Source organism: Vulpes vulpes, chromosome X (genome assembly GCF_048418805.1).
Source record: "Vulpes vulpes isolate BD-2025 chromosome X, VulVul3, whole genome shotgun sequence".
Taxonomy (NCBI): domain Eukaryota; kingdom Metazoa; phylum Chordata; class Mammalia; order Carnivora; family Canidae; genus Vulpes; species Vulpes vulpes.
The window spans coordinates 56,107,836-56,179,924 of NC_132796.1; the positions used below are offsets into that span (position 1 = coordinate 56,107,836).

The 72,089-nt window shown below is 39.4% G+C and overlaps 2 pseudogenes; both read left to right on the plus strand.

The window, feature by feature from the left end:
- The first annotated feature begins 2,955 nt into the window (after positions 1-2,955).
- On the plus strand, positions 2,956-6,299 carry LOC140596298 (52 kDa repressor of the inhibitor of the protein kinase pseudogene; annotated as a pseudogene).
- A 35,640-nt stretch (positions 6,300-41,939) lies between these two features.
- On the plus strand, positions 41,940-42,054 carry LOC140596331 (U4 spliceosomal RNA; annotated as a pseudogene).
- Positions 42,055-72,089: the final 30,035 nt, after the last annotated feature.

The following is a 72,089-nucleotide window of genomic DNA, read 5'->3' on the forward strand; positions in this document are numbered from 1 at the left end:
TGTGCAGGGAATTTCTCACCAGAGTGGTTCCTGAGACTAAAAGTTGACACTCTTCCTTGCAGCCACTGTAGATGTGCTAGTCATTATAGACAATGTTAAAGCCAGAATGTCCATGTGAAATTCCATGCTCACGTGTCACTAAGCACCATCTGAATGTGCCACCGAGCCCATTCTCCCAGCTCATCAGTGCAGCACAACCCTATTGTAACCCTTTGCAGAATTGGAATTGGTTGCTGCATCTCAAGGATTTGGTCTGTTGTGTTATTTTCATTTTTCTTTTTAACTTTTGTTTTTCTGGAAAACTTTTTATCTCTCCTTCTATTCTAAATGATAGCCTTGCTGTGTAGAGTATTCTTGGCTACAAATTTTTCCTTTTCATCACTTTTAATATATCACGCCACTCCATTATGGCCTACAAAGCTACAAAATCAGCTCATAGCCTTATTGGGTTTCCCTTGTGTATAACTGTTTTCTTTTCTCTTGATGCTTTTAAAATTCTCTCTTTGTCACTACTTTTTGTCATCTTAATTGCAATGTCTCTTAGTGTGAACTTCTTGGATTCATTTTGTTGGGGGATCTCTGTGTCTCCTGGATCAAGATTTCTGTTTCATTCCTCAGATTTGGGAAGTTTTTAGCTATTATTTCTTCAAATAAATTTTCTACCCCCTTTTCTTTCTCTTTTTATTCTGGGATCCCTATAATTCAAATGTTATTACATTTGATGCTGTTCCTGATTTACCCAAGTCTACTCTCATTTTGCATAATTTTTTCTCATCTGCTTCACTTGATTACTTTCCATTACTCTGTCCTCCATGTCACTGATTTGTTCTTCTGCTTCATCTAGTGTACTTTTAATTTAGTTCATTGTGTTCTTCATCTCTGACTGGCTTTTATCATTGGTAAGGTTCTCACTGATGTCCTCCACTCTCTTCTCAAATCCAATGAGTATATTTATGTTAATTATTTTAATTGTCTATCAGGTATATTACTTGCCTCTGTTTTGCTTAGTCTCTTGCTGTGATTTTATCCTGTTCTTTCATTTGGAACATATTCCTCTTTCTTCTCATTTTGTCTAATGATCCATGTCTGTTTCTGTGTGTTAGGAAAGGCAGCCACATAGTATGCATTTGAAAGTAATGGCATTATGAAGAAGAGGTCCTGTAGTGCCCTGCCATGCAGTGTTTCCTGTTCACCAAAACCTTACATGCCATTAGTGTCTCCTACGTGTGATGCATCTACCCTGCTATTGTGCCTGAGCTTATTTTTCCTTCATTCCAGTCATCTGCAATGGCTTTCTTTGATTTTTGTGGGGATTGTTTGGTCCCTGAAGTTTTAGTGAGCAAGTTTGGAGATGCATTGGGCTTGAGTTGAATCAAACCAGGTGTTTATCATAGATGCAATATCACCAAACTGCAGGGCACTTTCCCTGTATTATCCCCTGAATATCTTTGGTTCTTGGATGGTGTCTGCAGTCAGACCAGTTTTCTTCCAATCCACTGGCTGGGGCACCCATGTGACTCTTGTGTGTGGTTATGTTTAACTTTCTCTGGGCAGGAGTCACTTTGGAGTGGTGTTGGCCATTGTAAGAACTGCATGCAAACTGCCAGACATGTGGCACTGTCCTGTATGGGATCTGGACAAAAGCATATTGGAGAGAACAGATCTGAAGCACATTCCAGGGGGAAACAGGGCATCGGGGCAGTGGTGCTTGCAAGCTTTGCACCCTATGGTCTTCTGTAGGCAAGAACCTGCCCCTGCAGTGGCCAGGAGGCAATGCTAACAAGCTTTTCACACAGTAGTTCCTCTGTGGGAGGTGTCCTGCCACACCTGGACTGAGCCAAGCCATCATGAGGGATCAATTGGTAGAAGCACAGCCTGGGGGTACAGGGTGGGATTGCTAGCAATTTAGATAGCAAGTCTCACAAGTGGACATGTGTGTTTACACTGGGTGCTAGAAGAGGGAAATTGTGCTTGCTAGTTCCTTTGTTCCTGGAGGAATTCCCCAGAGATTTCTATCATCTCTTGATATGCTCTGAAATTAGTAAATAATTCTCCCTCCCATAAGCCCCATGCACTTTTCAAACTGCTGCTTCCATGTTGTATCTCCTCAGGCTGTTTGTTGTGCTATCTTTGTAAGGGCAGAGACTCAGTTTCCTCTCACCCAACAGCTCTCCCAGAGCCAAGCCTACCGATTTTTTTTTAATTCCAGGTTTTAATCCCACTGGTTGTTAGAACCCATAAAATTCAACCTCTCTTTATATAAAAAAAATAAAAATAAAAAAAATTCAGCCTCTCTGGTTTCCAAAGCCAAACATTAATGGGGATTTGTCTTCTCCATTTGGGCTCCCTGGTGTGGTGTCTGTTTCTCTCTCCTCTCCATGCCCAAGGCATCCTTCCCTCCTACAGACAGTCCTGCAAGTCTGTTCAGTTCCCAACTATGTCTCCACCCTTCTTATCTCTTCAGTGTGGCCTCTTTTGTACACTTAGGTATGGAGTTTATTCTGCCAGCCTTTGGGTCATTTTCTGGGTTGTTTACTCTGATGAGAGTGTTATCTAGTTGTATCCATGACTTAAAATGAGTCTTGGGTCCTCCTACTCTGCCATATTCCCCAGAAGTTGAAACATTCAGAGGTTTTTGAGTATAGGATGAACCTCAACTTAAACTTCATATCTTATATGAAAACCCAAAATGGCACACACTTAAATATAAAACACAAAACTATAAAACTTTTAGAAGGTAACATAAGAGAAAATATCCAGGACCTAGGATTTGGTGAAGGGTTTTAGACATGACACCCAAAGCAATAGCCATGAAAACTTTAATAAACTCTACTTCAACAAAACAAAATATTCTCACCCTATGAAAGATCTCATTAAGAAAATGAAAAGACGGGCCTGGCCGAGCCGGCCGGCCGGCCTGGCTCCCCTCCCCGGCCCCGACGGGCGGGCGGGCGGGCTGCCCTGAGGAGGCGGGGAGGGGAGGGCTGGGCCGGCCGGCGGGTGGGCGACGATGCCGAACTTCTGCGCTGCCCCCAACTGCACAAGGAAGAGCACGCAGTCGGACCTGGCCTTCTTCAGGTTCCCGCGGGATCCGGCCAGATGCCAGAAATGGGTGGAGAATTGTAGGAGAGCAGATTTAGAAGATAAAACACCTGATCAACTAAATAAACATTATCGATTATGTGCCAAACACTTTGAGGCCTCTATGATCTGTAGAACTAGTCCTTATAGGACAGTTCTTCGTGATAATGCAATACCAACAATATTTGATCTTACAGTCATTTGAACAATCCACATAGTAGACACAGGAAACGAATAAAAGAATTGAGTGAAGATGAAATCCGGACACTGAAACAGAAAAAAAATTGATGAAACTTCTGAACAGGAACCCAAACATAAAGAAATAAACAACAGCAATGCTCAGAACCCCAGTGCAGAAGAAGGGGGTGAAGAACAGGATGAAGACATTTTACCTTTGACTCTCGAAGAGAAAGAAAACAAAGAATACCTAAAATCTTTATTTGAAATTTTGATTCTTATGGGAAAACAAAACATACCTCTGGATGGGCATGAAACTGATGAAATCCCAGAGGGTCTCTTTACTCCTGATAACTTTCAAGCACTGCTGGAGTGCCGGATAAATTCTGGTGAAGAGGTTCTAAGAAAGCGTTTTGAGACAACAGCAGTTAACACATTGTTCTGCTCAAAAACACAACAGAAACAGATGCTAGAAATCTGTGAGAGCTGCATCTGGGAGGAAACCCTCAGGGAAGTGAGAGACTCTCACTTCTTTTCCATCATCACTGATGATGTAGTGGACATAGCAGGGGAAGAACACTTGCCTGTGTTGGTGAGGTTTGTTGATGAATCTCATAACCTGAGAGAGGAATTTTTGGGCTTCTTGCCTTACGAAGCCGATGCGGAAATTTTGGCTGTGAAATTTCACACTACAATAACTGAGAAGTGGGGGTTAAATATGGAATATTGTCGTGGTCAGGCTTACATTGTATCTAGTGGATTTTCTTCCAAAATGAAAATTGTTGCTTCTAGACTTTTAGAGAAATATCCCCAAGCTGTCTACACACTTTGTTCTTCCTGTGCCTTAAACATGTGGTTGGCAAAATCAGTGCCTGTTGTGGGAGTATCTGTTGCATTAGGAACAATTGAGGAAGTTTGTTCGTTCTTCCATCGATCTCCACAACTGCTTTTGGAGCTTGACAATGTAATTTCTGTCCTCTTTCAGAATAATGAGGAAAAGGGTAAAGAACTGAAGGAAATCTGCCATTCTCAGTGGACAGGCAGGCATGATGCTTTTGAAATTTTAGCGGATCTCCTACAAGCACTTGTTCTATGTTTAGATGGTATAAATAGTGATACAAATATTAGATGGAATAACTATATAGCTGGTCGAGCTTTTGTACTCTGTAGTGCAGTAACAGATTTTGATTTCATTGTTACCATTGTTGTTCTTAAGAATGTTCTATCTTTTACAAGAGCCTTTGGGAAAAATCTCCAGGGGCAAACCTCTGATGTCTTCTTTGCAGCCAGTAGCTTGACTGCAGTGCTGCATTCTCTAAATGAAGTGATGGAAAATATTGAAGTTTATCATGAATTTTGGTTCGAAGAAGCCACAAATTTGGCAACTAAACTAGATATTCAGATGAAACTCCCTGGCAAATTCTGCAGAGCGCAGCAAGGTAGTAACCTGGAATCTCAGCTCACCTCTGAAAGTTACTATAAAGAAACTCTAAGTGTTCCAACAGTGGAACACATTATTCAGGAACTGAAAGATATATTTTCTCAGAATAGCACCTCAAAGCTCTTAAATGCTTATCTCTTGTACCCTCTGTCATGGGACAGCTCAAATTTAATACATCGGAGGAGCACCATGCTGACATGTACAGAAGTGACCTGCCCAATCCTGACACACTCTCAGCTGAGCTGCATTGCTGGAGAATCAAGTGGAAACACAGAGGGAAAGATATAGAGCTTCCATCCACCATTTATGAAGCCCTACATCTACCAGACATCAAGTTTTTTCCTAATGTTTATGCATTGCTCAAAGTCCTATGTATTCTTCCTGTGATGAAGGTTGAGAATGAACGCTATGAAAATGGGCGAAAGCGTCTCAAAGCATACCTGAGGAACACTTTGACAGACCAAAGGTCAAGTAACTTGGCTTTGCTTAACATAAATTTTGATATAAAACATGATCTGGATTTAATGGTAGACACATATATCAAACTCTATACAACTAAGTCAGAGCTTCCTACAGATAACTCAGAAACCATTGAAAATACCTAAGAGACTTTAAAAGTAGGCTTTCTCTTATGTTTGATATTTGGAAAACTCTGTAAGAAATTTGAAACATCTTACAGAAAGAAAAACTGTCAGGTGTATGTAGGCCACTTAATCACTGAATATCTTGACTTATTGACCTCTCATTAAGTACATTAGCCATTGATAATCTGCCTATTTAAAATGGCCCCTGATTGAACTCCTGTGCTTTGGAGACATAACTGTTCTTCCAGAAGATAGCATTGAAAGTGCCACATTACACTTCTACAGGATCTCTGCTAATAGCACTTGGGAATTGTTTTAGTTAAGTCATTTTAGACATAACATTTATTATCACTGGATCCAATTGTCGGGTATTTGAACTATCAGTTCTTAGGAGAAAATAGATTTTCAAGAGGTGTCAGAAGAAGGAGTACATTTTGTAAAATGTTACAATGAAGCTCATGAGTGACCTTTGAATAGTAGGGGTTTTAGTATGTTAAAAATCTATAATGGAGTTAAGGGAGTTACCAGAGAGAAAAGTGAGCTTGCCAAGCAAAGATTTCTGTGTAGATTTTGTCTTTATCAAATGAACTTAAAGGAACAAGTTATACTTAAGGTTTGAATGAGAGAACCTGCTATTGTTCCACATTGGGTTGTTGCTGTTTACATTCCTTTGTTGAGCCTACATCCTCATGAGTTGTTTAGCAAGTATATGTTGAACATCTATGTCTTCGTAAGCTTTTTAGCAGGTGTATGTTGAACACCTCTGTTCATGGTCAAGACAGGATCAGAGGCCATGGATACTGACAACTGATTTGTCTGTTTTCCTCTGTCTTTTTCCATGACTATATCTACTGCCTCGTCTTGATTTATAAACAAAACCTGGAAAACCTACAAAAATAAGTCTTTTGTGGTTATCTAGGAATAATACAGAAAATATTGCTGTTATTTTTGGTGAAGAAAATCAATTTTGTATAGTTTATTTCAACCTAAATAAAATGTGAATTTTGTTTAAAAAAAAAAAAGAAAATGAAAAGACAAGCCACACACTGGAGACAATATTTGAAAACCACGTTATCTGAGAAAGGACTTTTATTTAGAATAAATGAAGTACTCTAAAACTCAACAGTAAAATATACACCAAAAATTTCAATTAGAAAATGGGTAAAAAGAAACATGAAGAGATATTTGGTCAATATCACTAGCCACTAAAGAAATGCGAGTTAAAAACACAATGTGATACCACTTCATACTTGTTAGAGTGCATAAAATCAAAAACAGTGATAACACCAAATATTGATGAAGATATGGAAAAACTGGATATTTCATACATCATTTTAAGCATGTAAAATGGTGTAGCCCCTCTGGAAAATATTTTGGCACCTTCTTAAAAAAACTAAAAATGCAACTAACATACAGCAATCACACTTCTGGGTATATATTCTGGAGATAAGTAAACCTATATTTACACAAAAATCTGTACATGAATGTTCATAGCAGCTTTATTTGTAGTAGCCAAAAACTAGGAGTAACCCAAATATTCTTAAATTGATGAATATATAAACAAACCTTGGTACACCCAATACTATGGAATACTATTTAGCAGTAAAAATGAACAAACTATTAACACATGTAATAATTTGTATAGATCTCAAGGGAGATTCATATATGTATGGATTGCTGAGTGGAAATAAAACTCAAAAGGTCACATACTGTATGATTGTATTTAGATAGTATTCTTAAAATGACAAAATTATAGTGATGATTAAGACATCAGTGGTATCAATATTAGGGATGAGGGACTGTGTAACTTTATAAAGTGGCAACACTGTAAAATTTCTTTGTGCTGGTAGAATAGTTCTTTATCCTAATTGTGGTATTTCTTAACAAACTTATACATATAATAAAATGCCATACACTTGCTGTGGACTGAATTATGTCCCCTCAAATCTCATATGGAAGTTCTAACCCTCAGTACCATAGAATGTGACTGTATTTGTAAATAAGACCTTTAAAGGGGTGATTAAAGTAAATGAGATCTTTAAGGTGTATCCCCAGTCCAATCTGATTGGTGTTCTTATAGGAAGATGAGATTAGGACACACTGAGTAACACTAGGAGCACATGTGCACAGAAGGATGACCATGTGAACAGTCAGCAAAAGGGTAGCTATCTGCAAGCCAATGAAAGAGACCTCATATTTAAATCAACCCTACAGACACCTTGATTTTATATGGATAGCCTTCAAAACAGTGAGAAATAAATTGCTATTTAAGTCACCCAGTCTATGGTATTTTCATTATGGCCACCCTAGAAAACCATATACCATATACCAAAAATGAAACTAATGCATATAAAAACTCATGAAACAAAATAAGGTTATATTAGTCTGCTTGGGCTGCCATAACAAAACAGCACAGACTGGGCAGATTAAACAATAGAAATTTATCTTCTCACAGTTCTGGAGACTAAAAATCTAAGATCAAGGTGTCAAGATTGGTTTCTTCTGAGTCTTCTTCCTGGCTTGACTATGGCCACCTTCTCTCTGTGTCCTCATGTGGCCTCTCCTCTGCATACACATGTAGAGAGGGCACTGATATTTCTTCCTCTTCTTATAAGGACACCAGTTCTATCAGATTAGGGCCTCACCCTTATAACCTCATTTAACCCTTAAAAAGGATTAAGGATCCTAAAAGCCTTATCTCCAAATATAACCATGTTGGGGGTTAAAGCTTTAACATATGAATTGGGGTGGGGGAAAACAATTCAGTCCATAACAAATGTATATAATTTGGTTCATAGTATTGTACCAATATTGATTTTGGTTTTGAAAACGTACCATGGTGATGTAAGATGACATCATTGGGGGAAGCTGGGTAAATAATACACAAGAATTCTCTGTGCTATATTTGCAATGTTTAATGAGTCTAAAATAACTTCAAAACGAAAAGTTTAAAACAACATTAAAGTTGAAATCCTGTAGTGTGTAGTAGTTCTTGTCGTGACTTTTTCCATACTATAGGGCAACCAAGACAGGTTAGATCTTGGCTTCACAACTTACTGCCTCTGCAACCTTCACCAGTTTACCTCAGCTTTCTGAGCCTCAGTGTCTACATCTTTAATAAGCATGGCATGCAGGGCAGAGCACTGCCCAGGGCATTAAGAGCTCTGGATCTTTGCTCCATATTATTTTCTCTCATTAATTTCTGGGTAGTTTTTGAAATATGTCTTCTTTTCCTTCAGTAAAATGGCGATGATCTCTAACCTGCTCTCCCCAAAGCTGTAGTGGGGATCTATAGTGGCATTAGGCTTCTGGCTCATTGACACCCTCATTTTGCTTTTAGCATTTTCTTTACCAAGTAGCAAAAATAGAAGACAATGGGGGAGATTAGGCAACATGTAGAATGGAGGAGGGGGAAAAGCTGCATGCCAGATGTTTTTGAGAAATGAAGAAAGTGTGAGGTGAAGTAAGTATTTGACAAGAATGTTCAGGAAGAAGATTAATCACCATTTCAGTGTTCCATGTCCAAAGTGATTGTGTCTACTTCCCTGGCTAGGTCTGATTTCAGAATCAAAGAAACCAGCTTTCTCATAAGCAGAATGGGGTTGGGGGTGGAAGGAAGACAAGGCCTCCTTTAAGTTTGGCCACTAATGGAGGACAGATGGAAATGACTGGAATGCCCTTAAATAAAACAGAAAACAACTGAGAGAAAAACTGTTAAAAGAAAGTACATAAACAGTTTGACCACAAACTACCACATTCTTAACTTGCTGATAGAGGTGTAGAACTAACTTGTCAGCTTGATTTTAAATGCCAAATAGCAAGTATTGAAGTGACAAGGAAGACAAATCAATGGGCATAGTCACTCTCAGTGACTCAAAATCAGTGTTGAAAATCTTTCTATGGCTTTCCACTACCTACCAGGAAAAGTCCAAACTACTCAGTGTTCAAACTCTTTCTATGGCTTTCCACTACCTACCAGGAAAAGTCCAAACTACTCTGTGTTGAATGTGAGGCCCTCAGTAAGCTGGCCCAAATCTGCCTTCCAAATTTCTACATGACTCTGACCCAGGTCCATGAAATGATATGAAACTATTCATGGCCCCTTCAAAAACAGCATTGGAATGGCACTCAGGAGACCTAGGTTCAATTCCCCATATTCCTATTTTTTTAATAATAAATTTATTTTTATTGGTGTTCAATTTACCAACATACAGAATAACACCCAGTGCTCATCCCATCAAGAACCCCATATTCCTATTAACTGGTTCTGTAACCTTGAGAAGAAAATCATTTAACATCTCTGAGCCTTAGTTTCTTCCTCTGTTAAACAAGGATAATAATCCCCACACCAATGACTTCATGGGCTTTTGTAAGGAATGCAACAGATACAAAAGCACCTAGGAAATACTAAGAGGTTTCAAGCACTAGATCTGATATTCAGGACTGTAGCATTTTCATCCTTGAAGGTTATCAATCTCAAATCTTTCCTACTTAAGAAAGAATCCATTCAATCATGGGTTTTAGCACACACAGAGACAGCAAAGAAAAGGGAAGGAAGGAAGGAAGAAAGACTCAATCTGGAATGAGTTATTTTATCATTTGAGCCTCTCTGATTCTTCACTGAAAATGTTCTACAAGAACCCATCTACACTCTTGGTGGGAATGTAAATTGGTGCGACCACTATGTAAAACAGTATGAAGGTACTATAAAATTTAAAATAGAACTGCCATATGAACCAATGATCCTACTTCTGGGTTGATATCAAAAGGAGGTATCTTCACTACCACGTTTATTGAAGCATTAGTCACAATAGCCAAAACAAGGAATCAACCTAGGTGTCCATAAATGGACAAATGGATAAAGAAAATATGCATACAATGAAATATTATTCAGCCTTTAAAAAGAAGAAAATCTACCGTTTTAACAATATGTATGAACCTGGAGGACATTATCCTAAGTGAAATAAACCAGACACAGAAGGACAAACACTATATGACACCACTTATATGAGGAATCCAAAATAGGCAAACTCATAGAAGCAGAAAGCATAATGGTGGTTGCCAGGAACTGGAGAGGGTAGAAAATGGGGAGGTACTAATGAAAGAGTATGAACATTCAAATATGGAAGACGAATAAGTCCTAATAATCCACTATGTAGCATAATGCCTATAGTTAACAATTCTGTATTCTATACTTGAAAATTTACTAATAGGGCAGATCTTATGTTAAATATTATTATTACAGTGGGTGGGGCAAGATTGCAGAGGAGTAGGGTCCCCAAGTCACCTGTCCCTACCAACCTACCTAGATAACTTTCAAATCATCCTGAAAACCTACGAATTCAGCCTGAGATTTAAAGAGAGAACAGCTGGAACGCTACAGAGAGAAGAGTTTGTGCTTCTAACAAGGTAGGAAGGTGGAAAAAAAATAAAAAAGAATCAAGTGGGGGAGGGGCCCCCTGAGGAACTGGGATGAAGCTGGGTGGCAGGAGCCTCCTGGACAGGAAAGTCCAGGCCCAGAGAACCAGGAACTTTAAAAATCTGCACCAAATCCTTCCCAAACAGAAAGGTGCTTAGCAGGGAAACCAGGGAAAACTGCAGGAGGGGCAGTGGAGGGGCAGTTTCCCGGGGTCACTAACAGAGGAAGTGTGCCCTGGGGGAGAGCACACCACAGACTGTTGGCTGAGCTTGGTAAAGGGCTGGAGCACGTGCCCGGCAGGGCCTCAGGAGAAGCTTAGGCAGCCGCTCCGGAGGAGGGGGCTGTGCCCCACTGCCTATAGGAGCCCTGGCCCGGGAGCACAATTCCAGCAGCACAGGCCCAGATCCCAGGGCACCAAGCAGACACAACCCACGATAGTGCTTTGCCTGGGACAGGTGGATGGGGAGGGCACAAGAAAGGAAGGACTCTCCTGCTGCCGGGCACCCGCAAGCTGTGGAGGTCATCACCCCTGCGTCCAGGAGCATCTAGGCCAGTGCAGACGCAGAACTATGGTAGTTACTGCAGGAGCTAACTCCAGGGCTGGAGAGCTGGCCACCACCAGTGGTGTTGTTCCTCCTTGTGTCACCCTGTGCCTGGGAAAGAGCGGGGCCACAAGAGAACAGGCACCTCACAGGATAAACACCTCACACGGAGCCATGCATACACCTGAGAATCAGCAGAGCAAGCCCCTCCCCCAGAAGACCAGCTGGAAGGATAGGAGAAAAGCAAGTTCTACACCAAGCAGCGCTGAAAAGCTCCAGAGGAAGTCGAGGGATTTACAGTATATAGAGCCAGAGGATACACCTCCTTGTTTCTTGCTTCTGGTTGTTTGTTTGTTTTTCTCCTTTTTCTTCCTTTATCCAGTACAACTTGTTTTAAGCCACTCTGCACTAGACAAAATGAATAGAAAGAAGAACTCGCCACAAAAGAAAGAATAAGAAATAGTACTCTCTCCCACAGAGTTACAGAATAGGGATAACAATTCGATGTCAGTAAGCCAAATCAGAAGCACAATTATAAAGCTACGGGTGGCTCTAGAAAAAAGCATAAAGGATTCAAGAGAATTCATGACTGCAGAATTTAGATCTAATCAGGCCAAAATTAAAATTCAATTGAATGAGATGCAATCCAAACTGGAGGTCTTAACAACGAGGGTTAACGAGGTAGAACGAGTGAGTGACATAGAAGACAAGTTTTTTTTTTTTTTAATTAATTTTTATTGGTGTTCAATTTACCAACATACAGAAAAACACCCAGTGCTCATCCCGTCAAGTGTCCACCTCAGTGCCCGTCACCCATTCCCCTCCAACACCCGCCCTCCTCCCCCTCCACCACCCCTAGTTCGTTTCCCCGAGTTAGGAGTCTTTATGTTCTGTCTCCCTTCCTGATATTTCCCAACATTTCTTCTCCCTTCCTTTATATTCCCTTTCACTATTCTTCATATTCCCCAAATGAATGAGAACATACACTGTTTGTCCTTCTCCGACTGACTTATTTCACTCAGCATAATACCCTCCAGTTCCATCCACGTTGAAGAAAATGGTGGGTATTTGTCGTTTCTAATTGCTGAGTAATATTCCATTGTATACATAAACCACATCTTCTTTATCCATTCATCTTTCGATGGACACCGAGGCTCCATCCACAGTTTGGCTATTGTGGCCATTGCTGATAGAAACATCGGGGTGCAGGTGTCCCGACGTTTCATTGCATCTGAATCTTTGGGGTAAATCCCCAACAGTGCAATTGCTGGGTCGTAGGGCAGGTCTATTTTTAACTCTTTGAGGAACCTCCACACAGTTTTCCAGAGTGGCTGCACCAGTTCACATTCCCACCAACAGTGTAAGAGGGTTCCCTTTTCTCCGCATCCTCTCCAACATTTGTGGTATCCTGCCTTGTTAATTTTCCCCATTCTCACTGGTGTGAGGTGGTATCTCATTGTGGTTTTGATTTGTATTTCCCTGATGGCAAGTGATGCAGAGCATTTTCTCATGTGCTTGTTGGCCATGTCCATGTCTTCCTCTGTGAGATTTCTCTTCATGTCTTTTGCCCATTTCATGATTGGATTGTTTGTTTCTTTGGTGTTGAGTTTAATAAGTTCTTTATAGATTTTGGAAACTAGCCCTTTATCTGATACGTCATTTGCAAATATCTTCTCCCATTCTGTAGGTTGTCTTTTAGTTTTGTTGACTGTATCCTTTGCTGTGCAAAAGCTTCTTATCTTGATGAAGTCCCAATAGTTCATTTTTGCTTTTGTTTCTTTTGCCTTTGTGGATGTATCTTGCAAGAAATTACTGTGGCCAAGTTCAAAAAGGGTGTTGCCTGTGTTCTCCTCTAGGATTTTGATGGACTCTTGTCTCACATTTAGATCTCTCATCCATTTTGAGTTTATCTTTGTGTATGGTGAAAGAGAGTGGTCCAGTTTCATTCTAGAAGACAAGTTGATGGTAAGGAAGGAAGCTGAGGAAAAAAAAGAGAAAAACATTAAAAGAATATGAGGAAAGGTGAGGGGAAATAAATGACAGCCTCAGAAGGAAAAAATCTACGTTTAATTAGGATTCCAGAGGGCGCCAAAAGGGACACAGGACCAGAAAGCATATTTCAACAAATCATAGCTAAAAACTTCCCCAATTTGGGGAGGGAAACAGGCATTCAGATCCAGGAGATAAAGATACCCCCAAAAAAATCAATAAAAAACCGTTCAAAACCCTGACATTTCATAGTGAAACTTGCAAACTCCAAAGATCCCCTAAAGCAGCAAGAGACAATAGATCACTAGTTAATATGGGGAGAACTATTAGATTAACAGCAGACCTCTCCACAGAGACCTGGCAGGCCAGAAAGGGCTGGCAGGATATATTCAGGGTCCTAAATGAGAAAAACATGCAGCCAAGAATACTCTATCCAGCAAGGCTCTCATTCAGAATAGAAGGAGAAAAAGAGCTTCCAAGATAAGCAGAAACTGAAAGAATATGTGACCACCAAACCAGCTCTGCAAGAAATATTAAGGGGGACTCTGTAAAAGAAAGAGGACACACAAAGAAATAATCCACAAAAACAAGGACTGAATAGGTAATACAATGACACTAAATTCATATCTTTCAAAAGTAACTCTGAACGTGAATGGGCTTAATAATCCCATCAAAAGATGCAGGGTTTAAACTGTATAAAAAAGCAAGCCCCACTATTTGCTGTGTACAAGAGATTCATTTGAGACATAAGGACACCTGCAGCCTGAAACTGAAAGGATGGAGAACCATTTATCATTCAAATGGTCCTCAAAAGAAACCAGGGATAGTAATCTTCATATCACATAAATTAAAGTTTATCCCAAAGACTGTAGTAAGAGATGAAGAGGGACACTATATCATATTTAAAGGATCTATCTAACAAGAGGACCTAATAATAATGAATATTTATGCCCCTAATGTGGGAGCTGACAAGTAAGTAAACCAATTAATAACCAAAGTAAAGACATACTAAGATAATAATACACAAATACTGGGAGACTTCCACATGGCGCTTTCTGCAAATGACAGATCTTCTAAACACAACATCTCCAAAGAAACAAGAGCTTTAAATGATACACTGGACCAGATGGATTTCACAGATATTTACAGAACTTTACATCCAAACCCAACTGAATATGCATTCTTCTCAAGTGCACATGGAACTTACTCCAGCATAGACCACATACTAGGTCACAAATCATGTCTTAACTGATACTAAAAGATTAGGATTGTCCCCTGCATATTTTGAGACCATAATGCTTTGAAACTTGAATTCAATCACAAGAAGAAATTTAGAAGAAATTCATACATTTGGAGGTTAAAGAGCATCCTGCTAAAAGAGAAACGGTCAACCAGGAAATTAGAGAATAAAAAGATTCATGGAAAGTAATTAAATTGATGATACAACAGTTCAAAATCTTTGAAATACAGCAAAAGCAGTCCTGAGAGGGAAATACCTGACAATACCAGCATCCCTCAAAAAATTGGAAAAAAATCAAATACACAACTAACCTTGCACCTAAGGGAGCTGGAGAAAGAACAGCAAATAAAACCTACGCTCAGCAGAAGAAGAGAGTAAATAAAGATTCAAGCAGAACTCTATGAAATACAGACCAGAAAAACTGTGGAACAGATTAACAAAACCAGGGGTTGGTTCTTTGAAAGAATTAATAAGATAGATAAACCATTAGCCAGCCTTATTAAAAAGAAGAGAGAGAAGACTCAAATTAATAAAATCATGAATGAGAAAGGAGAGATCACCACCAATACCAAAGAAATACAAACGATCTTAACAACTTATTATGAACAACTTTATGCCAATAAATTAGGCAATCTAGAAGAAATGAATGCATTTCTGGAAAACCACAAACTACCAAATCTGGAACAGGAAGAAATAGAAAACCTGAACAGGCCGATAACCAGGGAGGAAATTGAAGCAGTCATCAAAAACCTCCCAAGACACAAAAGGCCAGATGGCTTCCCAGGGGAATTCTATCAAACATTTAAAGAAGTAACCATACATATTCTACTAAAGCTGTTTGGAAAGATAGAAAGAGATGGAATACTTCCAAACTCATTCTATGAGGCCAGCATCACCTTAATTCCAAAACCAGACAAAGACCCCCACAAAAAAGGAGAATTATAGACCAATATCCCTGATGAACATGGATGCAAAATTCTCAACAAGATACTAGCCAATAGGATCCAACAATACATTAAGAAGGTTATTCACCATGACCAAGTGGGATTTATCCCTGGGATGCAAGGCTGGTTCAACCCTCGTAAAGCAATCAATGGGATTCATCATATCAGCAAGAGGAAAACCAAGAACCATATGATCCTCTCAATAGATGCAGAGAAAGCATTTGACAAAATACAGCATCCATTCCTGATCAAAACTCTTCAGAGTGTAGGGATAGAGGGAACATTCCTCAGCATCTTAAAAGCCATCTATGAAAAGCCCACAGCAAGTATCAGTCTCAATGGGAAAATTCTGAGAGCCTTACCCCTAAGATCAGGAACACAACAGGGATGTCCACTCTCACCACTGTTATTCAACATAGTACTAGAAGTCCTAGCCTCAGCAACCAGGCAACAAAAATAAATAAAAGCCATTCACATGGCAAAGAAGTCAAACTCTGCCTCTTTGCAGATGACATGATACTGTACATAGAAAGCCCAAAAGACTCCACCTCAAGATTGCTAGAACTCATACAGAAATTCAGCAGTGTAGCAAGATACAAAATCAATGCCCAGAAACCAGTGGCATTTCTATACACTAACAATGACACTGAAGAAAGAGAAATTAAGGAGTCAATCCCATTTACAATCGCACCCAAAAATAAGATACCTAGCAATAAACTTAACCAAAGAGGTAAAGGATCTATACCCTCAAAACTACAGAACACTTTGAAAGAAATTGAGGAAGACACAAAGAGATGGAAAAATATTCCATGCTCATGGATTGGAAGAATTAATATTGTGATAATGTCAATGCCACTCAGGGCAATTTACATATTCAATGCATTCCCTATCAAAATACCATGGACTTTCTTCAGAGAGTTGGAACAAATCATCTTAAGATTTGTGTGGAATCAGAAAAGACCCTGAATAGCCAGGGGAATATTGAAAAAGAAAACCAAAGCTGGGGGCATCACAATGTTGGATTTCAAGCTGTACTACAAAGCTATGATTATCAAGACAGTGTGGTACTGGCACAAAAACAGACACACAGATCAATGGAACAGAATAGAGAACCCAGAAATGAGTCCTCATTCAATAAATGGTGTTGGGAAAATTGGACAGCCACATGCAGAAGAGTGAAATTGGGCCATTCTCTTACACCATACACAAAGTCAACTCAAAATCGTTAAAGGATCTAAATGTGAGTAAAGAATCCAAAAATCCTACAGGATAACACAAGCAACTCCATTTTTGAACTCGGCCACAGTAACTTCTTGCAAGATACATCTATGAAGGCAAGGGAAACAAAAGCAAAAAATGAATTTTTGGGACTTAATCAAGATAAAAAGCTTCTGCACAGCAAAAGAAACCGTCAACAAAACTAAAAGACAACCTACAGAATGGAAAAGGATATTTGCAAATGACATATCAGATAAAAGGCTAGTATCCAAGATCTATGAAGAACTTATTAAATTCTACACTGAAGAATCCAAAAATGCAATCATGAAATCGGCAGAAGACATAAACAGAAATTTCAGCAAGGAAGACATACACATGGCCAACAAGCACAGGAGAAGATGCTTTGCATCACTTGCCATCAGGGAAATACAAATCAAAACCACAATGAGATACCACCTCACACCAGTGAGAATGGTGAAAATTAAGAAGACAGGAAACAGCAAATGTTGGAGAGGATGTGGAGAAGGGGGAGCCGTCTTGCACTGTTGGTGGGAATGCAATCTGGTACAACCACTCTGAAAACAGTGTGGAGGTTCCTCAAAAAATTAAAAATAGAGCTACCCTATGACCCAGCAATTGCACTCCTGGGTATTTACCCCAAAGACACAGATGCACTGAAATGCTGGGACACCTACACCCCAACGTTTGTAGCAGCAATATCCACAATAGCCAAACTGTGGTAGGAGCTTTGGTGTCCATCAAAAGATGACTGGATAAAGAAGAGTGGTATATATATATATATATAATGGAATATTACTCAGCCATTAGAAAGGACAAATACCCACCATTTGCTTTGATGTGGATGGAATTTTAGGGTATTATGCTGAGTGAAGTCAATCGAAAAGGACAATCATCATATGGTTTCACTCATATGGGAAATATAAGAAATATTGAAAGGTATTATAAAGGAAAGGAGGGAAAATGAGTGGTAAAATTAGAGAGGGTGACAAAGCATGAGAGACTCCTAACTCTGGGAAATGAACAAAGGGTAGTGGACGGGGAGGCCGGCAGGGGGATGGGTAACTGGGTGATGGGCACTGAGGAGGGCACTTAATGAGATGTTCCCTGGGTGTTATACTATTTGTTGGCAAACTTCAATAAAAAAGAATACAACCATTAAAATAAAAGAAATATGAAGTTGGAAGAAAAGTAATTCAATTGAATTCCCACAAACATTTATAGAGTTTTACAAAGTACTAGGAACCATGCTAGACGTTAAAATGCAAAAATTAGTGAGCCATATGTCTTCCTTTTGAATAGCATCTAAGCATTACTAAGAAGAAAGTCTAAAAACATAATTTCATTAAAATGTATGAAGAAGGAAGATAGAGAAAGAAACAGAATATTATGAGAGAACAAAAGAATGCTACTCATTCCTTAGGTTTAGGTAAGAATTCTTAGATGAAATGTTATCTCTACTGAATCTTGAAATATGAATAAAAGGCAGAGTAGGAAGGACTTCCAGTTTAAGGGAACAAATGGCATGAACATGAGTTTCTTAGAATCAGGAAGGGGTATAGTGAGTCTTGGAAATAACAAGCAATAAAGTACAAGGAAGAAGTGAGGCTGGTACCAGGACCTGGTAATAGAAGGTGTTATATAACACGATAAAGGAATAGGACTTTACTTTGAAGGCCTTAGTGATCCATTCAAAGGGAATGACATACCAACAAATTTGTTTTGATTCACTCTTCCTACAGTGTGCAAAATGGTTTGAAGGGAAGACAAATGTGCATATGGATAGACGAAGTAGAAAGCTATTAGTCTTTGAGTGACAAATAATGGTATGCTTTGACTGGGTTGGTGGCAAGTAAAGCTATACTGCAGTAGGTCAGGTTTGGAAGCTATGTAGGAAGTAAGAGGTATGATTTGGTAATTGCCTATAGGGGAGAAATTTTAAAGAGGAGGTATTGTTTGAAGCCTGGATTTCAGATTGAACCTGCTATGGAACTAATTGGATGGTACTAGAATTGACTGTGAGAAAGAACACTGCAGGAAGAGTTAGTTTAGGGCATAACAGATATCAGGATGCCATTAAAAGGTGCTTCATGAGGGCAGGAATATTTTTTGTGTTTACTGATATATTTCTAGCACTTGTAACAGTAGGCCTGGCTTTTTTATATGCTAGTTGACGTATTAAATTGCAGCTTATTTTCTGTGCTCCACTGTGACCAGAGCTGATGTGGATTTACTGACCTAAGGCTCACTGAGGCATCAAGGAGGGTATGGTGTCTCTGGACCCTGTTCTGGCCTGTGCTTTTAAGGTGGAAGGGATTGTAAACCATATTGTTCCCCAGTCTGTCTGACCCTGAGAGAATCCTGGGATTTTCTCTGCCATTTGGCAGAGTTCCGGTGCTGTTTCTTTTAAATACTAGTTGCTCTTTTAAACTGTGGCCTTTTTTTCTGTGCCCGAGAACAGAGGAATTTGTTCATGGTCCCTCGGTACTATCTGTCTCCCTTCTAGTTTGCAGCATCAGGAGTGGGAGGTTCCCTTTGTTACCATGTCTCTGTCTTGCTGTTCTTTTGCAGTTCTATCTTTTATTGTGCAGAAGCTCTTCAGTCAGCCCTCAGTTCTTCAGGAGAATTGTTTTATAAATAGGTGTAATTTGGTGTATTTTGTGGAGGAGGTGAGTTCAGAGTCTTCCTACATTGCCATCTTAGATCAGAACCTCTCTTTTTTTCTTAAGGTAGGCACTTATCACTATAAATTTTCCTCTTAGAACTGCTTTTGATGCAGCTCATAAATTTTGATTCATTGTGTTTTAATTTTCCTTTGCCTCAAGTTATATTTTTTTCCCTTTTAATTTTTTCTTTGACCCATTGATTGTTCAGGACCATGTTGTTTAATCTCCACATTTTTGTGAGTTTTCTAGTTTTCTTCTTGTGATTGAATTAATTTCATACTATTGTGGTCAGAAAAGATGCTTGATATGATTTCAGTCTTCTTAAAATTTTTTAAAGATTTTATTTATTTATTCATGAGAGATAAAGAGAAAGAGAGGCAGAGACATAGGCAGAAGGAGAAGCAGGCTCCTCAAGGGGAGCCTGATGTGGGACCCTGGGACCACGCCCTGAGCTGAAGGTAGTCACTCAACCACTGAGCCACCCAGGTGTCCCAGTCTTCTTAAATTTATAAGACTTGTTGTGGCCTAACTTATGATCTATCCTGGAGAATATTCCATGCACATTTGGGAAGAATGTGCATTCTGCTGCTGCTTAATGGAATGTTATGTACATGTTTGTTAGATCCATCTGGTCTAATATATAATTTAAGTCCAAGATTTTCTTATTACTTTTCAGTCTGGATGATCTATCCATTGTTGAAGGTGGGGTATTGAAGTTCCTTGATGTTGTTATTTTACTGCTGTCTATTTCTCCCTTCAGATTTGTTAATATATTCTTTATATATTTAGGTGCTCTTATATGGGTGCATAAATATTTACACTTGTTATATCATCTTGGTTTATGACACCTTTATCGTTATATAATGACCTTCTTTGTATCTTGTTACAGTCTTTATCCTAAAGTGTATTTTGTCATATATAAGTTTAGCTACTCCTACTTTCTTTTAGTTTCTATTTGCATGGAATATCTTTCTCCATCTTTTCACTTTTAGTTTCTGTATTTCCCTAAAACTGAAGTAAGTCTCTTGTAGACAGCATATAGTTGGATCTTGTTTTTGTATTGTTTTGTTTTGTTTTTATCTATCCAATCACTCCATGCTTTTTGACTAGAGAATTTAGTCCTTTTACATTTAAAGTCATTATTGACAGGTACGGACTTACTATTGCCATTTCATAAATTGTTTTTTGGTTATTTTGCAACTTTTTTTTACTCTCTTGCTCTATTCCTTTCGATTTGATGATTTTCTGTAATGGTATGCATTGATTTTTTTCTCTTTATTTTTTGTATATCTAGGATAGGCTTTTGCTTTGTGGTTACCATGTGAGTTATAGAAAACATCTTACATTTATAACAATCTATTGTAAGCTATAAGAATTTAACTGTGAATGCATACAAAAGTGCCTCTCTCCTACTTTGTTTTTGATGTCACAATTTAAATATTATTACATTGCATATTCATTAAAAAGTATTATAGTTATACTTATTTTTAATATTTTTGTCTTCTAACCTTTATACTTCAGTTAAAAATTATTTACCCACCACCATTACAACATTAAATTATTCTGAATTTAACTATAATTTACTTTACCTAGTGAGTTTTATACTTCCATATGTGTTCTGTAACTAATTAGCATCCCTTCATTTCAGTTCATAAATGCATCCCTGTTGGCTATCAGAGCCATGTGATCTAGGGACTTATTCCTCAAGTGGAAGCTGCAAAATGTAAGTCACTAGATGTGTGTATAAGCTCATTCCAGGGAGAGACTGGAAATTTAGTTTTATTGTTGTAGTGGTCTGGAGAGAGAAGGTGGGGGGAGGTGTCTGCTGGCTTTCCCATCTCTGGGGTGGATTGTAGTCAGCCCCTAGATATGAATTAAGATAGAAGCCTGACCTTCAGGCATTAGCTTGTAAAGTATGTGGACAAACACATTTCACGGAAAGAGTGGTAAATGGGTGTTTTTGTCCGTTCTCTTTGTGCTGAGCTCTGAGGGGATAGTTGGTAAATAACTATTTGTTTGCCACATTCCTAGGGGAACTTGTGAATGGAAGCCCCATTGACTACAAGAGCCAGGTGATATGGGGACTGTGCTTTGGCCTGCAGGCATAAAGTATGGGGTATATGATATAGGAAGGATGTTAGGATTCAAAGCTGATGGCCAAGAAAGAATTCTTGAGACATATTTGGTGCAAAAAGGTGATTTTATTAAAGCATAGGGACAGGACCCATGGGCAGAAAGAGCTGTACTGGGGTCATGAAGAGTGGTTCATTATATACTTTCAAGTTGGGAGGGGGCTAGGGATAGCATAAATCTCTAAGGAATTTTGGAAGCAAGGTTTCCAGGACCTTGAGGAGGCTATCTATTGTTGAGAAAAGATGGCAGAGCAGTACGAGGACCCTAGGCTTGCCTCATCCTTTGAAAACAGCTAGATAAATATCAAATCATTCTGAGTACCCACGAAATCAGTCTGAGGACTGACAGAACAAACTGCACAACTAGAAGAGAGAAGAGGCCACATCATGAAAGAGAGGAGGTACAGAGACATGATTTAGAGGAGAAACAGATTGCAGGTGCTTTGGAGGAGAGGGAGCCCTGGTCACAGAGTATTGCACAAGGAAAACATTTCCCCAAAGCCATTGACTGAGAAAACAAGAGTCTGATTTTTCTGAGTTTTTACAACTAGCAGGGCTCAAAGACTAGAGCTTTAGAGGTCCACAGCATGGCCAGTGTGAAGCCCTAAGGGCACTGCAGTGCTCCTGTGGAGGAGTGTACAAAACCCAGGAGCAGACAGTGCAATCTGAGGATATCCTGGGACACACTAGGAAAGATGGTTCCCCCCTCTTTGAGCACATCTGGAATGTCGTGCCCAAGATTGCGAATCCGAGAAACCACCAAGGAGCCGACACCGATGCAAACACACGAGGGTTTATTTACAAGCTCGAGCTTGGGTCCAAGTATACCCGAAACAGAGGAGCAGGGACTTGGACCCCAAGGTGGGTTTCAGCTTAGTTTTAAGGGCTGGTCTAGGGGACTGCCAGAAGGGGTGGAGGAATTTCTCAAGTTCTGTTTACATTTTGATATGGGACTTTCAAGGGGATTGAGCTCTGTTCTCATTCTAATATGGGGTTTCCTGCCCTTGGCTTGGGCTCTGTTCTCATTCTAATATGGGGCTTCCTGCCCTTGGCTTGGGCTCTGTTCTTATTCTAATATGGGGCTTTCTAGGACGTTAAGCTGTCAACTGGGTTTTTTTCCTGTAACTGAAGTAATGTAAATTTCAGCTCTTATTCACAGGGGCCTGGGATGGCTGTACTTGTGCTAACGCTGAACTTAAAGTGCAATGGCCTTAATTTTCTTGGCCTCCATATGGAAGAGATGGCATTGCCTCTCCAGGGACAAAGGAACAGGTGGGCACCACTTCCCTTCCTCTTCCCCTCAGCATAGGTACAAAGTCACCTGCTGAAGGAGGGTTATCTGGACACTGGCTGTTTGCTGACTTTATTCCAAATCCTATGCTCTTGCACTTTGGTGTGACTGTCCTTCTGGATCAAATCTGCATCAGTCCCAGGGCAGTGGAGACCTTGCCCTAGAAGACCAGGGTGGAGTCTAGCCATGCCATGTCCCTAAAGCTTGAAGTTTTAAAACTACTCAACCAGCTCCTAACTCTGGGAAATGAACTAGCGGTGGTGGAAGGGGAGGTGGGCAGGGGGTGAGGGTGACTGGGTGGTGGGCACTGAGGTGGGCACTTAACGGGATGAGCACTGGGTGTTTTTCTGTATGTTGACAAATTGAACACCAATAAAAAATAAATTTATTTTTAAAATAAATTAATTAATTAATTAATTAAAAAATAAAAAATAAAATAAAACTCAACCAGCCTGGCTGGGATAGTGTCCAAGGTGCACTGCACTGCCAGACACAGACAGTGTGAAAGCAATGATATGAGGGATGCCTGGGACACATGAAGGGAGATTGTTTACTCTTCTGGGAGGTCTTCTCAACTAGCATAGAGCATCCTTTCTCCAGAGACAGGGAGCTGGCTAACACAATTTTCCTCTTCCACCCCTCAGCATAAACTAACTTCAGTAAATAACACAGTGCCAATACGAATAGCCTAACCTGCTTAAACCAAGTCCCATCCTGCTACACTCTGCAGTTGCTGTTTTTCTCATACATGTTTGTCTAAGAACCAGGAAACCCTACCCCTAGAAAACCAGCACGAACCACCCCCTTATCTACTGACCATAGGGTTCTGCAAATAGCATCTAGTTGATATAACATCAGGTCTCCTTTAACAAACAAGCCAAAACACACCTAGTTAAAACTCACCACACTCTGGCCAAGGTCCAACCACTTCCCACTGCAGGCAAGGAGAAACTCTACAGAGACTGACCTGGGTGAAAGAAGAGTCAAAACGCAGTGGCAAAGTGCACACAGCATATAGCAGAGACACTTCCTGAAGCACAAGGCCCTGGAGTATATATGACCTCTTATTTATTTCTGAGGAGCAGAATGCATAACAAGTTTTGGTTTCCCTAACACAGAGAAGAAAACAGAGACATACACAGATGAATTTATCCCAACAGAAAGAACAAGAAAAGGTCAAGGCCAGGGATCTCATTGAAACAAATATAAGTAATATTCCTGATCAGAATTCTTTTTTTAAGGTTTTATTTATTTATTCATGAGAGACACAGATAGAAAGAGAGGAAGAGACACAGGCAGAGAGAGAAGCAGGCTCCCTGCAAGGAGCCCAATGTGGAACTCAATCCCAGATCCCAGGATTATGCCAGGAGCTGAAGGCAGATGCTCAACTGCTGAGCCACCCAGATGTCCCTGATCCAGAATTATAAGCAATACCCCTAAGTATATAAGCTGGGCTTGAGAAAAGCATAGAAGACACTAGGGATTCCCCTACCCCAAAGATAAAAGACCTAAAAACTAGTCAGACCAAATTGAAAAATGCATTAACCAAGATTCAAAACCAAGTGGATGTAATGACCACAGGGGTAAAGAAGCAGAGAAAAGAATAAGTGATGTAGAAGACAAAATTATGGAAAATAGTTAATTTTAAAAGAAGAAGGAAAGAAAAATTTTAGATCATGAATGTAGAGTTAGGGAACTCAGTGACTCCATAAAGTGTAGTAACATTCATATCATAGGATTACCAGAAGAAGAGGAGAGGGAAAAGGGGGCAGAAGGTTTATTTAAAGAAATTATAGCTAAAAACTTCCCTTACTTTGGGAAGGAAACAGACATCCAAATCCAGGTGGTACAGAGAATTTCCATCAAAAACAACAAAATCAAGCCAACAAGACATATCACAGTTAAATTTGCAAAATATAGAGACAAAGAAGAACTCCAAAAATCAGCAAGACAAAAGAAGTCTCTAACTTACAAGGGAAGACAAGCAAGGTTATTAGCAGATCTCTACACAGAAACATGTCAGGCCAGAAAAGAATGCCATGATATATTCAACATCCTGAATGGGAAAAATAATATGCAGCCAGCAATACTCTATCCGGTAAGGCTGTCATTAAGAATAGAAGGCTAGCTAAAGAGTTTCCCAGACAAAAAAAATAAAGGAGTTCATGACCACGAAATCAACCCTGCAAGAAATGTTAAAGGGGACTCCTTGACTGGAAAAAAGAAAAAGACCAAAAGCCACAAAGACTAGAAGGAAACAGAGAAAATCTCGGAAAACAATGACAAAACAAATAATAAAATGACACTAATTCATATCTATCAATAATTACTCTGAATGTAATTGTACTAAATGCTCCAATCAAAAGACTTGATGGCAGGAGATGGATTAAAAAACAAGACCTATCTATATGCAGGCTACATGAGACTTACTTTAGACCTACAGACACATAAGATTGAAAGCAAGGGGATTGAGAACCATCTTTCATGCTAATAGAAATAAAAAGAAAGCCATAGTAGCCATACTTATATTAGACAAATGAGATTTTAAACCAAAGGCTGCAACAAGGGACAAAGAAGGGGTCTATATAGAGCAAAGGGGTCTATCCAACAAGAATATCTAACAACTATAAATATTTATTCCCCCAACTTGGGAACACAAAAACATATAAAACAATTAATAACAAACATAAAGGAATTCATTGATCACAATACAATAATAGTAGAGGATGTTAACAGCCCACTTACAGCAATGGACAGATCATCTAAGCAGAAAATCAACAAGGAAACAATGGTTTTGAATGACATGCTGGACCAGATAAACTTAACAGATGTATTCAGAACATTTCATCCTAAACAGCAGAACACCCATTCTTTTCAAATGCGCATGAGATATTCAAAGGATATATCACATACTAGGTCACAAATCAGGCCTCAAAGTACAAAAAGACTGAGGTCATACCATGCATATTTTCTGACCACAACACTATGAAACTTGAGGTCAACCACAAGAAAAAATTTGGAAAGACCACAAATACATGGATATTAAAGAACATCCTACTAAACAGTGAATGGTAAACAAGAAAATTAAGGAAGAGACGAAAAAATACATGGAAAAAATGATAATAAAAACATGGTGGTCCAAAATCCTTGAGATGTGGCAAAAGTGGTCGTAAGAGCGAGGTAGATAGCAATACAGGCCTACCTCAAGATACAAGAAAAATCTCAAATACACAACCTAATCTTACTCCAAATGAACTTGAAAAAGAACAACAAATGAAGCCTAAAATCAGAAGAAGGGAAATAATAAAGATTAGAGCAGAAACAAATGATATAGAAAAAAAATAGCAGCAGCAGAGATCAATGAAACCAGAGCTGGTTATTTGAAAGAATTAATGAAATTGATAAACTCCTAGCCAGTCTTATCAAAAAGAAAAGAGAAAGGACCCAAATAAATGAAACCAAAAATTGAAGGAAAAGAGATGACAACATAACAAAACTATAAATAAAAAAAAAACTGAAGAGGAAACAAAAAAAGGAAAAAATATACAATGCACATGGATTGGAAAACATTGTTAAAATGTCTACACTATTCAGAGAAATCTACACATTTACTTTAATCCCTATCAAAATACCAACAGAATTTTTACATAACTGAAATAAGCCTAAAATATGTATGGAAACACAAAAGACCCCGAATAGCCAAAACATTTTTTTTTTGCCAAAGCAATCCTGAAAAAGAAAAGCTGAAGGCATCATAATTCCAGACTGCAAGTTATATGACAAAGCTAGTCATCAAGACAGTATGGTATTGGCACAAAAATAGACACATGCATAAATTGAACATAATTGAAAATCAGAAATGAACTCACAACCATATGGTAAATTAATTTCAACAAAGCAGGAGAGAATATCCAATGGGAAAAAGACAGTCTCTTCAAAACATGGTGCTGGGGGGATCCCTGGGTGGCTCAGCATTTTAGTGCCTGCCTTTGCCCAGGGCGCAATCCTAGGGTCCCAGGATCGAGTCCCACATCAGGCTCCCAGCATGGAGCCTGCTTCTCCCTCCTCCTGTCTCTGCCTCTCTCTCTATGTCTATCATAAATAAATAAATAAATAAATAAATAAATAAATAAATAAATAAATAACTATCTTTAAAAAAAAACATGGTGCTGGGAAAACTGGACAGCAACATGCAGAAGAATGAAACATGACCACTTTCTCATGTCATACACAAAAATAAATTCAAAATGATAAAAGACCTAAAATGTGAAACAGGAAACCATCAAAACCTAGAAGGGAACATAGGCAGTAACCTCTTTGACATTGGCCATAACAACTTATTATGAGATGTGTCTCCTGAGGCACAGGAAACAAGACTAAAACTAATTATTGGGACTACATCAAAATAGAAAGCCTTTGCACAGTGAAGGAAACAATCAACAAACTAAAAGGCAACCTTTGGAATGGGAGAAGATATTTGCAAATAAGATATCTGTTTTTTGTTGTTTTTTTTTTTAATTCAACTAGCCAACATAAAGTATACTATTAGTTTCAGGTGTAGGAATTCAATAGTTAGTCAGGTGGATAAAACACCAAGTGCTTATTATATCACCCATAAAACCCCATCCTCTCACCCATGGCCACTCCAGCAATCCTGTTTGTTTCCTATAGTTAAGAGTCTCTCATAGTTTCTGTCCCTCTCTGATTACTTCCCATTCAGTTTTCTCCCCCTTTGCCTATGATCCTATGCTCTGTTTCTTATATTCCACATGTGAGTGAAACCATATGATAAGTGCCTTTCACTGATTGACTTATTTTACTCATCATAATACCTGCCTGTTCCATCCATGATGATATAAATGGTAAGTATTCATCCTTTCTGATGGCTGAGTAATATTCCTTGTATTATATACCACATCTTCTTTATCCATTCATCTGTTGGTGAATATCATGACTCAATATTTTGGCTATTGTGGACATTACTGCTATAAACATTGGGATGCAGGTGCTCCTTCAGATCAATACATTTGTATCTTTGGGGTAAATACCTAATAGTGCAATGGATGGGTCATACAGTAGGTAGCTCTATTTTTAACTTCATGAGGAACCTCCATACTGTTTTCCAGAGTGACTGTACCAGTTTGAATTCCAACCAACAGTGTAAGAGGGTTCTCCTTTCTCTGCATTCTTGCCAAAATTTGTTGTTTCCTGACTTGTTAATTTTAGCCATTATAACCAGTATAAAATGATAATTCATTGTAGTTTTGATTTTCATTTCCCTGATGCAAAGTGATGTTGAGCAATTTTTGATGTTCGCCATTTGTATGTCTTCTTTGGAGAAATGTCTGTTCATGCCTTCAGCTCATTTCTTGACCGGATTTTTTGTTTCTTGGGTGTTGAGCTTGATAAGTTCTTTTTCTTTCATAATAAATTTATTTTTTTATTGGTGTTCAATTTGCCAACATACAGAATAAAACCCAGTGTTCATCCCGGCAAGTGCCCCCCTCAGTGCCCGTCACCCATTCACCCCCACCCCTGCCCTCCTCCCCTTCCACCACCCCTAGTTCTTTTCCCAGAGTTAGGAGTCTTTATGTTCTGTCTCCCTTCCTGATACTTCCCACACATTTCTTCTCCCTTCCCTTATATTCCATTATATATCTTGGATACTAGCCTTTCATCTGATTTGTCATTTGCAAATATCTTCTCCCATTCCATAGATTGCCTTTTAGTTTGTTGACTGTTTTCTTTGTTGTGCAGAAGCTTTTTATCTTGATGAAGTCCCAATAATTCATTTTTGCTTTTCTTTCCCTTGCCTTTGGAGACCTCTTTTGCAAGAAGTTGCTGCAGCCAAGGTTGAAGAAGTTGCCGCCTGTGTTCTCCTCTATGATTTTGATAGATTCCTGTCTCACATTTAGGTCTTTCATCCATTTTGAGATTATCTTTATGTATCATGTAAGAAAATGGTCCAGGTTCATGCTTCTGCATGTGGCTGTCCAATTTTCCCAGCACCATTTTTTTTAAGAGACTGTCCTTTTTCCATTAAATATTGTTTCCCTCTTTGTAGAAGATTAGTTGACCATAGAGTTGAGGGTCCATTTCTGGGATCTCTAATCTGTTCCAATGATCTATGTGTCTGGTTTTTTTAAGATTTTGTTTATTTATTAGAGAGAGAGAGAGACAGAGAGAGAGAGAGGCAGAGACACAGGCAGAGGGAGAAGCAGGCTCCATGCAGGAAGCCTGACGTGGGACTCAATCCTGTGTTCTCCAGGATCACGCCCTGGGCTGAAGGTGGCCCTAACTGCTAAGCCACCGGGGCTGCCATACGTGTCTGTTTTTGTGACAGTACAATACTGTTTTGATGATTACAGCTTTCTAATAGTTTGAAGTCTGGCGTTATGATGCCACCAGCCTTGGTTTTCTTTTTCAGCATTTCTGTGGTTATTGAGGGCCTTTTCGGGTTCCACACAAATTCTAGGAATACTTCTTACAGCTCTGTGAAAAAATGTTGATGGTATTTTGATAGGGATTACATTAAGCATGTAGATTACCCTGCATAGCAGAGAGCAATATTTTAACAATATTTGTTCTTCCAATCCTGAGCATGGAATGTTTTTACATCTTTTTGTGTCCTCTTCAATTTGTTTCATAAGTGTTCTGTAGTTATCAGAGTATAGATCCTTTACCTCTCTGGTTAGGTTTATTCCTAGGCATTTTATGGTTTGGGGAGCAATTATAAATGGGACTGATAGGAGGAGGGGCAAGATGGCGGAAGAGTAGGGTCCCCAAATCACCGGTCCCCAACAAATTACCTAGATAACCTTCAAATCATCCTGAGAATCTATGAATTCGGCCTGAGATTTAAAGAGAGAACAGCTGGAATGCTACAGTGAGAAGAGTTCGCGCTTCTATCAAGGTAGGAAGACAGGGAAAAAGAAATAAAGAAACAAAAGGCATCCAAGGGGGAGGGGACCCGCGAGGAGCCGGGCTGAGGCCGGGGCGAGTGTCCCCAGGACAGGAGAGCCCCGTCCCGGAGAAGCAGGAGCTGCACCAACACTCCCGGGTGAAAAGACCCCCGCAGGGAGATACAGCAGGACCCAGGAGGGCGGGGATGCACTCAGGCTCCCTGGGACAAAAAAGGCACCTGCGCCCTGGGGAGAGTGCCACACCCCGCGGCCGAGCTCCCTAAGGGCTGCAGCGCACACTGCGGGACCCGGAGCAGCACGGAGGGGCTCAGGCAGCGGCTCTGCAGCCTCGGGAGCGGCTCGGGGGCGGCGGCTCGGGCAGAGGAAGAAGCTCCGTGCGGAGGGGACTGCGCGGCTCCGGTCCAGCTCGGAGGGGCTTGGGTGGCGGCTCCGCAGAGGGGGCTGCACGGCCGGGAGTGCGAATCCAACAGCGCAGGCCCCGGAGCACAGGGTGCCGGGGACACAGCCCAGGATCCGGCCTCCCCCCGGGACAGGCAGAGGCCGGGAGGGCCCAGGACAGCAAGGACGCTCCTGACCTGAGCTGAGGAGATCAGCGGCCCCGCCCCTGAGCCTCCAGGCCCTGCAGACTGAGAGCCCCAGAGTTACTGCGGGGGCTGAATCCAGGGCTCCAGAGCTGGCGCCGCCACTGTGGCTTCCTCCCGGGGCCTCACGGGGTAAACACCCCCCACTGAGCCCTGCACCAGGCAGGGGGCAGAGCAGCTCCCACAAGTGCTAATACCTGAAAATCAGCACAACAGGCCCCTCCCCCAGAAGACGAACCAGACTGACAAGTTCCAGGGGAAGTCAAGGGACTTAAAGTATACAGAAACAGAAGATACTCCCCCGTGTTTTTTGTTTTTTTGTGCGTTTTTTTTGTTTTTTTTCTTTCTTTTTGATTTCTGATTGCTTCCCCCACCCCTTTTTTTTTCACCTTTCTTTTTCTTTCTCTTTTTCTTCTCTTTTTTCCTTTTTTTCTTCTTTCCCTTTTTTCATTTTCCCTTTTCTTTCCTTCTCTCTCTCTCTTTTTCTCCTTTTCCCCATACAACTTGTTTTTGGCCACTCTGCACTGAGCAAAAGGACTAGAAGGAAAACCTCACCTCAAAAGAAAGAATCAGAAACAGTCCTCTCTCCCACAGAGTTACAAAATCTGGATTACAATTCAATGTCAGAAAGCCAATTCAGAAGCACTATTATACAGCTACTGGTGGCTCTAGAAGAAAGCATAAAGGACTCAAGAGACTTCATGACTGCAGAATTTAGATCCAATCAGGCAGAAATTAAAAATCAATTGAATGAGATGCAATCCAAATTAGAAGTCCTAACGACGAGGGTTAACGAGGTGGAAGATCGAGTGAGTGACATAGAAGACAAGTTGATGGCAAAGAGGGAAACTGAGGAATAAAGAGACAGACAATTAAGAGACCATGAAGACAGACTAAGGGAAATAAACGACAGCCTGAGGAAGAAAAAGCTATGTTTAATTGGGGTTCCCGAGGGCGCCGAAAGGGACAGAGGGCCAGAATATGTATTTGAACAAATCCTAGCTGAAAACGTTCCTAATCTGGGAAGGGAAACAGGCATTCAGATCCAGAAAATAGAGAGATACCCCCCTAAAATCAATAAAAACCGTTCAACAACTCGACATTTAATAGTGAATCTTGCACATTCCAAAGATAAAGAGAAGATCCTTAAAGCAGCAAGAGACAAAAAGTCCCTGACTTTTATGGGGAGGAGAATTAGGGTAACAGCAGACCTCTTCACAGAGACCTGGCAGGCCAGAAAGGGCTGGCAGGATATATTCAGGGTCCTAAATGAGAAGAACATGCAACCAAGAATACTTTATCCAGCAAGGCTCTCATTCAAAATGGAAGGAGAGATAAAGAGCTTCCAAGACAGGCAGGAACTGAAAGAATATGTGACGTCCAAACCAGCTCTGCAAGAAATTTTAAGGGGGACTCTAAAAATTCCCCTTTAAGAAGAAGATCAGTGGAACAATCCACAAAAACAAAGACTGAATAGATATCAGGATGACAATAAACTCATATCTGTCAATAGTAACTCTGAACATGAACGGGCTTAATGACCCCATCAAAAGGCGCAGGGTTTCAGACTGGATAAAAAAGCAGGACCCATCTATTTGCTGTCTACAAGAGACTCATTTTAGACAGAAAGACACCTACAACCTGGAAATAAAAGGTTGGAGAACCATTTACCATTCAAATGGTCCTCAAAAGAAAGCAGGGGTAGCCATTCTTATATCAGATAAACTAAAATTTACCCCGAAGACTATAGTGAGAGATGAAGAGGGACACTATCTCATACTCAAAGGATCTATCCAACAAGAGGACTTAACAATCCTCAATATATATGCCCCGAATGTGGGACCTGCCAAATATTTAAAACAATTAATAACCAAAGTGAAGAAATACTTAGATAATGATACACTTATACTTGGTGACTTCAATCTAGCTCTTTCTACCCTCGACAGATCTTCTAAGCACAACATCTCCAAAGAAACAAGAGCTTTAAATGATACACTGGACCAGATGGACTTCACAGATATCTACAGAACTTTACATCCAAACTCAACTGAATACACAATCTTCTCAAGTGCAGATGTAACTTCCTCCAGAATAGACCACATACTGGGTCACAAATTGGGTCTGAACCAATACCAAAACATCGGGATAGTCCCCTGTATAGTCTCAGACCATAATGCCTTGAAATTAGAACTAAATCACAACAAGAAGTTTGGAAGGACCTCAAACACATGGAGGTTAAGGACCATCCTGCTGAAACATGAAAGGCTCAACCAGGAAATTAAGGAATAATTAAAAAGATTCATGGAAACTAATGAGAATGAAGATACAACCGTTCAAAATCTTTGGGATGCAGCAAAAGCAGTCCTGAGGGGGAAATACATCGCAATACAAGCATCCATTCAAAAACTGGAAAGAACTCAAATACAAAAGCTCACCTTACACATAGGAGCTAGAGAAAAAACAGCAAATGGACCCCATGCCCAGCAGAAGAAGAGAGTTAATTAAAATTCGAGCAGAACTCAATGAAATCGAGACCAAAAGAACTGTGGAACAGATTAACAGAACCAGGAGTTGGTTCTCTGAAAGAATTAATAAAATAGATAAACCATTAGCCAACCTTATTAAAAAGAAGAGAGAGAAGACTCATATTAATAAAATCATGAATGAGAAAGGAGAGATCACTACCAACACCAAGGAAATACAAACGATTTTAAAAACATATTATGAACAGCTGTACGCCAATAAATTAGGCAATCTAGAAGAAATGGATGCATTCCTGGAAAGCCACAAACTACCAAAACTGGAGCAGGAAGAAATAGAAAACCTGAACAGGCCACTAACCAGGGAGGAAATTGAAGCAGTCATCAAAAACCTCCCAAGACACAAGAGTCCAGGGCCAGATGGCTTCCCAGGAGAATTCTATCAAACATTTAAAGAAGAAATCATACCTATTCTACTAAAGTTGTTTGGAAAGATAGAAAGAGATGGAGTACTTCCAAATTCGTTCTATGAGGCCAGCATCACCTTAATTCCAAAACCAGACAAAGACCCCACCAAAAAGGAGAATTACAGACCAATATCCCTGATGAACATGGATGCAAAAGTTCTCAACAAGATACTAGCCAATAGGATCCAACAACACATTAAGAAAATTATTCACCATGACCAAGTAGGATTTATCCCCGGGACACAAGGCTGGTTCAACACTCGTAAAACCATCAATGTGATTCATCATATCAGCAAGAGAAAAACCAAGAACCATATGATCCTCTCATTAGATCCAGAGAAAGCATTTGACAAAAGACAGCATCCATTCTTGATCAAAACCCTTCAGAGTGTTGGGATAGAGGGAACTTTCCTCGACATCTTAAAAGCCATCAACCAAAAGCCCACAGCAAATATCATTCTCAATGGGGAAGCACTGGGAGCCTTTCCCCTAAGATCAGGAACAAGACAGGGATGTCCACTCTCACCACTGCTGTTCAACATATTATTGGAAGTCCTAGCCTCAGCAATCAGACAACAAAAAGACATTAAAGGCATTCAAATTGGCAAAGAAGAAGTCAAACTCTCCCTCTTCGCCGATGACATGATACTCTACATAGAAAACCCAAAAGCCTCCACCCCAAGATTGCTAGAACTCATACAGCAATTTGGTAGCATGGCAGGATACAAGATCAATGCACAGAAGTCAGTTGCATTTCTATTCAGTAACAATGAGACTGAAGAAAGAGAAATGAAGGAGTCAATCCCATTTACAATTGCACCCAAAAGCATAAGATACCTAGGAATAAACCTAACCAAAGAGGTAAAGGATCTCTACCCTAAAAACTATAGAACATTTCTGAAAGAAATTGAGGAAGACACAAAGAGATGGAAAAATATTCCATGCTCATGGATTGGCAGAATTAATATTGTGAAAATGTCAATGTTACCCAGGGCAATTTACACGTTTAATGCAATCCCTATCAAAATACCATGGACTTTCTTCAGAGAGTTAGAACAAATTATTTTAAGATTTGTGTGGAATCAGAAAAGACCCCGAATAGCCAGGGGAATTTTAAAAAAGAAAACCATATCTGTGGGCATCACGATGCCAGATTGCAGGTTGTACTACAAAGCTGTGGTCATCAAGACAGTGTGGTACTGGCACAAAAACAGATACATAGATCAATGGAACAGAATAGAGAACCCAGAAGTGGACCCTGAACTTTATGGTCGACTAATATTCGATAAAGGAGGAAAGACTATGCATTGGAAGAAAGACAGTCTCTTCAATAAATGGTGCTGGGAAAATTGGACATCCACATGCAGAAGAATGAAACTAGACCACTCTCTTTCACCATACACAAAGATAAACTCAAAATGGATGAGAGATCTAAATGTGAGACAAGATTCCATCAAAATTCTAGAGGAGAACACAGGCAACACCCTTTTTGAACTTGGCCACAGTAACTTCTTGCAAGATACATCCACAAAGGCAAAAGAAACAAAAGCAAAAATGATCTATTGGGACTTCAAGATAAGAAGCTTTTGCACAGCAAAGGATACAGTCAACAAAACTAAAAGACAACCTACAGAATGGGAGAAGATATTTACAAATGACGTATCAGATAAAGGGCTAGTTTCCAAGATCTATAAAGAACTTATTAAACTCAACACCAAAGAAACAAACAATCCAATCATGAAATGGGCAAAAGACATGAAGAGAAATCTCACAGAGGAAGACATGGACATGGCCAACATGCACATGAGAAAATGCTCTGCATCACTTGCCATCGGGGAAAGACAAATCAAAACCACAATGAGATACCACGTCACAGCAGTGAGAATGGGGAGAATTAACAAGGCAGGAAACAACAAATGTTGGAGAGGATGCGGAGAAAAGGGAACCCTCTTACACTGTTGGTGGGAATGTGAACTGGTGCAGCCACTCTGGAAAACTGTGTGGAGATTCCTCAAAGAGTTAAAAATAGACCTGCCCTACGACCCAGCAATTGCACTGTTGGGGATTTACCCCCAAAGATGCAAATGCAATGAAACGCCGGGACACCTGCACCCCGATGTTTCTAGCAGCAATGTCCACAATAGCCAAACTGTGGAAGGAGCCTCGGTGTCCATCGAAAGATGAATGGATAAAGAAAATGAGGTTTATGTATACAATGGAATATTACTCAGCCATTAGAAACGACAAATACCCACCATTTGCTTCAAGGTTGATAGAACTAGAGGGTATTATGCTGAGTGCAGTAAGTCAATCGGAGAAGGACAAGCAGTGTATGTTCTCATTCATTTGGGGAATATAAATAGTGAAAGGGAATATAAGGGAAGGGAGAAGAAATGTGTGGGAAATATCAGGAAGGAGACAGAACATGAAGACTCCTAACTCTGGGAAATGAACTAGGGGTGGTGGAAGGGGAAGAGGGCGGGTGGTCGGGGTGAATGGGTGACGGGCACTGAGGGGGACACTTGACGGGATGAGCACTGTGTGTTATTCTGTATGTTGGTAAATTGAACACCAATTAAAATTGATTTATTTAAAAAAATAAATGGGACTGATTCCTTAATTTCTCTTTATTCAGTCTCATTGTTACTGTATACAAATACAACTGCTTTCTGTGCAGTGATTTTGTATCCTGCCCTGTTACTGAATTGCTGTATGAGTTCTAGCAATTTTAGGGTGGCATCTTTTGTGTTTTCTATAGACAGTATCATGTCATCTGCATAGAGGGAGAGTTACACTTCTTTGCCATGCGAATGGCTTTTATTTCTTTTTGTTGTCTGATTGCTGAGGCTAGGAATTCTAGTACCTTGTTGAACAACAATCGTGAGAGTAAGCATCCCTGCTGTGTTCCTTCCCTACCTTACGGGAAAAGCTCTCATTTCTTCCCCATTGAGAATGATATTCACTGTGGGCTTTTCATAGATGGTTTTTATGATATTAAGGTATGATCCCTGTATCACTGTGGATAGTTTTAATCAAGAAAGGATGTTGTATTTTGTCAAACGATTTTTCTGCATCAATTGAGAGGATCATATCATTCTTGTTCTTTCTTTTATTACTGTGATGTATCACAGTGATTGATTTGTGAGTGTTGCATCACTCTTGAACCCAGAAATAAATCTCACTTGGTCGTGGTGAATATTCCTTTTAATATACTGTTGGATCCTATTGCCTAGTAACTTGGTGAGAATTTTGGTGTCAAGGGGACAGGGATATTGGATGCAATTCTCCTTTTTGGTTGGATCTTTGTCTCGTTTTGGGACTGAGGTAATGTTGGCCTCACAAAGGGAGTTTGAAAGTTTTCTTTCCCTTTCTATTTTTTTGAAACTTCTTTAGAAGAATAGGTTTTAGTTCTTCTTTAAATGTTTGGTAGAATTCCCCTGGAAAGCTATCTGGATCTGGACTCTTGTTCTTTGAGAGACTTTTTATTATTACACCAATTTCCTTGCTGATTATGGGTCTCTTTGGGTATTCTATTTCTTCCTGTTTCAGCTTTGGTAGTTTGTATGTTTCCAGGAATTTTTCCATTTTTTCCAGATTGCCTAATTTTTTGGCATATAGTGTCTCTTAATATATTCTTAAAAGTATATTTCCTTGATGTTGGTCATGATCTCTCCTCTTTCCTTCATGATTTTACTTATTTATGTCCTTTCTCTTTTCTTTTTGATAAGTCTAGCTAGGGGTTTATCAATTTTATTAATTCTTTCAAAAAACCAACTTCTAGTTTTGTTGATATGTTCTATTGTTCATTTTCTGTTTCATTGATTTCTGCTCTAATCTTTATTATTTCTCTTCTCCTATTTTGTTTAGACTGTATTTGCTGTTCTTTCTCCAGCTCTTTTCAGTGTAAGGGTACCTTGTGTATTTGAGACTTTTCTATATTCTTGACAAATGCTTGTATTGCTATGTACTTTCCTCTTAGGACCACCTTTGCTGTATCTCAAAGGTTTTGAACAGTTGTGTTTTAATTTTCATTTGTTTCCATGAATTTTTAATTTCTGGTTTACTGCCTTGTTGACCCATTCCTTCTTCAGTAGGATGCTCTTTAACCTCCAAGTATTTTAGTTCCTTACAAATTTTCTCTTGCAATTGAATTCAAGTTTCAAGGCATTGTAGTCTGAAAATATGCAGAGAATAATCCCAACCTTTTCATACTTTTTGAGACCTGATTTTTGACCTATTATGTGATCTATTCTGGAGAATGTCCCATGTGCATGTGAGAAGAATGTGTATTCTGTTGCTTTAGGATGGAATACTCTGTATATATCTGTGAAGTCCATCTGGTCCAGTGTGCCATTCAAAAGCCCTTGTTTCCTTGATGATCTTCTGCTTAGATAATCTGTCCATTGCTATGAGTGGGGTGTTAAAGTCTCCTACTATTGCTGTATTATTATCAATGTGTTTCTTTAATTTGGTTATTAATTGGTTGGTATAATTGACTGCTCCCAAGTTAGGAGCATAAATATTTATAATTGTTAGATCTTCCTGCTAGATTGACCCTTTAAGTATGATATAGTCTTCCTCCTCATCCCTTACTGCAGTCTTTGGTTTAAAATCTAATTTGTTAACTGCAGGGTATTATGCTGAGTGGAGTAAGTCAATCAGAGAAGTAGAAACAGTATATGGTTTCATTCATTCAGAGAATATAAAAAATAGTGAAAGGGATTAAAGGAGAAAGGAGAGAAAATGAGTGGGAAATATCAGAGAGGGTGACAGAACATGAGAGACACCTAATTCTGGGAAACGAACAAGAGGGTAGTGGAAGGGGAGGTGGGTGGGGGGATGGGGTGACTGGGTGATGGGCCCTGAGGGGGGCACATGATGGGATGAACACTGGGTGTTATACTATATGTTGGCAAATCAAACTCCAATAAAAAATATACCAAAAAAATATAATTTGTCTGCTATGAGGATTGCGACTCCAGCTTTCTTTTGAAGTCCATCAGCATGACAAATGGTTCCACCTCCTCATTTTCAGTCTGGAGGTGTTTTTAGGTCTAATATGAGTATCTTGCAGACAGCATATATGCATGGGTCTTGCTTTTCTATTCAATCTGATACCCTGTGTCTTTTGATTGAGGCATTTAGTGCATTTATATTCAGAGTAACCATTAAAGATATGAATTTAGTGCCATTGTATTACCTGTAACATCACTGTTTGTATAGAATGTCTCTCTTCCTTTCTGGTCTCCTGCTTTTGGGTTCTCTTTTAGCTTATAAGTTCCCCCTTAATATTTCTTGCAAGGTTGGTCAAATTTGTGAATTTGATCACAAATTCTTTTAGTTTCTGCTTGTCCTGGAAGCTCTTTATCTCTCCTTCCTTTCTGAATGACAGCCTTGCTAGATAAAGTATTCTTGGCTGCATGTTTTTCTCATTTAGAGCCCTGAATATCATTCCAGCCCTTTCTGGTCTGCCAGGTCTCTGTAGATAGGTCTGCTGCCAGTCTAATATTTTCACCCTTATAAGTTAAGGACCTCTTGTTCTGAGCTGCTTTCAGGATCTGTCTCTGAAATTTGCAATCTTCACTATTATATGTTAAATTGTTGACCTATTTTTATTGATTTTGAGTAGTGTTCTCTGTGCCTCCTGGCCATGAATGCCTGTTTCCTTCCCCACATTAGGGAAGTTCTCGGCTATTATTTGATCAAATATACCTTCTCTCCCTCTCTATTTTTCCTCTGGAACCCCAATAATTCTAATATTTTCACTTTATGATATCACTGATTTCTCGAAGCCTCCTCTCATGATCTGTTTTACTCTCTTTGTCTCAACTTCCTTACTTTCCATCACTTTGTCTTCTGTCACTGACTCTCCCTTCTGCCTCAATTACTGTAGCCATTAGAGTGTGCATTTTAGATTGCATCTTAGTTAAATATTTTTAATTTTGACTGATTAGATTTAATTATTTTATTTCTGACTAAAATATTCTTTAGTGTCTTTTATGCTTTCTTCAATGCCAGCTAGTATCTTTACATACATTTTTCTCAATTCAAGGTACAACATTTTACTTATATCCATATTGACTAAATTTATGGCAGAGTATTACCTCTGGTTCTTTCTTTTGTTGTGATTTTTCTCCTTCTAGTCATTTTTCCCAGAGAAGAATGGATGAATGAGAGAACAATATCATAAATATCAGCCACAATCCAAGCGAAGTATACACTAGACAAATCTGAAGAGATCAGAAACTGAAAAAGAAAAAAAGGGGGGGAGAAGTGAGAATATAAGCTAACGGATACTAGATTCCAAAATTGTGAAAAAAATACATATACAATAATAAAATCGAATACAGTGAAAGGAAGCAAAAAAATGAAGAATATATCTCTAAAATGTAAATGTAAAAATGAAAATTTTTAAAAGGTTAAAAAAGAGTTGATAAAATAAACTAGTTGAAAAGGAAAAAAAGGAGAAGAAAAATTTAAACTGAAAGACTAAAGAGTCATGAAAAGAAAACTCAAATTCAATAAACTATTTTCCCCTAGCATAGGAGTTTTTCAGTTCTGTGTGATCCATAAACTTGGTATTAGCCTGTTTCTGCTGGTCTTCTGGGGGATGGGCCTGTTGCCAATTCTCAGGTGTCTTTGCCTGAGCAGAGTTGCACCACCCCTTGCCTTGAGGCTGGGGTCAGTTTAAGCTGCTTTGGGTTGCCCTATGTGGCTTTCATTCCCTGAAGGTTTTTGACACTGCTTTAGAGGATGAAATAAAAGTTAAAATGGCAGGGCCACAATCACCAGCCCCCAAGCTAAATAATTGCAGCTCCCACTCTTCAGTGCACCCTCAGAGAATAGTAATTACTTTTGTGTGCACCAAACTCTGTAGACTACTGCAATGCACACCCGTACCAATCCTCTCAGTGTGGGGGGAAGGGGTCCTCACCGTGGCTTTGCTATTCACTATGCCCTGCTCTGTAGTGATTGCCCAAACCTGTGCATACCTGTGCCACTCCTCCTGGGGGAAGGAGGAAGCCTCCACTGCGTTTCAGGGCCCTGCTTCAATAGCAGTCCCCTGATCATGCCATGATTCATGGTTTGGCAAGACCTAGCTGAGAGCCACTCCAGGGCTCACTAATTGTAGCTGGATTCCTCACTCCAATGTCTAGGAACTCTGCTGCACTCAGCCATCTTCTTTCCTTTTGTGTCCCTGGGCATCCTGAGGTCTCACCTTCCCACCTAGGATTCTGCCCCACTTTGCCACCTGAATACCTTTCATGCAGGGAAGTCCCTCACAGAAGCAGCCTTCTACAAGTTCCAGTTTTGCACTCCATTTCTATATCATTTTCCAGCAGCCATCATAAAGAGGTTCCCTCCTCTAAGGTTTATCTTCTGATATATCCCCTAGATTCACTCTCCATACCTCCTGCCTTGCAAAAACTGGTTGCCTTTCTATTTGTAAAATTACAGCAATTCTTTTCTTAGATCTCAGGTTGAATTCACAAATGTTTACAATGACTTGATAGGTACCTAGCTGAATTCAAGGGACCAGATAAAATGAGGGTCCCTTACTCTTTCACCATTCTCCCTCCTCCCAGCCCACAAATGACATATCTTATAAGTAGTTAGTATCCACAAAATATAAAGAACTTTTAAAACTCAATTCCCAAAATACAAATAATCAAACTGAAAAATGGGCAGAAGATATGGATTGACAGTTTTCGAAAGAATACATACAAATGGCCAATAGACACATGAAAAAATGTTGTACATCACTGATCATCAGGGAAATACAAATCAAAACTACAATGAGATATCATCTCACACTTGTCAGAATGGCTAAAATCAACAACACAAGAAATAACAGGATGCAGAGAAAGGGGAACTTTCATGCACTGTTGGTGGAAATACAAACTGGTGCAGCTTCTTTGAAAAATAGTATGGAGGTTCCTCAAAAATTTAAAAGTAGAACTAAGCCTATGAGCCAGCAATTGCATTACTAAGTATTTACCCAAAGGATACAAAAATACTAATTGGGAAGGATACATGCACACTGGTGTTTATAGTAGCATTATCAGCAATAGCCAAATTGTGGAAAAAGCCCAAATGTCCATCAAATGATTAATGGATAAAGAAGATGTTATATATATATATATATATATATATATATATATATATATATATAATTATATATATATATAATACTCCTCAGCCATAAAAACAAATGAAATCTTGCCATTTACAACAACATGAATGGAGCTATAGAGTATAATGCTAAGTGAAATAAATCAGTCAGAGTAAGACAAATACCATGTTTTCCCTCATAGGTGGAATTTAAGAAAGAAAACAAATGAGCAAAGGGAAAAAAAGAGAGAGGGAGACAAACCAAGAAATAAACTCTTAACTACAGAGAAGTAACTAATGATTATCAGGGGGAGGTAGGTGGGGGGTGGGTTAAATAGGTGATGGAGATTAAATTATACACTTATCATGATGACCACTGAGTAATGTATAGAATTGCTGAATCACTATATTGTACACTTGAAATTAGTATAACACTGAGTGTCAACTATACTAGAAATAAAATCTAAAACTTAATTTAAAAACTGTTTAAGACATCACATGAAATCTATAGATCAATATCCCTTATGAGAAGAGAACACAAAAATCAACAAGTACTACTAACCAAATAAAACAACTTATCAAAAGGAATATACACCATGACCAAGTGAGATTTATCTCAGGAATGCAAGTGTGGAGCTTTGTGCAGTGGCAGTATCGTAGCCAATAAGGTTTACCCAAGGTGTGATTATTGCTAATAGGAATGCAAGTGTGCTTCAAGATATGAAAATCAATGTAATTCATCACATTAATAGACTGAAGAAAAAAATGCGTGGCCACCTCAATAGATGGTCTGATAAAAAACATTCAATAAACTAGGAATAGAATGGAACTTCTTTAACATGATAAAGAGCATTTATGAGAAATGCACTGCTAACATTATACTCAGTGGTAAAAGACTGAAATCTTTCCCTTATGATCAAGAAAAATATAAGGATGCCTGCTTTCATTACCACTATTTAACATTGTACTGGAAGTTCTAGTCAGTTCAAACAGACAAGATAAAGAAATAAAGCACATCTAAATTGGAAAGAAGAAGTGAAAATATCTCTTTTTGCAGATGACATGCTCCTATACATAGGAAATCCCAAAAAGTCCATGAGAAGTCTACTACAGTCAATAAATGAATTCAACAAAGTTGCAGAGTACAAAAATACAAGATTAGGCCACAAAAACCAGTTGTATCTTTATATACTTGTAATGAACAATCCAAAAGGAAATTAAGAAAACAATTCCATTTACAACAATATCAAATAGAATAAAATACCCGGGAATAAATTTAAGGAAAGATGTAAAAGTTTATACACTGAAAACTACAAAACATTGATGAGAGTAATGAAAGAAGTAAATAAATGAAAATACATCTCATGTTCATGGATTATTAGACTCATTATTGGTAAGATGTCAGTACTACCCAAAGCCACCTACAGATTCAATGCAATCAGTATCAACAATCCAACAGGCTTTTTATCAGAAATGGAAAGCTGATTCTGAAACTCATATGGAAGCACAAGGGGCCAAAATACTCAATCTTGAAAAAGAAGAAACAAATTTGGAGTACTCATACTTCCTGATTTCAAAACTTACTAAAAAGCTACAGCAATCAAAAGAGTGCAGTAATGCATAGAAACATATATAGAATGAGCACTGGGTGTTATACTAAATCTGCAAATTGAATTTAAATAAAATATTTTTAAAAGAAATAGATATATAGATAAATGGGGGAAAAGGATAGTCCAGCAATAAATCCATGCACATATGACTAATTGATTATATACATGGGTGGCTATTCCATTCAATGGGGAAAGAAATAGTGTTAGCAAAACTCAACTATTGTGACCTTGCATTTAGCAACAGATTCTTACAAATGACACCAAAAGTGAAAGGAATAAAAGAAAAAATAAACTGGGGATTTCACCAAAGTTAAAAACTTTTGTGCATCAAAGGACATTATCAAGAAAGCAAAAATACAGTGGTCAGGGCAGCCCCGGTGGCCCAGTGGCTTAGTGCTGCCTTCAGCCCAGGGCGTGATCCTGGGGACCCGGGATCAAATCCCATATCGGGCTCCCTGCATGGAGCCTGCTTCTCCCTCTGCCTATGTCTCTGCCTCTCTCTCTGTGTGTCTCTCATGAATAAATAAATAAAGTCTTTTTTAAAAAAATACAGTGCTCTAAGATGGTGACAAAGGAAGACTCTGAACTCACCTCCTTCCACAGACACATTGAATCTATACCTACATATAGAGCAATTCTTCCTGAAGAAGAACTGAGGGCTTATTGAACAGCTTCTGTGCACACACACAAAAATGATATAGGGACAACATAGAGAAGGGTAGGAGAGATGGAGACACAGTAACAAAGGGAACTTCACTCCCACTGCAACAACCTGCAGTATAGAAAGATATCACTGAAGGACCTAGGCACAGACTCACATACCCTGAGGTGCACCTTAAAAAAGCAGTTTAAAAAAGCAACTAAACTCTAAGTGAATAAAATCCATTTACTAACTCTAGAACATCTGCCAAATGGGCAGAGAACTGTTGTAACTCTCCCTGGTATCAAAGGCACTTGTTAGTGACATTTTTATCCTCCCATCTCCATCTTGATAGTATGGATGGAAGCAGGGTCCAGGCTCATTAACCTGTCTGCTAGGGATGCTTCAGCTCACCCTGGGCCCCTGGACCACACCAACTCCAGCCATGCTCCCTAGCTGGCACAGCACAGCACATCCTATACACAACACCCCCAGCTCTAGCCATCCTTCCAAGGAAGCCCATGTGCAGCACATTCTAGAAACCTCCCTAGCCTATGCCCATCCATCCATTACAGTAAGGTGGCCCCAATATAGCACAACCCAGGACACCGCTCATCCATGCCCATCCAAGCTCCAGCTGTCCCATCAAGATGGCCTCAGCATGGCATACCCTGGGACTGTCCCAGCCCATGCCCACTCCAGCCCAGGCTACCCTGACAAAGAAGCCATGATGCAACACATGCAAGACTACCTGATCTACACTAGATCTGGCCACTCCCCTAAGGTACTCTCAGCATGCATGGCCTAGAACACCTCCCAACACCCATGTCCACTCCAGCTTCAGCCATCCCACCAAGGCAACCCCAGAATGGCACAATCAGAGACTACCCAGCCTGTACCTGTTCCAGCTCCAACCATCCCTATAAGGTGGCCCTGGTGTGGTATGCTCTAGGACTCCCTAGTCCATACCACTCCAGCTCCAGCTATCCCAGCAAAGCCATCAGACACATGCAGTCTGCACAGCAGATGTTTCTGCAGAAAACCATTCTTTCAAGACTAGGAAAGGTAGCTGTTCTGCTTAATTCATAGAAGCAAACACAAAGAAAAACAAAATGAGGAAACAGAGAAATATGTTTCAAATGAAAGAAGAAGATAAAACCCCAGGGAAGAAAACCTAACAAAAGAGAAATAAGTAATTTACTGATAAAGTTTTCACTGTAAAGTAATAAAGATGCTCACTGAACTCAGGATAAGGATGGAAGAACATAGTAAGAATACCAACAAATAAGGGCACCTGGGTGGCTCAGTCAGTTAAGAGTCTGCCTTCAACTCAGGTCATAATCCCAGGGTCCTGAGATCAAGCCCCACATCGGGCTCCCTGAACAGCAGGGAGCCTGCTTCTCCCTCTCCCTCTGCCATTCCCCCTTCTTGTGGACTCTGGCTCTCCCTATCTCTCTGTCAAATAAATAAATAAATAAATAAATAAATAAATAAATAAATAAATAAAATCTTTAAAAAAAGAATATCAACAAAGGTTTTTTTAAATATGATAACAAACCAATTAGAGCTGAAGAATACAATAACTTAAATACAATAACTTAAACGAATCAATAGCTCATCAGATGATACAGAAGAACAGACCAGTGATCTGCAAGATAGGATAGTGAAAAATCACTCAATCAGAAGAGGGAAAAAAAGAATTTTTTTAAAAATGAGATGTGGTGCCTGCGTAGCTCAGATGGTTAAACATCTAACTCTTGATTTTGGCTCAGGTCATGATCTCAGGGTCTAAATCAAGCCCTACATTGGGCTCCACACTGAGCATGAAGCCTGTTTGATTCTCTCTCTCCCTCTCCCTCTGCCCCTGCCTACTCCTTCTCTCTCTCTCTCTTCCTCAAAAAATATAAGGATAGTTTGAGGGACCTCTGAGACAACAGCAAGCATACTAACAATCACTTTAAAGAGGTCCCAGAAGGAGGAAAATGAGAGAAAGGGGCAGAAAACTTATTTGAAGAAATAATGGATAAAAGATTCCCTAACCTAGGGAAGAAAACAAATATCCAGATGCAAGAAGCACAGAGTCCAAAACAAGATGAATTCAAAGAGATCCACACCAAGATATATTATAATTAAAATGGTAAAAGTTAAAGCTAAAAAAAAAAAGAAAGTTAATGGCAGCAAAAGAAAAACAAATAGTGACATACAAGAGAAAAGCCATAAGATTTTTCAGCAGAAATGTTGCAGGCCACAAGAGAGTGGCAGAATATATTTAAAGTGCTGAAAAGGAAAAACTTAAAACCAGGAATACTCTATCTGGCACGGTTATCACTCAGTTGAAAGACAGAGGTTTCCCGAACAAGCAAAAATTAAAGAAATTCATCAGCAATAAACCAATGTTGTAAGAAATGTTAAAGAGTCTTCTCTGAATGGGAAAGAAAAAGCCATAACTAGAAGTAAGAAAATATATGAAATCTTAAAATCTCACTGGTAAAAGCAAATATATTGGAAAGGCTTTGGATCAGCCACTGAAAAGGCTAGCATGGAGGTTAAAAGACAAAAATGGTCAAATTAGCTGTAACTACAAGAACTTAAATGTTACACAAGATAAAAAGATGTAAAATATGACAGCAAAAATATTAAAACGTGGTAGGAGTAAAAATGTCGTGCTTTTATAATATATACAAACTTAAGCAACTATAATCTTAAAATAGACATATATATATATATGAATCTTATAACCACAAAATAAAAACTACAATACATACACAAAAATAAAGAGAAAAGACCCCAAATATTACACTAAAGAAAACCATCAAACCACAGGGAAAGAAACCAAAAGAATAATAAAAGAACAGAGAAGAACTACAAAAACAACTAGAAAACAATAAAATGGCAACAAATACATACTCATCAATAATTACTTTAAATGTAAATTCCTAGGAATAAATTTAACCATGGAGGCAAATATCTATACACTAAAATTGTAAGGCATTGATGCAAAAAATTGAAGAGAGTACAAATAAATGGAAAGTTCTTTTGTGCCCATGGATTAGAAGAATGAATATTGCTAAAATGTCCATACTACACAAAGCAATCTAGAGATTCAATGCAATACCTATTATAAGTCCAATGACCTTTTTCACTGAAATAGAACAATTTTAGAATTTGTATGGAGCCACAAAATATTCCAAATAGCAATATCAATCTTGAGAAAAAAGAGCAAAACTGAAGGCATCACACTTCCTGATTTTAAACTATATTACAAAGCTTTAATAGTCAAAATAGCTATTAAAAATGATGAGATCTTGCCTTTTGTAACAACATGGGTGGATCTAGAGGATATTTTGCAGTGAAGTCATGGAAAGACAAATATCATATGATTTTCCACTTTCTTCTTGTAATTGACTTCTAACTTCATACTGTTGTAGTCAGAAAACATGCTTGTCATGACTTCAACTTAGACTCATTTTGTGATCTGAAATGTGACTATTCTGGAGAATGTTCCATGTGCACTTGAAAAGAATATGTATTCTGCAATGTTTGAATAAAATGTTCTATATTTATCTATTAAACCTATCTGGCCTAATACGTCATGTAAGGTTGATGTTTCCATATTGATTTTCTGCCTGGATCAAATTATCTATTAATGCAAGTGGGGTATTAAAGTAACCTATTATTGTGTTACTGTCAGCTTCTCCCCTTATGACTGTTAATATTTGCTTTATATATTTTGGTGTTCCTATGTTTGGTGCATAAATACTTATGAATATTATATCTTCTTCTTGCATTGACCCCTTTATCATTATATAATTACCTTTGTTTTTTGTTACAGTCTTTGTTTTAAAGTCTAGCTTGCCTCTATATGAGTATTGCTACTCCAGCTTTCTTGTTTTCATTTGCATGGTATATATTTTTTATCACTTCACTTTCAGTCTGTGTGTGTTTTTAGATCTAAAGTAGGTCTCTTGTAGGCAACATATAGAAGGATCTTATTATTTTTTAACCATTCCTCTATCCTATTTCTTTTGATTGGAAAATTTAGTCCTTTTACATTTAAAGTAATTATTGATACGTATATGCTTGTTTGCCATTTTCTTAATTGTTTTCTGGTTGTTTTGTAGCTCTTCTCTATTCTTTTCTTATTCTCTTGGTTTCTTCTCTTGTGGTTTGATGGTGTTATTTAGTGTAATGATTGGGCTCTTTTCTCTTTATTTTTGTGTTTCTATTGTAGGTTTTTGTTTTGTGGTTCCCAAGAGATTAAGTGTAGTACTGACATAAAAACAGACACATAGATATGCAGTGATTCTAAATATAAATATATACATAGAGATTAAAAATAAAAGGATTACACTTCAATAAAAAAAAGTTTAAGATAGATAACTACCAGGGTGCCTGGGTGGCTCAGCTGGTTAAGTGTCTGCCTTCAGCTCAGGTCATGATCTCAGGGTCCTGGGACTGAGCCTCACATCAGGCTCCCTGCTCAGCAGAGAGTATTCTTATCCCTCTCCCTCTGCCCCCTCCCCTGCTTATATGTTCTCTCTCTCTGAAATAAAATCTTCTTTTAAAAAATAGATAACTACCTATGTGGCTCTATTCAACACAAAATAATAATAATAAAATAAAATTGTTACAAAAAAGTTTTTAAAAAAGAGGTATTGCTAGCTTAGAGATCATCAATTATGAGTCACTCTCCTTGAGAGCCTGACATTTCAGCATTCCACAGGCATTATAGTGACAGATTAATCTTCCTGGTGAACAGACCTCAGTAAGTAATATACACCCCATGTGAAGCTCTTATCCTTATTAGGTCTGTTGACCAATACTCAATTACCCCATATGCTCCTCAAATCAGCTCTGCAGCAGCCTCAGGGTGTTAAAAGCTCGTGCTCTATCTAACACAAGATGTGGAGCAGTGGTCTCAGCCTCCTTCTACAGCAGCATTTCAGAGCCAAAAATAGGCATTATAGATTAAAATCCAGGAGTCTCAAGGCAATCTAGAATCACAGGCCTAAAGTATAATCAGGATACTTAGCAAATTTCTGTACCTCCATGGAGATGTGGGAGATTCTGAGGGCAGAGAAGTAAGCTGTGTTTTAGACATGTTACAGCACACACACACACACCCAAAAAAGAAAGGAACAGAATGGAACAAGATATACCACACTAACACTAATCAAAAGAAAGATGAAGCTGAAGAAAGTTGAAAAAGTTTTCTTCAGCTGAAGAAAGCTGGATTAAAAGAAAGCTATAAATTTCAGACAAAGCAGACTTCAGACCAAGGAAAAATATCAGGGCTAAAGAGGAGCATTACATGATGATAAATGGGTCAATTATCCAAAAAGACATAACAATCCTTAATATGCATGCACCTAACAACAAAGTACCAAAATATGTGAGATAAACACTTATAGAACTGCAAGGAAAAATAGATAAATCCCCTATTATAATTTGAGACTTCAACATTCCTCTTTCAGAAATGGACAGATCCAACAGGCAGAAAATCAGTAAAGACATAATTGGATTCAATAGCACTCAATCAACTGGATATAATTGATATCTATAGAATATTTCAACCAACAATAAGTTGAAGAGAGCTAGTAGAATGGTTGAAGATACAGAATTATGTGCACATGGGTGGAGGTGATTAATCACATAAATGTCTGAGGAAGCAAGATAGAATGAGATACAGAGCTTGGAGAGAGAGATACACACACAGCAGGAGAAGCTATACCCCCACCAATGAGACAGAGGAAAGGAGTAGATAACAGGTCCAGATAAAATAGAAATTTTAGATAGTAAGAGAAGAAGTTGAGAGAGGTCTTGTCTGACTATCTCCACATTCACAGTCAAGTGGGAAATGAAGTCAACTTCCACAAATGAAAAGAGAAAGATAGAAAAAGAGATTAAGAAGAAAATTGAAAACACAGAATAGCCCCTAAGAATGTCAAAAATGACATACAGAAGGGATGCTGTGCAGCTGGTTGGGCCTAGCTGAGAATGGGAAACCATAAATTTCTGTTAGCTCCAAATTGATGTGTGTATGTGTGTGTGTGTATACATGTACACGTGCATGTGTGTTTTCCAACAGCCTGAGTGTTGAGCCAAGAAATGGTGAGAACTTGGACTTACCCTGGGTTGCATCTCCACAGGGCAAGTGTAGCAAAGGGAGTAGGAAATATGGTGAGAACGAATGAGGTCAAGCTCCCAAGCTTAAGGTGGAACCCTGGGAAACACCAAAATAGAAAGAATAAACAGAAGAGGATCATGCAAATTAAATGAGAAGGAAGAGCCAGAATCCACTAGTGTCACAAAAAAAAGTCCTGAAAATTCTAGCATTTGGAAAGCCTTCTGGGATCGTGTAGTCCAAACCTTTTGTGGTAGATGAAGAAAGTGAGGCCCCAAGAGGGGAAGGGACTTGCCCAAGGTTTACAATGAGTTAGTGGCAGAGCTAAAACTAAAATTTAGGTCTTTTAACTGTTCCATGCTCTTATTTACTCTATGGCTCTTTATTATCTTTTCTCCTCTTATTTTAAAAATAATATATATTTTCTGTAAACAATTTGGAAAACTTAAAAAAAGAATAAAGAATAAAATGTAAATCTTTTATAATATTAACACTGACTATAAGCATATTAATATATATGGTGGTTTTTAAAAAGTTCAAAAATCCTTTGACAGTTATCCCATCAAGAAGTAAAATTTAGTTCCTGTCCTCTAGAATATAGGCTTGTGACTTGCTTCTAATAAATAGAATGCAGTGAATGTGATGTTGCATAACTCCTAATGATAGGTCATAAAGTCAATATAGCTTACTTCTGGCTCATGCTGGAGCACTTGCTCTCTTTCTCTCAAAATACTTGTTCTTGGAACTCAGCCATCAGGCTATGAGGAAACTCAGGACACATGGAGAAGCCATATGTAAGTGTTCCAGCTGAAAGCCTCAGCCAAGTTTCTAGCCAGCAACCAGCATCAACTTCCAGACATGTGAAGGAGGAAGCCTTAGATTTCTCTAGTTCCAGACGTTGTCTAACTGCATCTGTGTGAAAGATTGTGAGCAAGAACTATGTAACTGAGCCCAGTCTATCCTCAGACTCTTGAGAGATAAAAATAAATGATTGTCATTTTACATTACTAAGTTTGTTATACAGTGTTAAATAAGCAATATAGCAAATTTCCTTCTAGCCTTTTAAATGCATATACATTTAAATGACAATATTGGAAGGGCACTAGACTGGCCAATAGTGGGTGAAGCCTGTGGCTTTTGTTTTTTTTTGTTTTTTTTTTTTTTAATTAATTTTTATTGGTGTTCAATTTACCAACATACAAAAAAACACCCAGTGCTCATCCCGTCAAGTGTCCACCTCAGTGCCCGTCACCCATTCCCCTCCAACACCCGCCCTCCTCCCCCCTTCCACCACCCCTAGTTCGTTTCCCCGAGTTAGGAGTCTTTATGTTCTGTCTCCCTTCCTGATATTTCCCAACAATTCTTCTCCCTTCCTTTATATTCCCTTTCACTATTATTTATATTCCCCAAATGAATGAGAACATACACTGCTTGTCCTTCTCCGATTGACTTATTTCACTCAGCATAATACCCTCCAGTTCCATCCACGTTGAAGCAAATGGTGGGTATTTGTCGTTTCTAATCGCTGAGTAATATTCCATTGTATACATAAACCACATCTTCTTTATCCATTCATCTTTCGATGGACACCGAGGCTCCTTCCACAGTTTGGCTATTGTGGCCATTGCTGATAGAAACATCGGGGTGCAGGTGTCCCGACGTTTCGTTGCATCTGAATCTTTGGGGTAAATCCCCAACAGTGCAATTGCTGGGTCGTAGGGCAGGTCTATTTTTAACTCTTTGAGGAACCTCCACACAGTTTTCCAGAGTGGCTGCACCAGTTCACATTCCCACCAACAGTGTAAGAGGGTTCCCTTTTCTCCGCATCCTCTCCAACATTTGTTGTTTCCTGCCTTGTTAATTTTCCCCATTCTCACTGGTGTGAGGTGGTATCTCATTGTGGTTTTGATTTGTATTTCCCTGATGGCAAGTGATGCAGAGCATTTTCTCATGTGCATGTTGGCCATGTCCATGTCTTCCTCTGTGAGATTTCTCTTCATGTCTTTTGCCCATTTCATGATTGGATTGTTTGTTTCTTTGGTGTTGAGTTTAATAAGTTCTTTATAGATTTTGGAAACTAGCCCTTTATCTGATATGTCGTTTGCAAATATCCTCTCCCATTCTGTAGGTTGTCTTGTAGTTTTGTTGACTGTATCCTTTGCTGTGCAAAAGCTTCTTATCTTGATGAAGTCCCAATAGTTCATTTTTGCTTTTGTTTCTTTTGCCTTTGTGGATGTATCTTGCAAGAAGTTACTGTGGCCGAGTTCAAAAAGGGTGTTGCCTGTGTTCTCCTCTAGGATTTTGATGGACTCTTGTCTCACATTTAGATCTCTCATCCATTTTGAGTTTATCTTTGTGTATGGTGAAAGAGAGTGGTCCAGTTTCATTCTTCTGCATGTGGATGTCCAATTTTCCCAACACCATTTATTGAAGAGACTGTCTTTCTTCCAATGGATAGTCTTTCCTCCTTTATCGAATATTAGATGACCATACATTTCAGGGTCCACTTCTGGGTTCTCTATTCTGTTCCATTGATCTATGTGTCTATTTTTGTGCCAGTACCACACTGTCTTGAGGACCACAGCTTTGTAGTACAACCTGAAATCTGGCATTGTGATGCCCCCAGCTATGGTTTTCTTTTTTAAAATTCCCCTGGCTATTCGGGGTCTTTTCTGATTCCACACAAATCTTAAAATAATTTGTTCTAACTCTCTGAAGAAAGTCCATGGTATTTTGATAGGGATTGCATTAAACGTGTAAATTGCCCTGGGTAACATTGACATTTTCACAATATTAATTCTGCCAATCCATGAGCATGGAATATTTTTCCATCTCTTTGTGTCTTCCTCAATTTCTTTCAGAAGTGTTCTATAGTTTTTAGGGTATAGATCCTTCACCTCCTTGGTAAGGTTTATTCCTAGGTATCTTATGCTTTTGGGTGCAATTGTAAATGGGATTGACTCCTTAATTTCTCTTTCTTCAGTCTCATTGTTAGTGTATAGAAATGCCATTGATTTCTGGGCATTGATTTTGTATCCTGCCACGCTACCAAATTGCTGTATGAGTTCTAGCAATCTTGGGGTGGAGGCTTTTGGGTTTTCTATGTAGAGTATCATGTCATCGGCGAAGAGGGAGAGTTTGACTTCTTCTTTGCCAATTTGAATGCCTTTAATGTCTTTTTGTTGTCTGATTGCTGAGGCAAGGACTTCCAGAACTATGTTGAACAGCAGTGGTGAGAGTGGACATCCCTGTCTTGTTCCTGATCTTAGGGGAAAGGCTCCCAGTGCTTCCCCATTGAGGATGATATTTGCTGTGGGCTTTTCGTAAATGGCTTTTAAGATGTCGAGGAAAGTTCCCTCTATCCCAACACTCTGAAGTGTTTTGATCAGGAATGGATGCTGTATTTTGTCAAATGCTTTCTCTGCATCCAATGAGAGGATCATATGGTTCTTGGTTTTTCTCTTGCTGATATGATGAATCACATTGATGGTTTTACGAGTGTTGAACCAGCCTTGTGTCCCAGGGATAAATCCTACTTGGTCATGGTGAATAATTTTCTTAATGTGTTGTTGGATCCTATTGGCTAGTATCTTGTTGAGAATTTTTGCATCCATGTTCATCAGGGATATTGGTCTGTAATTCTCCTTTTTGGTGGGGTCTTTGTCTGGTTTCGGAATTAAGGTGATGCTGGCCTCATAGAACGAATTTGGCAGTACTCCATCTCTTTCTATCTTTCCAAACAGCTTTAGTAGAATAGGTATGATTTCTTCTTTAAACGTTTGATAGAATTCCCCTGGGAAGCCATCTGGCCCTGGAGTCTTGTGTCTCGGGAGGTTTTTGATGACTGCTTCAATTTCCTCCCTGGTTATTGGCCTGTTCAGGTTTTCTATTTCTTCCTGCTCCAGTTTTGGTAGTTTGTGGCTTTCCAGGAATGCATCCATTTCTTCTAGATTTCCTAATTTATTGGCATACAGCTGTTCATAATATGTTTTTAGAATCGTTTGTATTTCCTTGGTGTTGGTAGTGATCTCTCCTTTCTCATTCATGATTTTATTAATTTGAGTCTTCTCTCTCTTCTTTTTAATAAGGTTCGCTAATGGTTTATCTATCTTATTAATTCTTTCAAAGAACCAACTCCTGGTTCTGTTGATCTGTTCCACAGTTCTTTTGGTCTCGATATCATTTAGTTCTGCTCGAATTTTAATTAACTGTCTTCTTCTGCTGGGGGTGGGGTCCATTTGTTGCTTTTTCTCTAGTTCCTTTATGTGTAAGGTGAGCTTTTGAATTTGAGTTCTTTCCAGTTTTTGAATGGATGCTTGTATTGCGATGTATTTCCCCCTCAGGACTGCTTTTGCTGCGTCCCAAAGATTTTGAACGGTTGTATCTTCATTCTCATTGGTTTCCATGAATCTTCTCAATTCTTCCTTAATTTCCTGGTTGACCTTTTCATCTTTTAGCAGGATGGTCCTTAACCTCCATGTGTTTGTGGTCCTTCCAAACTTCTTGTTGTGATTAAGTTCTAATTTCAAGGCATTATGGTCTGAGAATATACAGGGGACTATCCCGATCTTTTGGTATCGGTTCAGACCCGATTTGTGACCCAGTATGTGGTCTATTCTGGAGAAAGTTCCATGTGCACTTGAGAAGAATGTGTATTCAGTTGAGTTTGGATGTAAAGTTCTGTAGATATCTGTGAAATCCATCTGGTCCAGTGTATCATTTAAAGCTCTCGTTTCTTTGGAGATGTTGTGCTTAGAAGACCTATCCAGGGTAGAAAGAGCTAGATTGAAGTCACCAAGTATAAGTGTATTATTATCAAGGTATTTCTTGAGTTTGGTTATTAATTGGTTTAAATATTTGGCAGCTCCCACATTTGGGGCATATATATTGAGAATTGTTAAGTCTTCTTGTTGGATAGATCCTTTGAGTATGAGATAGTGTCCCTCTTCATCTCTCACTATAGTCTTCAGGGTAAATTTTAATTTATCTGATATAAGGATGGCTACCCCTGCTTTCTTTTGAGGACCATTTGAATGGTAAATGGTTCTCCAACCTTTTATTTTCAGGTTGTAGGTGTCCTTCTGTCTAAAATGAGTCTCTTGTAGACAGCAAATAGATGGGTCCTGCTTTTTAATCCAGTCTGAAACCCTGCGCCTTTTGATGGGGTCATTAAGCCCATTCACGTTCAGAGTTACTATTGATAGATATGAGTTTAGTGTCATCATATCTATTCAGTCCTTGTTTTTGTGGATTGTTCCACTGAACTTCTTCTTAAAGGGGAGTTTTAAGAGTCCCCCTTAAAATTTCTTGCAGAGCTGGTTTGGAGGTTACATATTCTTTCAGTTCCTGCCTGTCTTGGAAGCTCTTTATCTCTCCTTCCATTTTGAATGAAAGCCTTGCTGGATAGAGTATTCTTGGTTGCATGTTCTTCTCATTTAGGACCTTGAATATATCCTGCCAGCCCTTTCTGGCCTGCCAGGTCTCTGTGGAGAGGTCTGCTGTTACCCTAATATTCCTCCCCATAAAGGTCAGGGACTTTTTTTCTCTTGCTGCTTTAAGGATCTTCTCCTTATCTTTGCAATTTGCAAGCTTCACTATTAAATGTCGAGGTGTTGATCGGGTTTTGTTGATTTTAGGGGGGGATCTCTCTATTTCCTGGATCTGAATGCCTGTTTCCCTTCCCAGATTCGGAAAGTTTTCAGCTAGGATTTGTTCAAATACATATTCTGGCCCTCTGTCCCTTTCGGCGCCCTCGGGAACCCCAATTAAACGTAGGTTTTTCTTCCTCAGGCTGTCATTTATTTCCCTTAATCTATCCTCATGGTCTTTTAATTGCCTGTCTCTTTTTTCCTCAGTTTCCCTCTTTGCCATCAGCTTGTCTTCTATGTCACTCACTCATTCTTCCACCTCGTCAAGCCTCGTCGTTAGGACTTCTAGCTTGGATTGTATCTCATTTAATTGATTTTTAATTTCTGCCTGATTGGATCTCAATTCTGCAGTCATGAAGTCTCTTGAGTCCTTTATGGTTTTTTCTAGAGCCACCAGTAGCTGTATAATAGTGCTTCTGAATTGGCTTTCTGACATTGAATTGTAATCCATATTTTGTAACTCTGTGGGAGAGAGGGCTGTTTCTGATTCTTTTTTTTTTGAGGTGAGGTTTTCCTTCTAGTCATTTTGCTCAGTGCAGAGTGGCCAAAAACAAGTTGTATTGGGAAAAGGAGAAAAAGAGAGAGAAGGAAAGAAAAGAGAAAAAGAAAAAAGAGAAAGAAGAAAAAAAGGGGGGGGGAAGAGAAGAAAAAGAAAGAAAGGAGAAAAAAGAAAAAAAGGGGGGTGGGGGACGCAATCAGAAATCAAGAAGAAAGAGAGAAAAGAAAAAAAAAAGCACAAAACAAAACAAAAACAAAAACAAAACAAAACAAAAAAAACACGGGGGAGTATCTTCCGATTCTGTGTTCTTTAAGTCCCTTGACTTCCCTTGGAATTTGTCCCTCTAGCTGGTCTTCTGGGGGAGGGGCCTGCTGTGCTGATTCTCAGGTGTTAGCACTTGGGGGAGCTGCTCTGCCCCTGCCTGGTGCAGGGCTCAGTGGGGGTTGTTCACCCCGTGAGGCCCCGGGAGGAAGCCACAGTGGCGGGGGTAGCTCTGGGACCCCGGAGTCAGCTCCCGCAGTAGCTCCGGGGCTCTCCGTCTGCAGGGCCTGGAGACTCCCAGGCGGGGCCGCTGATCTGCTCAGTTCCAGGCAGGAGCGTCCTCGCTGTCCTGGGCCCTCCCGGCCTCTGCCTGCCCCGGGGGGAGGCCGGATCCTGGGCTGTGTCCCGGCGCCCTGTGCTCCGGGGCCTGCGCTGTTGGATTCGCGCTCCCGGCGGTGCAGCCCCCTCCGCGGAGCCGCCGCCCGAGCCCCTCCGAGCTGTTCCCGGAGCCGCGCCGCCCCCTCCGCGCGGAGCTTCTTCCTCCGCCCGAGCCGCCGCCGCCGAGCTGTTCCCGGAGCCGCGCCGCCCCCTCCGCGGAGCTTCTTCCTCCGCCCGAGCCGCCGCCGCTGAGCTGTTCCCGGAGCCGCGCAGCCCCCTCCGCGCGGAGCTTCTTCCTCCGCCCGAGCCGCCGCCGCTGAGCTGTTCCCGGAGCCGCGCCGCCCCCTCCGCGGAGCCGCCGCCCGAGTCCCTCCGAGCTGCTCCGGGTCCCGCCGAGCGCTGCAGCCCTTAGGGAGCTCGGCGCACTCTCCGGGGCGCAGTTCCCCTGTTACTGTCCCAGGGAGCCCGAGGGCATCCCCGCCTTTCTGGGGATCCGGCTCCAATTCCCCGGGAGGCCTTTCCCCCGGGAAGGTCGGTGCAGCTCCTGCTCCTCCGGGACGGGGCTCTCCTGTCCTGGGGACACTCGCCCCGGCCTCAGCCCGGCTCCTCGCAGGGCCCCTCCCCCTTGGAGGCCTTTTGTTTCTTTATTTCTTTTTCCCCGTCTTCCTACCTTGATAGAAGCGCGAACTCTTCTCACTGTAGCGTTCCAGCTGGTCTCTCTTTAAATCTCAGGCTGAATTCGTAGATTTTCAGGATGATTTGAATGTTTTCTAGGTAATTTGTTGAGGACAAGTGACTTGGAGACCCTACTCTGCCGCCATCTTGCCCCTCCTCTCGCCTGTGGCTTTTGATCTCGGGGTTGTGAGTTCAAGTCCCATGTTGGGTGTAGATATTACATTAAATATATATATACATTAAAAATAATAAATCACAGCATTGTAATTACAAAGTACATATTATTTCATATCCTACTTTTTTCACCTTGCATTATTTGTGGTTATTTTAATGCAACATTAAACATTGTTTTAAAAGATCATAATAGGTATATAATATTCTGGCATACAGATATTACAAACATATACAACCAATCTTTTTGTTAAACAATTATTTTCCAATTTCTCACTATCATAGACAATGTTGCAGTGAACATTCTTGTATCCATACCTTTTTAAAAACATGTATGTTTTGTCATTTGTATGACAAAAGAAACACAGGTTAACTGAAGCAATTCAAAGACAATATAAAAGTCCCTAAAGTTAATTTTTTTTAAATTAATTTTTATTGGTGTTCAATTTACCAACATACAGAATAACACCCAGTGCTCATCCCGTTAAGTGTCCCCCTCAGTGCCCGTCACCCATTCCCCTCCACCCCCCGCCCTCCTCCCCTTCCACCACCCCTAGTTCGTTTCCCAGAGTTAGGAGTCTTTATGTTCTGTCTCCCTTCCTGATATTTCCCAACATTTCTTTTCCCTTCCTTTATATTCCATTTCACTATTATTTATATTCCCCAAATGAATGAGAACATACACTGTTTGTCCTTCTCCGATTGACTTATTTCACTCAGCATAATACCCTCCAGTTCCATCCACGTTGAAGCAAATGGTGGGTATTTGTCGTTTCTAATGGCTGAGTAATATTCCATTGTATACATAAACCACATCTTCTTTATCCATTCATCTTTCGATGGACACCGAGGCTCCTTCCACAGTTTGGCTATTGTAGACATTGCTGCTAGAAACATCGGGGTGGAGGTGTCCCGACGTTTCATTGCATCTGAATCTTTGGGGTAAATCCCCAACAGTGCAATTGCTGGGTCGTAGGGCAGGTCTATTTTTAACTCTTTGAGGAACCTCCACACAGTTTTCCAGAGTGGCTGCACCAGTTCACATTCCCACCAACAGTGTAAGAGGGTTCCCTTTTCTCCGCATCCTCTCCAACATTTGTAGTTTCCTGCCTTGTTAATTTTCCCCATTTTCCCTGGTGTGAGGCGGTATCTCATTGTGGTTTTCATTTGTATTTCCCTGATGGCAAATGATGCAGAGCATTTTCTCATGTGCATGTTGGCCATGTCCATGTCTTCCTCTGTGAGATTTCTCTTCATGTCTTTTGCCCATTTCATGATTGGATTGTTTGTTTCTTTGGTGTTGAGTTTAATAAGTTCTTTAGAGATCTTGCAAACTAGCCCTTTATCTGATATGTCATTTGCAAATATCTTCTCCCATTCTGTAGGTTGTCTTTTAGTTTTGTTGACTGTATCCTTTGCTGTGCAAAAGCTTCTTATCTTGATGAAGTCCCAATAGTTCATTTTTGCTTTTGTTTCTTTTGCCTTTGTGGATGTATCTTGCAAGAAGTTACTGTGGCCAAGTTCAAAAAGGGTGTTGCTTGTGTTCTCTTCTATGATTTTGATGGACTCTTGTCTCACATTTAGATCTCTCATCCATTTTGAGTTTATCTTTGTGTATGGTGAAAGAGAGTGGTCCAGTTTCATTCTTCTGCATGTGGATGTCCAATTTTCCCAACAGCATTTATTGAAGAGACTGTCTTTCTTCCAATGGATAGTCTTTCCTCCATTATGGAATATTAGATGACCATACATTTCAGGGTCCACTTCTGGGTTCTCTATTCTGTTCCATTGATCTATGTGTCTGTTTTTGTGGCAGTACCACACTGTCTTGAGGACCACAGCTTTGTAGTACAACCTGAAATCTGGCATTCTGATGCCCACAGCTATGGTTTTCTTTTTTAAAATTCCCCTGGCTATTCGGGGTCTTTTCTGATTCCAAACAAATCTTAAAATAATTTGTTCTAACTCTCTGAAGAAAGTCCATGGTATTTTGATAGGGATTGCATTAAACGTATAAATTGCCCTGGGTAACATTGACATTTTTACAATATTAATTCTGCCAATCCATGAGCATGGAATATTTTTCCATCTCTTTGTGTCTTCCTCAATTTCTTTCAGAAGTGTTCTATAATTTTTAGGATATAGATCTTTTACCTCTTTGGTTAGGTTTATTCTTAGGTATCTTATGTTTTTGGGTGCAATTGTAAATGGGATTAACTCCTTAATTTCTCTTTCTTCAGTCTCATTGTTAGTGTATAGAAATGCCATTGATTTCTGGGCATTGATTTTGTATCCTGCCATGCTACCAAATTGCTGTATGAGTTCTAGCAATCTTGGGGTGGAGTCTTTTGGGTTTTCTATGTAGAGTATCATGTCATCAGGGAGGAGAGAGAGTTTGACTTCTTCTTTGCCAATTTGAATGCCTTTAATGTCTTTTAGTTGTCTGATTGCTGAGGCGAGGACTTCCAGAACTATGTTGAACAGCAGTGGTGAGAGTGGATATCCCTGTCTTGTTCCTGATCTTAGGGGAAAGGCTCCCAGTGCTTCCCCATTGAGAATGATATTTGCTGTGGGCTTTTCGTAAATGGCTTTTAAGATGTCAAGGAAAGTTCCCTCTATCCCAACGCTCTGAAGGGTTTTGATCAGGAATGGATGCTGTATTTTGTCAAATGCTTTCTCTGCATCTAATGAGAGGATCATATGGTTCTTGGTTTTTCTCTTGCTGATATGATGAATCACACTGATGGTTTTACGAGTGTTGAACCAGCCTTGTGTCCCGGGGATAAATCCTAATTGGTCATGGTGAATAATTTTCTTAATGTGTTGTTGGATCCTATTGGCTAGTATCTTGTTGAGAATTTTTGCATCCATGTTCATCAGGGATATTGGTCTGTAATTCTCCTTTTTGGTGGGGTCTTTGTCTGGTTTCAGAATTAAGGTGATGCTGGCCTCATAGAACGAATTTGGAAGTACTCCATCTCTTTCTATCTTTCCAAACAGCTTTAGTAGAATAGGTATGATTTCTCCTTTAAACGTTTGATAGAATTCTCCTGGGAAGCCATCTGGCCCTGGACTCTTGTGTCTTGGGAGGTTTTTGATGACTGCTTCAATTTCCTCCCTGGTTAGTGGCCTGTTCAGGTTTTCTATTTCTTCCTGCTCCAGTTTTGGTAATTTGTGGTTTTCCAGAAATGTGTCCATTTCTTCTGGATTGGAAGGTTTTCTAGGTAATTTGTTGGGGACAGGTGATTTGGAGACCCTACTCTTCCGCCATCTTGCCCCTCCCCCCCTAAAGTTAAATTAATATATTCTTTCACTCCCTCTCCAAAGTTATCCCCTTAATGTAACCACTGTGAAAATCTAGTGTGAATCCTTACACAATTTTCCTTCACATATACAAATATATAAACATACAGTATGAGTTTATTTTCTTTCACAAAAATGGGGTTACTAGAGCTTTCTCTTTTACCCAGCAATGTGTCATGGGCAGCCTTCCAAGTCAATCTGCCTTATTCCTTTCAACTACTACAAAATAATCCATAATATAGACATACTATAATGTAACATAACTAGTTCCCTATCAGTGGACATTCAGGTAGTTACCATTATAAAAAAATTCAGTAAACACCCTTGTAAACTTACTGGCACTTTTATTTCTGACATTTAAACTATCATAAGTGAGATTTCCAGGTCAAAGGGCATGTGAATTTTTCATTTTAATAAATACATTTTAAGGACTTCCCATTAAACATGACAGATTAAATACAAGTTTATTAACCCTTCTAAAACTTCACTAAAATAAAAGGAAATGAGTTTTTTAAGGGATATAAATCCACAAAGACAAAGAGAACAGGAATAAAAGCAGCAACCAATGAGATATGTAAATACATTTTTAAAAAATGGAAAGCAGATGCACATTAGCAGAGCTGAAAAAAGCTGAAAAGCATGTGCCTGTGGCAGAAGGTGGGGATATGAAATGAGAAGCAAGACAATGCATACCACAGAATTCCTGGAAAGCTCAGAAATTAGATATAGCACTGAACCAAAGAAAGCAGGATGCATCAAGAGCCTGAAAACAGAGAATTTGGTGTAAGAAGTGTGTAATAAATGCTATTAGAACACTCCGATTCCTTCCCCCATCCTGTTCAGCCAGAAAAATACATTTTCTTTGTTCTGGCAAGAGACTAGAAGTTTCTTTTTAAAACTCAATCCACAAAAGCCCCCAGATTCAGATGTCCCAGGTAGAGTGAGAGGTAGGAAAAGGGCACCATATTGAAAGTGGGGGCACTAGATAAAATTTTTAAAGAAGATCATTTTCCCAACCCCCAAATACCTTAGTTCCAAGAACACCAGCAACCAGATACGTATTTTCCAGATCGGAAATTGGAGATTTCATCTCTGAAAATACTGGAACTACTCCCAGAGAAAAGACCTATATAGATTATGTCATTGGCGGGGGGGTCTCTAGTAAACTAGCCAGGTTCTCAGTCATCTTATACTGAAGATCACCAGTTGGTAAGCCTTGCCCCTGTAGGAAAGCCTCCTATATTAAAGAACAAAACAAGCAAAACAAATAAGTCAGTGAAAGAAAGAAAAGAGCAGAAAGAAACTTTTATTATTCTCAGAGTTATAATAAACATGAAATAAAAACAGGATGCTATAAAAAATAAACATTTAGAAAACCAAAGAGAAGCTATACAAATATCCTATTTTCTCTTATAATACCTTTATAGTTAACTTTTTACATTTGTACCTCAAATTCTATTGATTTTTTCCATATGGTACAAATTGTATATCTGAATATATTTCCTTAAAATTTGATAGATGGATGACCCCATACCAATTTTTTAAATAACCAATACACATAGACCTTTGTTCATATTGATTCTTTTCTTAGGATAAAATCTTATAAGTAGAACTGGTAGTTTACAGAACAAGAACTTTGAAGCTTTTAAAATATATTATCAAATAGTCCCGTATAAAAGTTGTACCAATTCTTACTCCATGAACAATGTATGAATGCATATTTCCTACAACCATAGCAATGCTAAACCAACAATGGTATTATTTTATTTAATTTTTCTCTCGTAATTAGTTTTTATATGGCAAGAGGTGGGGCTAAATTCCAATGATTTCATCATTTCAGTAGTTCCCTTTGACATTTTTCCTAACCTTGCACTTTCTTTTATTTGTCCTACCTTTGTCACTATTCACATATGGTCCTGCATGCTGTTTTATACACAGGATTCTGGGACTGGCCTTACAAGTTGATAGCTGTGGATATAAGACCTTGTCAATTAAAAGGTCTTCACAACATTTCTTTTTTTTAAGATTTTATTTATTTATTCATGAGACACACACAGAGGCAGAGACACAGGCAGAGGGAGAAGCAGGCTCCATGCAGGGAGCCTGACATGGGACTCCATCCCGGGTCTCCAGGATCAGGCCTGGGCTGAAGATAGCGTCAAACACTGAGCCATCCGGGCTGCCCTTCGCACCATTTCTGAAGTTTGGTAATGTATTAAAATTTGAAAAATACATACTCCTTGACTTAGTAATTCTCATCAGGAGAATGTGATCTAAGGAAAAGATAATCAGAGAACTGTGCAAAGATATAGGTATAAAAACTATGCACTTAGTTACTTTGACAAGTGCTATTTCAAGAAATTGATATTTGAGCTGTGTTTAAGTAAGATGTTTTCAAAACCAGAATAAGATCTACAACTACAGAGAACAAATGGTTGCCAGAGGGGAAAAAGTGGGGGTTTGGACAAAATGGGTGAATGTAAATGAGAGATTCAGGCTTCCAATTATGGAATGAATAAGTCATGGGAATAAAAGATGCAACTTAGGGAATATAGTCAATGATACTGTAATAGCATTGTATGGTGACAGATGCTAGCTACACTTGTGAGCACAACATAATGTATAGAGTTGTTAAATCACTGTCATACTCCTGAAACTAATGTAGCACTGTCTGTCAACTATACTCAAATAAAACAAAATGTATTTATAAGAATAAATAAGTGGGGGGGAAAGTGAATAAAACTCTGCATTCAGAATTGTTAGTAAAAGCAAGAAGCTAAAAAAAAAATCAAATGCCATCAATAGGAACTGATTATTTCCATATTTTGGCTATTGTGGATAATGTTGCTATAAACATTGGGGTACATGTGCTCCTTCAATTCACTATTTTTGCACCCTTTGAGTAAATACCTAGTAGTGCAATTGCTGGATCTTAGGGTAGCTCTATTTTTACCTTGAGGAACCTCCACACTTTTCCAGAGTGGCTGTACCAGTTTGCATTCCCACCAACAGAGTAAGAGGGTTTCCCTTTCTCCACATTTTCACTGACATCTGTTGTGTCCTGAGTTGTTAATTTTAGCCATCCTGGCTTGTGCAAGATGGTATCTTTTTTTTAATAAATTAATTTTTATTGGTGTTCAATTTACCAACATACAGAATAACACACAGTGCTCATCCCGTCAAGTGTCCCCCTCAGTGCCTGTCACCCAATCACCCCCACCCCCCGCCCTCCTCCCCTTCCACCACCCCTAGTTCATTTCCCAGAGTTAGGAGTCTTTATGTTCTGTCTCCCTTCCTGATATTTCCCACACATTTCTTCTCCCTTCCTTTATATTCCCTTTCACTATCTGATGGTAGTTTTGATTTGTATTTTCCTGATAAATGAGTGAGAGCCCATATATATGTCCATCAACTGATGAATGGATAAAGAAGATGTGAGATGTGAGATATATATATATATATATATATATATATATATATATATATATATATATATAGTGGAATATTACTCAGCCATCAAAAAGAATGAAATCTTGCCATTTGCAATGATGTGGTTGGAACTAGGGTGCATTATGCTAAGCAAAATAAGTCAGTAGAAAAAGACAAATACTGTATGATTTCACTGATATGTGGAATTTAAGAAACAAAACAGATGAATATAGGGGAAGAGAGGAAAAATAAAATAACAGAGAAAGTGGAAAAGCATATGAGACTCTTAACTATAGGGAACATACTGTGGGTTGCTTGAGGGGAGGTAGGGGGATGGGGTAAATGAGTGATGGGCATTAAGAAGGGCACGGTTTTTATGAGCATGGGTGTTATATGCAAGTACTGAATCACTAAATTCTACTCCTGAAATCAATACCAACATACAGAATAACACCCAGTTCTCATCCCGTCAAGTGCCCCCCTCAGTGCCCATCACCCATTCACCCCCACCCCCCTCCCTCCTCCCCTTCCACCACACCTAGTTCGTTTCCCAGAGTTAGGAGTCTTTATGTTCTGTCTCCCTTCTGATATTTCCTACCCACTTCTTCTCCCTTCCCTTCTATTCCCTTTCACTATTATTTATATTCCCCAAATGCTAAATATATGTTAAGTAACTTGAATTTAAATAAAATCTTGAAAGAAAAAAAATAGGAAACTTGTTAAATAAAATATTCTACATTCAATTAAATGGAATACAGATGGTTTGTCATTTTATTAGATTTTATTTTATTTTCCTCCTGGTAAGTGTACTTTTTAATCCTCATCACTTATCTAACCCATTCCCCCCCCCTCCCTTTGAGAACATCGGGTTGTTCTCTATTGTCAAGAGTCTGTTTCTTGGTTTCTCTCTCTCTCTCTCTCTTTTCCCTTTGTTTGTTTTGTTTCTTAAATTCCACATATGAATGAAACCATGTGGTATTTGTCTTTCTCTGATTGACCTATTTTGCTTAGCATTATACTCTCTAGCTCCATCCATGTCATTGCAAATGGCAAGATTTCATTCCTTTTGATGGCTGAATAAAATTCCCATTGTCTATATATACCACATCTTCTTTAACCATTCGTCTGTCAGTGGACAGTTGGGCTATTTCCATAATTTGGCTAATGTCGATAATGCTGCTCTAAACATCAGAGTGCATGTATTCCTTGGAATTAGTATTTTTGTATCCTTTGGGTAAATACCTAGTAGGGCAATTGCTGGATCATAGGGTAGTTCCATTTTTCACTTTTTTGAAGAACCTCTATTCTGTTTTCCACAGTGGATGCACTAGTTTTCATTCCCACCAACAATGCAAGAGGGTTCCCCTTCCTCTACATCCTCACCAACACGTGTTGTTTCTTGTGTTGTTGATTTTAGCCATTCTGGCAGGTGTGAAGTGATATTGTAGTTTTAATTTGTATTTCCCTAATGATCAGTGATGTTGAGCATATTTTCATGTCTGTTGGTCATCTGTATGTCTTCTTTGGAAAAATGTCTATTTATGTCTACTGCCCATTTTTTTATTTGGACTATTTGGTTTTGTAGTGGTAAGTTTTGTAAGATTTCTATATCTTTTGGATACTAACCCTTTATCAGATATGTCATTTGCAAATATCTTCTCTCACTGAAGGTTGCCTTTTACTTTGTTGATTGTTTCCATCACCGTTCAGAAGCTTTTTGTTTTGATGAAGCCCCAATAGTTTATTTTTGCTTTCGTTTCTCTTGCCTCAGGAGAGATATCTAGTAATAGGTTGCTACAGTGGATGTCAAAGAGGTTACTGTCTGTGTTTTCCTCTAATTTTAATAGTTTCCTGTCTCACATTTAGGCATTTCATCCATTTTGAATTTATTTTTGTGTATGGTATAAGAAAGTAGTTCTGTTTCATTCTTTTGAATGTAGCTTTCCAGTTTTCCCGACACCATTTGTTGTAGAGACTATATTTTTCCCACTGGATATTCTTTCCTGCTTTGTTGAAGAATAATTGACCATATAGTAGTGAGTTCATTTCTGGACTTTCTATTCTGTTCCAATGATCTATATATTTATTTTTGTGCCAGTACCATATTGTCTTGATCACTGTATCTTTGTAATATAACTTGAAGTGTGAAATTATGATGCCTCCAGCTTTGCTTTTCATTTTCAAGATTCCTTTGATTATTCAGGGTCTATCATAGTTCCAGACAAATTTTAGGATTGTTTCTCCTATTTCAGTGAAAAATGCTGGTGTTATTTTGATAGGGATTGCATTAAATGTGTAGATTGTTTTGGGTAGTATAGATCTTTTAACAATATTTTTTCTTCCACAATTAAGATGTTTTAAAAATAAGTAAATGATACTGGGTGATGGGCACTGAGGAGGGCACTTGACGGGATGAGCACTGGGTGTCATACTATATGTTGGCAAATTGAACATCAATAAAAATAAATAAATAAATAAATAAATAAATAAATAAATAAATAAATAAATTTTTCTTCCAATCCATGGGCATGGAATGCCTTTCCATTTCTTTGTGTCCTCTTTAATGTTTCATAGTTTTCAGAGTACAGGTCTTTCACCTCTTTGGTTAAGTTTATTCCTAGGTATTTTATGACTTTTGGTGCAATTATAAGTAGATTTTATTCCTTAATGGAAGACTATGGTAATTAGCTAGATTGTGGTAATCATTCCACAATGTATACATATATCAAAATATCAAATTATACACCTTAAATGTATATAATTTTTGTTTATCAATCATACCTCAATAAAGTTAGGGGTGTGGAGAAATAGAGACGGGGGAGAGTTCTCAAATGACATTGGAGAATAAACAAAGAATCAGTATGAGAACCAGCAGAGTACAGTGCCCTAAGAAAACAAAAGGTAGAAAATCTCTTAAGGTCTACTGTACCCTGCAGCTAGCTTTCCTTTGATCTGCATACCAAGAAAGTGGCCTGTGGTTTTAGTAGCTTTTCTTAGCAGCCATGTCATAATTTCAGCTCATTACTGTGTTTTCCGTCAGTTGCAACACCCAAGTGTTAGCTATAAGACTTGTAATCCAGTCAGATCTCCCTGTCCTAGACATTTGTAGTTGTGAAAGCAGGACCTATTTTGTTCATATTTAATGTAATTGTGTTTGTTTTGACATGTTATTCTAGCCTATCCAAGAATTTTTTTACCTCTTGATTCTGACATCCAACATATTAGCTCTTTCTCCCAGCTTTCGGTCAACTACAATTTAATCATATCACTGCTTATATCACTATATCTACATTCATATCATTGATTAAAATGCTACTCCATCACTCAGCCCATGTTTCTTCATTTTATCCACAAAGATGCCACAAAAAAATGTACAGAAGCCAATATACATGATTACTAATGTATTCTCTTTGGAAGTCCATTAATCAATCCAAAGAAGAAATCAATTTCCTTTGGTAAGCTAGCTCTTACATATTCACTTCTTCATTCCACATAGCAAATAAAGAGTATTTATTTCACACTCACTATATACTAGAAGCTAAATAAGCGGGATCCCTGGGTGGCGCAGCGGTTTAGCACCTGCCTTTGGCCCAGGGCGCGATCCTGGAGACCCAGGATCGAATCCCACGTCGGGCTCCCTGCATGGAGCCTGCTTCTCCCTCTGCCTGTGTCTCTGCCTCCCTCTCTCTCTGTGACTATCATGAATGAATAAATAAATAAAATCTTTAAAAAAAAAGAAGCTAAATAAGTACCTTACATATATTATTTCATCTAAACTCCCAACAACCCTGGAAGATAACTACTATTACTCTTCCTATTTAATAAATGATAAAACTAAGGTTCACAAATATGGGATGACCAGGGTGCCTGGGTGACTCAGTTGGTTAAGCATCTGCCTTTAGTTTAGGTCATGATCCCAGAGTTCTGGGATCAAGCTCTGCATCATCAGTCTCCCTACTTGGGCGAGGGTGGGGAGTTCTGCTTGTCTCTCTCCCTCTGCCTGTTCCCCTGGCTCATGCTCTCTCTCTCTCTCTCTAACAAATAAATAAAATCCTTTTTTTAAAAAAAGAAAGAGGGGATCCCTGGGTTGCTCAGTGGTTTGGCGCCTGCCTTTCACCCAGGGCGCAATCCTAGAGTCCCAGGAACGAGTCCCACGTCAGTCTCCCGGCGTGGAGCCTGCTTCTCCCTCCTCCTGTGTCTCTGCCTCTCTCTCTCTCTCTCTCTCTCTCTCTGTCTATCATAAATAAATAAATAAATAAATAAATAAATAAATAAATAAATCTTTAAAAAAAAAAAGAAATCTAGGATGACCTGAGATCACACTTCTAGCAAGTGGTCTAAGTAAAATTTGGACATTCCGATGCTAAAAGCTATGTTCTTCTACCATACCAAATTATCTGATATAAAATTGGCCTTTAATAAATGTTTAATCAATCACAATGGTCACACCAAACTCCCTTAATGCCACTGTCACCTACTTCAAAGGATCATATGGCTTCCAATTTAGGGTTACTCTTCATATGGCCTTTTATAGCCATATGCACACTGCTCTCCTGCCTATCTTTTTGCTTCACTGAGGATTTGTCTTAAGAGCAGTAGGGGGTTTTGCAGCCTAATATAGGCCAGTTCCAGTCTCCAGATAATCCTGTTGCTATAGTAAAGGATATTTTTTCAAAGATAACAGGCAAAAGCCACTGTTTAAAGCAAAGTTTTATTTTGATAGAGGTATAACTAAGGTTGACTATGATGGCTTGTGGGAGGAGTGCCCCAATCCTATCAGCCCAGTGCAAAGTAAAGTGGGAAGGGGGGAGTACAGGACTGACAGTCAAGAGACTTATGATCTAGCCTAAATTTTGTCATTGATGCATTGCATGACTTTGGACAAGTCACTGCCCATTTATCATTCTCACTATTTACCATCTGTAGAAGAAAGGGCTTGGGATAAATAAGGTTATTTTAAGAGCCAACATCTGTAAATCTATAACCTAAACATGCAAGCATGCACACACACACACACACACACGCACACCCACAGAGTGTTGAACAAGCCCTATTACTTGTGTGATGATGAGCCATTTATAGAACCCATTTTCATAAGGGCCAAATTTAGTACTTTCTCTCTGCTTGCCAAGGCTAAGTCATGTGATCATTTTTCTTGCAGTCTACGTCCATTCACAAGAAGAATGTTGTTTTTCATGATGTTAGTGTTACCTAAATTATATTTGTTAAAGTGAATGAGACTGTCAGAAACTAGGTATATATGATCTGTTGCCTAATTGAAATTAAGTTTAAAAAATAAAAATGATTTTTTAAAAAATTAACAATACTGGAAGCTGAGCCTGAGGAGTCTGTTTAATTGTATTATTTTGTATATTAAATTATCTTAGGTTCTCAAGTCTAACTGCGATAAGAAAATCTGCCAGTGTTTGGGGTTTATCCCCTATCACTAAGGGTGGTCTTAGAGTTTGCTGGGTAATGAGGCATATCTTTTTTTTAATGTTCCCATGCTTTATATTAAGCTTTTGATCCTATTAGTAAAGGCTCTAGCACTCACCTGGGCCTGAGATTTCCCGGGTTGTTATGATGAACCCAGATACAGTTCCTTAGACCCTCCAGGTCCCCAGCATCTCTAGCAACACCTGCATCTTGCTCTTCACATTTCAAAATACAACTGAAGAATACAAATACTTTATTGCCATTCATGGAGCTCCACTTCCCACTGGAGAAGTGGATTCATGATCCCTATACTTATGAAGGACCACGCACTGGTAAGATCAATCAAGTGGGATTTAGGAAGCCTGACTTCTGGTCAAAATTCTTCCATCATGTATGTGGCCTTGTGAAATCCCTTTATATTATTTGGGCTTTTAAAATTCATTTGTAAGGGGTACCTGGATGGTTCACTTGGTTAAGCATCTGACTCTTGGTCTCAGCTCAAGTTTTGATCTCATGATCGTGACTTCAAGCCTTGTGTTGGGCTCCCCACTGGTGTGCAAACTATTTTTTAAAATGCATCTGTGAAATCAGAGGGTTGAACTACATAATCTCTATGGATCCTTTTGGTCCTAATAATCATGATTTGTACACAAAAATACATCCATGTTAGAATGTACTCTCCCAGAAGTTGGGGATGTAAACTTAATGAACACCATCTTGAGAGGCCAGGGTAAGATGGTGGAAGAGTAGGGTCCCCAAGTCACCTGTCCCCACCAACTTACCTAGATAACTTTCAAATCATCCTGAAAACTTATGAATTTGGCCTAAGATTTAAAGAGAGAACAGCTGGAACGCTACAGAGAGAAGAGTTTGCACTTCTAACAAGGTAGGAAGACGGAATAAATAAATAAATAAATAAATAAATAAATAAATAAATAAATAATAAAATTTTAAAAAGAATCAAGTTGGGGAGGGTCCCCCACAAGGAGTCGGACTAAGGCCAGGTGGTGAAAGCCTCCAGGACAGGAAAGCCCAGTCCCATATAAGCAGCAACTTTAAAAAATCTGTACCAGATTCTGCCTGGACAGAAAAGCACTTAGCAGGGAACTCAGGCAGAACAACAGAAGGAGCAGTGGAGCCTTCAGGTTCCCAAAGTCACTAACAGAGGAAGTGCACCCCAGGGGAGAGTGCCCCACAGACCGGGGGCCAAGCTCAGTAAAGGGCTAGAGCACAAGCCTGGTGGGACCTTGGGGGAAGCTCAGGCAGCAGCTCCTGGTGGAGGGGGCTGTATGGCCCCGAGAATGTGATTCCAGGGGCGCAGGCCCTAGATTCCAGGGCGCCGGGGGACACAGCCCAGTATCCAGTGCTCACCTTGGGACAGGTGGAGGCCGAGAGGGCACAGGACAGTGAGGACTCTCCCACTGCTGGGTTCCCCTGAGCTGTGCAGATCAACACCCCACCCCTGGAGCATCCAGGCCAGTGAGGACTGGGAACTGTGGTAGTTACTGCAGGAGCTAACTCCAGGGCTAGAGACCTGGCCTCTGCCAGTGAGGTTGTTCCTCCTGGTGTCACCCTGTGTCTGGGATGGAGCAGGGCTGCCAAGGAACAGACCTCACAGGATAAACACCTCCCACTGAGCCATCCACCTGGCAGGAGGAGGGGCAGCTCCCCTAAGTGCACACACCTGAGAATCAGCACAGCAGGCCGCTCCCCCAGAAGACTGCTAGAAGGACAGAGGAAGAGCAAGTTCTTGACCAGGCAGCTCTGGAAAGCTCCAGGGAAAGATGAGGGACTTACAGTATGTACAATCAAAGAATACCCCTCCTTGGTTTGTTTTTTGTTTTTTTGTTTGGTTTTTTTTGGTTATTGTTTTGTTTTTCTCTTTTTTTTTCTTCCTTTCTCCAGGGCAACTCATTTTAAGCCACCCTGCACTGAGCAAAATCACTAGAAAGAACTCACCACAAAACAAAGAATCAGAATACTCCCTCCCACAGAGTTACAGAATTGGGATAAAAATTCGATGTCAGAAAGCCAATTCAGAAGCATGATTATAAAGCAACTGGTGGCTCAAGAAAAAAGCATAAAGGACTCAAGAGACTTCATGACTGCAGAATTTAGGTCAAAATTAAAAATCAATTAAATGAGATGCAATACAAACTGGAGGTCCTAAGGACCAGGGTTAATGAGGTAGAGGAAAGAGTGAGTCACATAGAAGACAAGATGATGGCAAGGAAGGAAGCTGAGGAAAAAAGAGAAAAACAATTAAAAGAACATGAGGAAAGATTAAGAGAAATAAATGACAGCCACAGAAGGAAAATCTAAAATTGGGGTTCCATAGGGTGCCAAAAGGGACACAGGACCAGAAAGCATATTTCAACAAATCATAGCTGAGAACTTCCCTAATTTGGGGAGGGAAACAGGAATTCAGAACCAGGAGATAGAGAGACCCCCCCCAAAAAATCAATAAAAACCGTTCAAAACCCTGACATTTAATAGATGAAACTTGCAAATTCCAAAGATGAAGAGAAAATCCTTAAAGCAGCAAAAGACAACAGATCCCTAATTAATATAGGGAGAACTATTAGATTAACAGCAGACCTCTCCACAGAG